Raw genomic sequence first — 72,089 nt, forward strand, 5'->3', positions numbered from 1 at the left:
GTCATAATAATGAAAAAATTAAAAAAAAGCAAACTGTTGAGAAATGTGGAAAAACTGAATAAAATTCTGAACCTGCTTCAACATGTGCTTTACTGTTGGGGTCAGCGGAACCACTTTCTTTATATTTTTTTCTTTTCAATAACTTCTCTATAGTAGTAACTATGACAGATTTGCAGTTTTGCAATTCAGTGACACACTACTGCCACCATACGTGGCTCATGTATTCAAACTGAGAGTCTTGCGGCCCTCAAGACCCAGAGCGGCCCTCAAGGAGGCGCTCGCGGCCCATCCACGGGTCCCTGAAATATGGTTAAGAATCACTGGTTTAAGCTATATGCTTCACAAGTTGGACAACTTAGCAACTAACAAGGCCTTGTTGTGATATCATGAGTCAAGTTTCAAAAATTAATTGTAAATAGAATTACCTGGGGAAACATAGATTTTTGAAAGGCAACTTGATGCCATTGCTTTGTGGTTGTGCTTGACTCCCACTCAAGCTGAGCTGAGCTGAACAGCATCCATGAAAATAAAAAAAAAAATAAAAGGCTGATCTTGAGGTCTGTGAATCAACTGTGGATGAGCGTATCACATAGTTACTAGAAGCACTCACACATTGACTGCATTTGTCTTATCTGGTGAAGGAATTTCAGGGTTACAAGCCCATCATTTCTTAAAAGCCTCGCATTCCATCAGCAAAATGTGGAATAAATGGAGTTTTAAGGCCCATTCATGCTCGATGTTACGTACAGATCCAGATACAGAAGGAGCCTTCTGCTCTGTGTTTGTTTCGCCTGTATTTCTGCACATTTCCTCAATGCTTATGGACATGAGTCAAACTAGGTAGAACCACTGGAAACCGTGGGGGCAGTGTTTACGTAGCTCTGATGAGACATGAAGAAGACGTAACAATGGTGGAAATTCTCCGTCCTCCAGTCGCGACATATATTACCAACCACTGCCTCCTACAAGGGAGCCTCCACCGCTTCGTCCTTCGTGCACAGGTACATTATTGGTGGGGAGCCTAAGTCACACCCATCTATTTCCGACTCATGGGAACCACAGTAAGTTAAAAAAAAAAAAAATGAACGCAGTCAATGGAGAGACAAAAGTTATTTACTATAGCCAGTAGGTGGGACAAGCTATACACGGTCACGGTATTCATTGAGCCTCCTTAGAACTTCCAGATGACTTCACTTATCAGTTGGCAGTGTTTGAGCACGACTCTTACTGGAGCCTCAAATTCCTTCATCGAAGCAACAGGAGGTTAGGTACAGTAGCTGGCTGTGAAGCACCTAAGTTGAGCTGGAGGCCTAATCTCTTCATTTATCTCTGAAGTGCTCACCAATTAAGTTCGTAACACTTCATAGTGAAAAATGAAACAAAAAAACTCTTAACATATGCTGTGCTCACTCCAGTACATATTCATATGACGGGCAAAATGGGTAGAATATTAATAACTGAAGTGAGAGTTCGAGTTAGAGTGAACAGAAATCGGAGGAATAATATAATATAATTATGTTAAAATGTATTCATAAGCGATATCTAGATATCTAAGCACACTGATATGTTTAATAAAAAATATAATCAGTAATAATAAATGATCTAATATAGCTGCTACATAGCTGCTGCTATATATAATAGTTTTTTTCAAAAACAACAGGGGATGAAGGCTACGTTCAGACAAAGTTATCTTTAGAATTGTAAGAGAAGAGGAGCAGGTTAGTGAGAGCATCACACTGAGAAGAGTCAGTGCTTCTCCTCAGGGATCTCTGACGAAAAGAAAGGTCAGCAAATCAGATGAGAACAGCCTGCATGTGCTTTATCATGCCACTCATATTTATTCGTTTGTTTTTTTTCAGTTTTAAGAAAAGGTATGACACAACACTCATGTAAAAATCAACACAAACAACGTCACATTCCATAAAATATTTTACAAATAAATACTCCATTAAGAAAAACAACATGGTTTGAGAAAAAAAAAAAAACCATGAAAACGAAACAAAAAAATGTGTTGTTGTTGTTACCTGAAGAAGCGATATATGAGGAAGAGGGTCATTTTGACTGCATGGACACAAAGAGCCTCTTAATGAGTGTGAGTCACCTTCACGTCCACTCCAGTGTGCGAGTGTGTGTTCATGTGTGTCAAGCATAACTGTGTTTACAGGGTCATTCATGGATGCAGAAATATCATTTGCCGTCTAATTGATAATGGTATTTCACTGAAGGTTACCGTCTGTTGAGGTTGCAGCTCGATTCTGCCACTGCAAAGCAAATGTGTGTTTTAAAAGAAAGGGGCCGTTTGCTGTTCCATAAGGTCTCAGTACATGGAGCAGAGGTTGTCCAGACTGTTCTCTGGGTTGCGCGGCATCTCACTGCGGTCCAGTAGACGGTATTGGAAGGAGACACGGTTGATAAAAGTTCCACTGGACACCAAACGCACCACTGAGTTATCGCAGCTGATCTTCATGCGTGCTGGAACCAGGAGAAATCAGACTTGTTTTTGTTGTATCATGATCCGCTGTTATTGAAAACAGAGGCTTTAACAGCCAGTGAAAAGATGACCACACATTTTCTTAAGCCCCACCGCAGGGTATGTCGGTCATACCCTGCGAGCTTAGCGGCAATAACTTATACCAACAACCCTGCATGCTTCACCGAGCACTTCCATGATGGAGGTTGATGACATCACCCTGACTCCTGCAGCGATCGATGCTCATGGACATAAATACATTAGATAGAAAACTGTGTCCCTCAAACTCACCGAGGCCTCCGGTAGAGAAACACAAATCAGCGACTGGAAACATGGTAGAAGTGTCGACCCCATTTCCTCCCAGCAGCTCCACGTAGTCACCCGAACCGGAACAACCCAACCTCAAGCGCTGCTGCGGATCACACACCAGTCAGAGGTTAAAAAGATGCAAAAGAAAGAGGAGCTGGATCTTTAACACAAGTCTTAAACCCCTCGCTGTTTAGACGCTTCATTCGTTTCCATGCCAGAAATGTCTATAAATTTGTTGTGAAACCTGAAGTTTTTGCTGCATCTTAGACCTCTTAAGACCCAAACTTTTTGGAGTTTTGCTTTTTTGCAATTTGAGATAGGAACTACTTAGGAGTAATAACAAAACTTTGGAAGGAACGTTGTTGTTTTGCAAAGAAGAATCACCTTGTTGGTGGGTAGTTATTATTCACAACGTCAATAATAATTTACAAATATGGGTATCATTTCCATCTCACATGAAGCTGGAGACTTTATTTTGCATGTGCGCTAGATTCATTCTCAAAATGTGGGCTCAGTGTCCAGAAAACGTGTATTATATATGGGCCCTAGCAGGACAGTGTTGATTTCTGAAGCACTCACGTTGCTAGGTCGCAGAATATTTCATGAGATCTATTTACAAGCTAACTTCACCAATGCCTTTTCCAGCTGGACTTGATGTGAGAAGTTCTTGGAAATGCAACCAGATGATGGCCTTAAAAGAAGACAACCTCAGCTGCAGCCGTGTCATCAAGCCGCAGCTCTGCTCTGAGCTGACACTATCCAAGGCAGATTCCTGGGCATTTCTTCAAGTTATGACGCTGTGATATCTGGAGTCGATCAAAAGTGGGACAGACTTCACCGCTTCGGAACATGAGATTAAAATGAAACCTCTTTGCTTCAGGTCCAAATATTTCAGTCAGACTTTATGTCAACTGTATGATCTGTTTTGGTTTTCCCGCTAGAGAAACATTGAGAACTGCTAAGGACAACTCATGTACCTGCTGCCCCTCAGTCAGAGAGCAGAGGGAATATGTCTGACTGAAGAAAGGTTTTCTCAAGGCGTGACTCACCACCAACACTGCTGGTGTTTCAGTGAACATGTTGGTGCATATGTGTGCGTCTTACTTGTAGGCTCAGCTCGTTGCTGCGGGCCTGCCCCAGGCTGAGTTCTGTCATCCGGATCTCCACCGGATAGATGATGGAGAAGCTGCAGTTCCTGCGCTGATACGGCATTACCATGGTGAAACTGCCTTCTGGACTCTGTGACATGATGTTACAAGCTGCACACACACACACACACAGAGGGTTGGAAAAGAACAGTTCCTCATCAGCAGAGAAAGTCATTAATGAGATCTCATGCAACAAATTGGACATGATCAAAGCAGACTGAGGCAGGGGGACACAATTAGAGCCCAGCATGGAAATCCAATCTCACTTCTGATCACACAGATAAGAAAATAATGGAATATAAATTGCTTACAAAATGGAAGAGTAAATAGGCGGCGGCAGGATTCGGAGCGGTTCGCTCACGCGCTGCCGGTGTTTGTTTTCACAAACAGGGAGCTTCATGCCAATCAAAGGCGAATTATCTCATTTATATGGAAATATAAATGAGCCTGGAGGCCCATGTGAAACACACACAAAGCCATGGATGTGATCATTTGTTGTTTTGTTTTTTTGAAGAACAATTACAGCAGTCCTGCCATCAGGTCAAATTTACTTTTAAAATATTTCACTGCGACAATAATAAAAGGTCGCGAGTTAAGGAAACTTGAAGCGTCTAGAGAGGTGAGGTGCCTGGAGCTGGTGGAGGAACAGATGGAGAACAAGGTGCATGCCGATGGAAGTGGGTAGAAAGCAAGGCTTTCGGGACACTGGGTCTAACCACCGCACAGAGGAGGCTGCAGAATATAAACATCAAGATGGAGCTACTTGAACACAGGACAGGGTCTGGTCAGACTGGGTCTGGAGGAAAGTGTCTGTTGTAAAAAACAGCCAGTGACCCCAGGAAACCACAGCAATGGCTTGTGGCTGAGTCAGAAGATGCCTCAAAAACAATACTGACTGAAGTAATTTGTAACGCAGAGGGTGGACAACAGCGTGATTAAACTACTGTAGTAAAGGTAAAAACATGGTGAAGTAAACTATTTAGTTATCGGTTAACAGGTCAACCTTATTAAGCACGTGGCTTTCAAGACTTTCAAATGAGCAGCCCAGTGCTGTACTGTTATGAGAGAAGCCTCTGTTGTATTCTGGGTGATTTCAGAGCCGTCTCTGAGATGTCAGTTCAACTGAGCGTCCCTAATCAGCCAGCCAACCCAGGTGAGGGAAGAGGCTGCTTTGTCTCCCTGCCATGGTCATGCTGTTACTTGAGACACTGTTTCTGTGAAGCGGCTGGAAAACAAGCAGGTGCATCTCTCACAGTCTGCCTGGGCTTGTCGCTCCCGGCCTTGAGTGATGCTCATCTGAGCACAGATCAGACATCTGACCATGAATCACATGGATGCATGACCTTGGCCCCCGCTTTGTGACTGGATATTCAATATCTCCACTCACGGAAGGGATTGTGCAGCTTTCGCACGGCGAGGGTGAAGCCACTGTCAGGACTCTGGATGCGGAAAAAGATCATGGCTACGTTCTGCGAGGAGCGGCTGGATGAGCCGGCCGCGGAGGAGGAACAGTAGTCGGTGTAGCGCTGGTGCAGCGGGAGCGGGTGGTCCTGGCTGCTGGGGAACTTCTCACCCTTTAGTACCCAGCCGTCAAACATCTGTGAAAAACACCAAAATCTGACTGTAATATTCAGGTGTGAAGAGAGACTCTCGTTCCATGGTTCCACAGTGAAGGAGAACACTTAAATTGCATTTGGAAAAACGAGGACACACAGCGATGCTCACATCTGTTTGAATCCTGCCTCACTGACAGTGTTGAAAGATTCTTGTAAACCTGACACCAGTGGTGACGTCACGGAAAATTTGTTGGAAAGCGATAGTTAACATCTGGTTTCATCCTGAGGCTTCACTCCACCCGGCACTTATTTATTATGCGAGTTACTGCTGTACATATAAAACATATTTCAGACAATAACACAGACATGGGGGAGAACTGGCTGGAAACACGGCCATGTTTTAACGCTTGAGAATAGTTCCAGGGGCTTCGCCTCAGGTGGACCCCTCTTGGCTATAGATATATTTGCACGTCAATATCTCCGGCCGCATTCGGCAGTTCCCAAAAAGACCTCTGTCCAAACCTGAAACACCATTTTTGGACTGATCTAAATGCTCTATTCACTTCAGGGTTCACAGGAGCGTGTTGCCCCTTGTCTCCCTCTTTACTGCTGAGTACACAGATCGGCCCCAAATGAACTAAAAGGGCATCTGAGTCTGACTCAGGCTTGGCTCCACCACCAAAGGCTTTTGATCCCACTCACGCTCAGGGTGATGTGACCAAGTAGAACAGTGGATTTAGTTTGCTGTTTGGCCCTCAATCTCTGATCTTAACCCGCTTGGCAATATTTAAATCAAACAGAGGAGGATGAAATAGACAGAGGTTCCACCCGTTTCTGCTCTGTAGTTGGTGGAGTGAGAGTGTGTGGGTGAGTGCGTGGAGGTTCTTAATCAGTGAAGCCAACCTTGATGAAGTCGCCCTCCTCGCAGTCGATGCTGACGTCAGAGAGCTCCAGACTGATGACCTCACTGGGCTCGGCGATGATGAAGGTGGCGCAGGCGGGCTGCGGTCGGGAGGCTTTGAAGGTGAAGGAGCCTTCGGTGGCTAGCATGTCCAAGCACCCTGAGAAGATCAGATAAATAATGCATCATCGCTTTGCAGGGCAAAGAAGGCTTAAGCCAAACAGACTGAAAAGCAGATTATTTGTTCCAAGATAATAGATTCTTTGGTTGGCTGATTTAAAAGAAAATGTCAAGTCACAAGCATTAATTTTAATGTGAACTCTCAAAACAAACTTATTTAGAAGATATGATGACCCTGTGAATGAAGTGAAAACTTTGTATTTATTGTTGAGTCAATATATTTGCATGTATCTAGTGTAGTAGTAAGTAAACAATACACACAAGTTACTCAGCTTTGAACTCCATGACGTGAAATATAAGACAAAGATGCAAATCCAATAAAGTAAGAGGTCTCATCTTAGGAATGTTGTGTACATCACTGTGGTATCATAGTCAACCTGGGAATACTTGTCATGAGGATTAGTAGTAGCCAGACACATAGAGAAGACATACTCAAGTCAAATTCAAATGAATGCCAAATAGCCTGCTGCACTTACTGAGAGGTCTTTGGAAAACAAAATCCTCCGCCTCTCTTTTCTCCATAGAGATAAGAGACAATAGTCCATCGGAGAAGTCGCTGTCCTGAAACAGGATGGAAAGTCATCACAGGTGACTGCAGAACTTTTGGGTGATCAAGGGGTGTCTTACGTCGATGTAGCGGCTGACGATGCTCCTGGATGAGAGGGAAAGCAGGAAGAGGAGCAGCAGGGCTCGCAGAGGCGCAGACATCCTGACTCTGGGAGCAGAGGAGGAGAACTGAGCCTCCTCTGAGGTGGCTGCTTTTATAGCTGCGGAGACGGAGATCCACTCCATGTTACTCATGCGTGCACCCTGTTTGTTACAGTGTGATAGCAGTCACAAAGAAGCTCTTCCCTTTTCTTGTAACAATAATAACACCAGCAGACCAAAGAAATAAACCCTTCTACTTTTAAGGAGATAAGGAAAGAACAAATTAATTCAAAGATTCATCCATTTTAGCAGTGCTCACTTTGTCAGCATATCAACATGAAGTAAACCAAGAAGTAAAAAATATGTTTGTTTTCCTATCTAGAGAGAGTTTCCAAGGCCCTTTAGTCAGGTGTTGGGGCTGACTAGAGTGGTGCACTCTGGTTTCAGAAGGTCTCATTGTAGCCACCTCTGTGAGTGGAAAAAGGAAGAGAAGAGTGTCATGCTTGAAAGACAGAGTTAGCAATTTCCTGGAGAAAGTTTCCAGAATTTTGTTATAGAATAAACAAGATGACAGGATCACGCAATCCCAGTTTAAACATTTATTATTGAGTTTATTTATTTATGGTTTTCGTATCGCTGTATTTTTCAGAGACATTTTCTTTTCGATAAAAAAGGAAACCATAAAACAGAACAGGTTTTGTGTCACTGCGGGTGCTGTCTTATTGTTTTTTATTTTTATTTTTATTTTTTTTTCAATTAAAGTTCTGAATAAATTCGAGATTTGGATCACCAGTCCAGAGACATCTAGTGGTGATCACAGAGACTGCAATCACCATATTGTTCCGGGGAAGACACAATTATAATTACAATAACAATTATTATTAGTATTATTTCCTCATTGGTATAATATATTTCCAATGAATTGTTCCTGAATCTCAGCCTCCCAGAGAACTCCACTCACGTCACTGACTGACCCTTTAAACTGATGATGATGGTGAATGTTTCCTCAACTCATTCCTGTCCACTTCCAACATCAGTTTGGCAAAGTAATGCTTCAAAGGTCAAACTAGTGTGTACGGCGTGATGATGGCGCTGTCGGGGTGGATACCATCCTCACACATTATCCAGCGTGGCTGCACCAAATCATGGCCGACATTTATCTCCCTCTAATGATAGTTGACATTTTCTGCAGTGATGAAGGCTGCTGACGTCACACATGGGAGACACAGCAACACAGTCTTGAAGACGATGAACAATATGTGGAGCAACATCAACACAACCCTCATGACCTATTCAAGAAGAGTTAATTTAAGCAGAGTCTTTAATCACTGGTCTTCTAGTCGCAGACTTTGTGTCGAAAGGACGCCACAATTAATAGGAGGATAATGCATGATGCGCTAATGCTCATGACAGAAAGGAAAATGCTAGCACAAAACTAGACAGTGTGTGATTGTGCTGTGTCCTCTGCTATAGTCTTCGTCAAAAGTTCAAGACCACCCCCTCAGTTTATGGGACCTCATCACACCGCCTCAAACTGGATATGAAATATGAACACAAATATTGTCTCAAATTTCTCATGAAATATGCCCTTGTAATCCTTGTCTCCATTGCACAAATCATGTTTAGAATTTGTGGATCCATATCGTAAAGGTGTGAACACCGACCTCTACCTTGCATGTCCCGATCTTCCAATTCATTGAATCCTTAAAATGCGCCAGTCTACTCATGGTAGGGTTCACATATGTCAATCCTGCCTCCACAGAAATAAATCCATGACTCTCAAGAGCAAATCCACATCTTCATGATGGGAGCCCTTGTCTCCAATACGTTTATCCATGTTTGTATTCCATAAATCCACCATTGCAATCTACAGTATCAGGTCTCAGTTTCAATAATCTGTGTCTCCAATGAGTGAACGTGTGTCCCACTTCATAAATTCAGGTCTTTGATCTTGTTGTCTAACCCACAAAATAGCAATCGCAAAATATGAATGAATGTCTCTAATCTGTCTATCCAAGCGTCCTATGTCTGAATCCATGACCCACTCTCAAAGTTCCTATTCGGTGAGCACGCCTCCCACAGGTGCGTAATCGGATGTGAAATTCCTATTTTCATCATTAAGCTTTTAATAAAGCTGTGAGCACCTGCCTTTTCATTCCACTTATGTCTCCAATTCGTTTGGGGGACAAGAGCATAGTTAAGTATAACACCAGCATCTGATGAAGATTCTTGGGATTTGAGTTTAAATGTGCTTTTTCAGGTGTGTTGGGCTCAGTCAGCTGCAAAATACAGTAGCTGAGTCTAATGAGATTATGAATTGGAGCTCAAATCTGAAAATATTTCTGCTGAACACATGGTCAAGTCGGGCATGCGTGCGACTACTACTGCTATGAATGTTTCTGTTTGTTCATTTATTATGATATTTTAACAGAATGGCCCTTCACTGACCTGTTAAACTCTGAAGTCAAGATGCAAATGTGTTGAAACAAGCAGCTCTAACTGACTCTAACTAACATTAGCACAGTCATCTAAACAAATGTTTTGGTTGTTTTAAAAGGCTATTTCCCAAATAAAATCCATCATTTTACCTTTTATAATTCATGACAAACTCACGTCAAGCAGATATTAATCAATGAAAGTTCAAGAACGTATTATAAGTCTCCTGACTCACAATGAGGAGTGTTCACTGTGGTTTAGGTCGTCGGGTTGCTATGTACTTACTGAACAACAGCAACATCTAGTGGATCTTGTGTGAATCCGTCGCTCTGAGCAGGCGATTGCAGTTCTGTGTAATTATATTATATTATATTATATTATATTATATTATATTATATTATATTATATTATATTATATTATATTATATTATATTATATTATATTATATTATATTATATTATATTAACCTAACCAGACAATCTTTACCTCAGTCCCAAAACCAAAGCCTCTGGATGGTGTGGAAGAAATATGAGAGGATTGGAAAAGTAGTAGAAGTGGTGAGGGGAATCTGCCACATCGCATTTGAGGACAACGATTACTGAGCTTTCTGGTGCTAATCTTTAAGAACAAAAGATTATGACTCTAGCGACTGTACAGGGATCAAATTGATCGGTCACACCATACCGAGAAAGAGCACCACAGATCCCTTGTCTGCTCGGAGTACAGAGAAGGTCAGAAGGAGTGGCACTGTGTCTGTGTGGATCTGGAGAAAGCCTGTGTGGTGCTGTATGAGGAAGTCAGCTAAATCTGAGCAGTATGTGAGGGTCGTGCAGAACATGTATGAGGCCATTGAGACAAAGGTGAGGGCTGTAGGAGGTAACATGTCGGGTGAAAAATGCTTGTAATGGATGCACCATCTTAAAAAAGAAAGCAAAGACAGCAACCATTGGGGTTCAAGAGGCGTGATAAAGAAGGACATGAAGAGAATAGGTGTGACCCAGGAGGATGTATGAGACAGGTTAATCCATGAAGCACCAAAATTGCGACTCATAATGGTGAGTCCATTCGCCGTGACAGTCCACAAGCAGCACAGAGTGGTTCTCTGCTGAAAGATGCATATTGAAAGCAGGGCAAAGGTTTAGTCATCGGTAAAATATGTAAACATTTATAAAAAAATATAATCTAAATGCATGCTAAAAAGTCTAAAAGTGTACTAAGGCACATCATCGCAAGGTTGAGACTAAGATCTGGTCAAGAAATACCATAATTCAGTTACTGTGTAGATGTATCATTAAATACTAAATAAGTGAGTGGGCCTTTAAGGCTTGGACAGAACTGCGTGTGCTCATCACACTTTTCTCACGGCTCACAAAGACTATCAGTTAAGTGATATTGGACGCCCTCTGTGGCACCATTTCATCTGATCATCAGGCAAGATTTGCAGACATTAGCGCTTTAATCTCACACTGCAATCCCAGCATGCAAGTGTGATCAGTGCACCTGCTTCAAGAGTGAAGCATAGTGCCAGTGTTTCAGGCCTCAGTCTGAGGCTTTTGAAGGGACACAGCGCTCTGTAGTGGTCAGTGTCTATCAGAGAGAGGCACAGAGTGGCGAGGGAGGAAGTCAACTTTTGATACGCCTGTGCCTCAGTAACACTGGACATCACAGCTGCTGTCCTCGCTTTTCAGTGTGGGCAGCAGAAGGCTGAGCTTGATACTGAAGTGCTCGTGGTCATGATATCACTGTGCATGTGTACGGAAGCAGAAACACACCCCGCAAACGCACCGCGGTCTGAGCCAACACAGCAGTCCGACTGACCCACCCATTCATCTCCTGAGGGGGCAGTAATGAGGCGACCCTCCCAGTTTGGAGCGACTTGACAGAGAGAGATGACTCGAAAGCCCACATGGATTTTCTCCACGTCCTCCTCCTCTCTGCTCCTCTGCCCCCAAACATGGTTAATTCAAATTCTTTAATGAGGAGCGATGGATAACACACTCTTCTTTTAATTACCTTCAAGCCCAGAACTACGGGGGGAGTTTGGTCAACTCCCACCTGACGCCAGTGTGTGTGTGTGTGTGAACTCGTATAGAGCTACTTCTGGGGACCAATTCTTGGAAGCACACCTCCTTCTGGGGACCTTTTGCTATTTGGGGCTATTTGTGGGGACCTTTTGCCGGTCCCCATGAGGTTAAGTCTCAGTTTAAAGGATTGAAACTTCAAAATAGCTTCAACATTATAATTCATTTTAAGTTTGTTTCTAGGCCCAGGATAAGGTTAGCCATTTGTTTTGGATGGTTCGGTTTAGGCCGAGGGGCTGGGGAAAGCATGCAAGCAAATGAAATGTCCCCACAAAGCTGGGTGTGCATGTCTTGCCATACTTGTGAGCTCCAACTGCTTGCAAGTTTGTTTAGGATGGTTAGGTTTAGGGCAAGTGCCTGGGGAAGGCATCATGTCAATGAGAGACCCTCACAAAAATAGCAAAACAAACGTGTGTGTGTGTGTGTGCGTGTGCGTGTGCGTGTGTGTGTGTGTGTGTGTGTGTGTGTGTGTGTGTGTGTGTGTGTGTGTGTGTGTGTGTGTGTGTGTGTGTGTTTGTGCTACCACACTCGCTCAGATTAGTTCTGAAGTCAGGGTGGATTCAACAGAGAGAGTCAACAATCTTCACCAAAGGTTAAATGAAACTTTTCCCACCATCAGTTTTCAGCATTTATTGATGTTCAACAAATGTAGTTTGAAACAATATGAAACATTTAAAGTGTATTGAAAGCTTTCAAAAGGTTCTTATTGACCTTACAGCCAGTCAAATGGCCGCATCTGGCCAGCTTTTTTCTGTCTTTCTCGATGTTTCAGACACTTCAATCTTTTATTTATCATTAGTATGAGTGGAATAACAAGGCCTTCACAAACTGTGTAGTCCATCCACAGAGAAGTCCAAACAGATTTTCTTCTCAGTTGTGTAAGATGTACTTGTACTGTAAAAAAGTGTTCCCTCATCCTTCACCGTCCTCTGAAGTCTGGCCAGCTTTCTGGAGCCCTATTGATGAGCAGGAATAATCGATGGCCTGAACGACAAAGATTCAGTGCGGTGCATAAATGTATTGACTGAGAGCAGCTCAGCGCTGCCGCAGCTTCTGGGTTTGATTCTGGCCCTTTTGAAGGCACAATAATTGTTGGAGTCTCAGCGGAGTTGAATAATTTGGTGAAACCACCCGGACACCAGATAGAATCTATTGACCATCTGTCTAGATTTACTATATAATAAATTATTAAATGGTATAATAAATAGAGATTTTTTTTATTTTTTGCACGTGGCGATGATCATCCGCACGATGGCAGTGTTGAGCCAGCTGTTTCCTAGAAGAGTGGTTGGAGCGCCACTGGATGTGATGGAAGAATTGTGTAGTCAAATCAAGATATTAAATATGTTTGACCTCATCTTTGAAGACTAGGTGAACTTATCTGAGCCCCAGTGGTCGCATTCTAGCCCTTGGCATTGTGTTGTGTTCTCATAGTTTTTGTTGCAAGACAGTATTTGAACTTGATGATGCCATTGACTTAAAATGTATCATTTTTCTTTTAGCATTAAAGAGTCACACTAACTTCTTAAAGACAGAATTATGAAACATCTGACTTTTGACTAATCAAACTATTATATCCTTGTTTTTCCGCCCGATATTGATATTAAAATTTGCTGTCCATCGTAGTATTTATCAGGTATTTATCAGTCATACTACCAAGCCTTTTCACATGAGTGTCTCCCATGCACATTTATTGCTTGCATGGCAGTCCAAGTCTACTGGTTTATCTTGAGCAGGTGCATAAGGTTGTGCTTTGAGCCTGTGTCTGATGGCCTGGTCTTGCATCCTTTGCTGAGTGAATTTGGCCAGTTGTATTGGCATTGTTTTTCTTTTTTCCCCAGTAACTAGTCAAAGCTCTTGACTAAGCTCTTGAAGGGAAATGTAAAGCTCTCTCTTTTGGCTCAGCTCTATGGTCACCACCACGAGACTCTAGACTCAACCAAACCATCTGCAGATCTCCAACTCTACCATCTCTCACCTGTGAAAAAGATGCAGAGCTGGATCTCAATGCCAACCACCATTCAGCGAGGGAAACTCTTACCTTACCCAGCAATCCTCTCTCCAGCACGTATGGTTGTCTGACTGACCAGTTCAATTGGCTAAATGAGTTCTCATCACTTCCAAACACAAACCCTGGACAACCTAGGAACACAAAACATCAAAAAGAGAAAAGAGATTCATTTAGCTGAAATTGTTTTTCCAGAAATTAAAGCCCATCCTGATGTTTTCCAGTTACCACGGAGCTGTGAAGTTCAAGTTCAGCATGTTGCAGTTATCAAAGTTGAAAGACAAGTTAGCAAAATCCATGAAAACTTATTCCATTCTATGTCCAGATATTAGCAACTTCTAGATCAATCTGAGGTTTATTTGCATCTAGACAACCCACCTGACGAAGAGGAAACACAAGTTACGTTGTCTGAATGTCATAGCTTCTACTTCCTGTTTGCATTCGCCATCTTGGATTGCGTTCTTGGGGTGGAATTTCCGACTTGGATATTCTATATTGGGTGACTTGAATGGGAAGTCCTGAGTTTGAACGTTCCTTTGTGTCATAACTGGTTACACTCATGGTGCCGGTGCCCGTGCAAGATTCTCCCGGCCCATGGCTTTGATCCTGCTTGGTCTTCTGGTAGCACACCTGGTTGAATTGGACCCTTCTGTTTAACATTATACATGATCAACCATGATCAATAAAATAAGCACCTTTGACACGCAGTTGAAATAGTAAATGGTAATTGTCAAATTCTTTTTTTCTGTGAAGAACAAGTGGTGTTCAAAACCAGTTTTAGCCATCTGCACCTAGAGTCAATAAATAATGAAAAAGACTTGAGACATTAAATTAGTTACTGATATAAAGTTCAGATAAACATTGAGCTTATTTGTTTTTGTAGTTCACACATTTTCACCTCGCTGAACCCGTCTCCCTGATTATTCCCCAAAAGTTGGTCAAGTCTGCTACTTCTGGCAAAAATCAGAGCAGGAAAAAGCCCGGCATGTAAGTTTTCTGCCGCTGGTTGGCGAGGCCGCGCACGACTGGCTCATGTAATGAATGTTGATAAAGTAGAAAAGCTGCTTTAATCAGGACGGATGGCTGTGCAGAGGTGGAGAATGTCAGCGCGAACAGCCACAGCTGCTTAGTGAGAAATCCAATATTGACTGTCGGGATAAATGTCCTGCATATTCTCTCATCTGTCCCCCAGGCCCCGGGATTATTCCTCTCACGTTAGCATTCCTAATTGGATTAAAAATGGCTTGTTATTGTGAGAAAAACGAGTGAGAAAAACCGTCATAATTATTGCTTTTCTTGTGCGGAAAATGTCAAAATCTGGTGCCGAAGCAAACACTTGACTGATGGTGTTGGCCGTGGGAATCAATGAGAAGCAGCTCGCTCACACTTCAGTCCTATGGAGCAAGAAATGTCAAATCAAAGTCTGATATTTGTGACATTTAGTCTGCTGCCTTTTGCTGTTTTATTCATTTGAAGACGAGGTGTTTTATGCAGACTGCAGAGGAGAGAGGGAGCAGACAAATCCATCAGGCGTCCTCTGGGCCCGCCGCCGTGTACCACCAGGATGAGCCATTAACAGGAAATAAATGCTGGATGCCATAAAACTGACAGCGTCTCATTCATACTGACACCCAGGCTAAATTACACATAAAAGCACTGATAACATCATCATTAAATATTGATTTTAAAGACGCTTGAAACGAAAACAACTTCTCATTCAGCTGAGGGTCTTAAATTAAAAAAAGGGGCAATCGCGGAGGTATTTAGTGGAAGATGGACAGATGCAGATGAGAGGAGAGGAGGGAAGAGAGAGGAAGGTAGAGGGCTGCGGGGGAGATTTAAGGCTGAGGCTCAGAGCAGATGTTGGTGCTGATGAAGATGGATGCTGCTTGTTGAGATGCAGAGTTGTTATCATGAGAGGCTCTCGCAGCCTCCTCGCCCAGATGTCAGCGTGTGTGTGTGTGTGTGTGTGTGTGGGTGGGTGTGTTTAACACCACAGTGGAGAGGGAGGTGGTGAAATGAGCAAGCCACATGTCCACACAAGTTAATATCCCCACCATTTTACCTCCTTTTCTTTTACAGAACACACACTGATATTGAGCATTTAGCAAAGAAACGTGGCATGTGAGTCCAACTTCTGATCGCTCAAAATAAGGCCAGGCAGTTTGTGTTTTCTTTTCTGGCAGTCGGGTTTCGTTTGTTGGCTTATTGTCAGTGTTATGGGTTGTTAGTGCTACTGAATTGTGCATCCAACCAACGATGGATAAAGAATATTGAAGTTCCAGGATGGCTTAAATGAAGAGGATAGAAGAGACTATGGCGGGTTATTCAGGTAGGGTACCCTGCCCAAACCTGAATTGTGAGGGTTGATGGTTTAACTTGCCGACTGGGATGACTGCATATTTGGTACATGGCTTTTAGCATTACAAGTGTCTGTACACTGATATAATGATGCAGATCATTTTTTCCCTTTGTTTTTCCTCATAGTTTTTAAAACGGTTTATTCTTTTTATATTTGATATCATATTTATATCATATTTGTATTCAACCAAATAAAAAGGACATTCCTATGACCTCCAAACCCAAAAACGATCAATGGTCAAGGGTTTTTTTTCTCCCCTTTTTCAAACAGGTCTCAGCAAGCACAGGCAGGAGACTACTCTATGACATGAGATGCATATATGAACATAGCAACAGCAGTTCATGGTATTTAAGTCAGCAAGTAAGGGTAAGAAATGTACGTTTTTGCAGCATTATTGCAACTATTATTACTTATTACTTACTATGATGACGTAAAGATGCAGTTTATTAACCACTGGGTTTAACAGGGAAGTGATTTATACAGGAAATGAGAAAAGCTGTGTTGTTTTTGGTATCCCGCGTACTCAATAGAGCAAAATAGCAATCAATATTAAATATCCTCATTTCTCCCCAGAATTGAAATCACTGACTTATTTTTCACATCTCGATGGGCGGCACTGATGCAACATTGTATCCATAGCTTGTTTAGCAGACGGTGAGCCGAGCACAAAAAAACACCTCTGGATATACAGTACAGAGTGTTCATACATTTTAGAATTCCTGAATACAACTTTTGAAGGCATCACAGATAAGTTCAGAAACATGTTCATCAGAGGAGCTGATGAAAAACGCAAGTTTAATTTTGGAAGCAGAACAAACAGAAGATGATACGTAGATGCTAACTCTGCTAGCGTGTTCTCAGAGTGTCTATGCATGTACCAACTGTGCCTATCATACCAGTCAGTGTTAAACTGCGGCGACATTAGTTGGGTGATGGTTACTTGCTTCATCTCCATAATAGCTACCCGACGAAGGTTCTCTATAACTTTTTTCCAGTCACAATTTAGCATCTACATTTCACCAAAGTGACCTTGTTATTGCACATGAAATAACAGCCACAGCCACCATCTTCAGTCACAAAAATATTCTGTCTAGAATTATACTATTTCACTGTTGCTTTTAGATAAGAAAAATAGTACTTTGGAATTGAACCAATGGTGGACTCACAATGAATTATCATCTCAACTTCAGTCTAACAAGATCCTATATATTGTGATAAAATGGAGCGGTTGAATTCAAACAGTCCCTGAAATGAATGCTTGCTTCTCTCTTTCAAAAATGTCTTTTCAGGACCATCATTAAAACAGTACTGACAGTGTAATAAAAATAAAAATGCATGTGTGCCATGCTTCAGTTTGGTGTCTAAATGCAGTGAATTCTTTTTCATATCTGAGCAGCTGGGGAATGAAAACTGACCAGGATGGCGACCTGCTCACCACGATTCCACCGCACAATTCCTCCTCAGTTACAGATCAGCTCTGTATAATCATAATAATTAATGGCGGCAATAAGAGCTCTTTGTCTAGACTGATTGGTTCAGATCAGGCTGATCAACAATTGCCTAGGAATTAGAGCGACAAAGAAGCATCTTTAAACCGAATCAAACTGAAGATTCCAGACCCTGTTGAACGAAGATTCCACAACATCACAGCAGCTTCACCGGGTTACCGCACATACATCCTATTGACAAGTGAATCCAGCAGCTGAATACAGCAGCTGTGAGTCTGTGTGTGTGAGATGCTGAGAGTGGTAACCTGGTCCAGCAGGAGAAAGGGAGTAGGACAGAAACACGTGGGTAATTGATCGCTAATTACTTCTGCTGTTGTCGTCTATTGTGCCCTGACAGACATTTGCCCCGGGACGTCTATTCAGACCCCAACAATCCAGCCATGGCAGTATCTGAGGTGCTTGTGAGCCCTCAACACAGAAGGGTGATAATGGAGACGCACCCGGAGAGATTTGAACGAGGAGCAAGGATGTAAAGATAATCTGGAGAAGAATTCAAGAATGTCAAGATTCAAGCACTGGATGTTTGATGATGTTTTTGGGACCATGAGGGGGCGCTGCAGCTTCCCAAAGATTTAAAATCCAAGACCATAGTTATTCCATCTGAGCTCCCCATAAACTATTTCTTGTCTTTGTGTGCAACACTTTGAACACTTAAAACTACAATTCAACATAGACAGTGTGTCTATATGTTCCCAGAAGTATTTGCTCACCCGTCCAAATGGTCAGAATCAGGTGTAATAATCACTTGGCCTGGCCACAGGTGTATAAATCAAGCAACTAGGCCTGCAGACTGGTTTGACCAACATTTGTGAAAGAATGGGCCTCTCTCAGGAGCTCAGTGAATTCCAGCGTGGAACTGTCATAGTCCAGTTGTGAAATTTCCTGCTCCTAAGCAGCTGCAGCTGAGCAAATACTTATGGTCATATAGTGTATTACAAAATGTTGCTATGGTAAAAGCTTAAAGCGCATCGCGATGATCCCATCTGGGGCGTCACCTCCCGCTGTAAGTTACAGTAAAGTGCTGAATCTCACCGTCTCCCTCTTCCTGTCTGATCAAAGCATGAGAAATTAGCTAATGAGAAATGGGTCGCACATTTCCACAAACTCATTAACCCACAAGCGAGTGAGACTAATTGCAGCGTTTGGGTAATGTGGTTCCACATCTGTTCCTGCAGCCAGTCAGAGCTGGAGCTGGATGTGTTGGGCTGAACCAAACACGGAGGTAGGTTTAGAGAGCCGGCTCTCGTCTGCTCACTGGAGCAGAAGACTGCTATTTCTCCTGATATTAGCACTGCTACTTACAAGGATAATATGAACAAGAAGTTTGAAAAAGAAGCTTTGAAATCTATTTTCTTCAACAGCCCAATTTGGACGGCTTCATTCAAGTGGCTTTTGGAGTGGGATTTGAGTAAAAATGCCATTAAAGGTATAATAATATCTTTGATCTGCGTCAATGATCCATCAGAGTGTCAAGAATATGTGTTATCTGGTGTGTTGAGATTCAGGCACTTTTTTATGATGAACTTTGTCAATATTTCCGGTTAGTTGTTGAATCAACATTCAAAAAGGAACTTGTACAGAAAGAATGTTCCCCACTGTAGATCAATGGTAGGTAAAGCTAAAAATGTGAGAAGAAAGTATAAAAAAATAGAAAATAAAATTTACCGCACAGCATCAAACATTGACCTTCTCTCAGCCAGCTTGCTACTTAGAGTGCAAAATGTGACGTGACTCTTGCTAGAACCAGACTCTTGAAATTGTATTCTGCAGTGTGTGAATGATGTGGCTCGAGGACATATGTCCATCATCATGTAGTTCTATATACACAAAACTACTCAAAGAAGCTTGGGAAAAGCATTCTTCTTAAAGTCCCATGCCATGTAACAATGACAACATGGATCGACGTTTTCATTTTGCATCAATGTCATTGCATCATTCATAAATATGTTTATGAATTGGGCGATTGGCTGTTACTCCACCAACTACCTAGACATGACCTTACTTGTAAAATGGCACCATCAAGATGTTTTGGGGAAATGGCTCTAGTTTCCAAGGCCAAAAAAAAGTGAAGATTTGAATGATGAAATAATCCCAGATTAACACCAAAAGACATTGTTTTAGCTCAATTTGTGAACAGTGCACTAATTGAATTCCGCTTTGCTTTTGATTGTGGAAATACACATCCTGAAGACCTTGGATTACTCTGTCATGCTAGGAACATAAACTCTTGATTGAATTTCACTGTATTTACACACAGTCAGTCATGTTGCTTCATTATTGTTGTGAAATAAAATTTCTTGGCCCAAACCAAAAATGAGGTGACAGAGACCAAAAAATGGAAACCAAACCTGAATGGAATTCAGACTCTTAAAAGAGTGTACTTGTCATTGTTTTCCCTCTGTGGTTGCTGCAGTTGAAGGAACAGCGTCTGCTGCAGATACAGAGAAGCTGCTCTCTGTAGTTAGCCATAGTGTAGCAGTCAAATCCACCCCAGCTGAGACCAAGACATCACTGTGTCTGGACAGTATGGAGACCGAGACAAGACTGAGTCATTTGGAGATCAAGTCTGAGACAAGACCAAGTCGGTGTACTGTATATAAGGAGTCTGATCCACAAATGAGCTGCAGTGGGTGCACCTTATTGGTGTCTCCTGACAGGCACCCATTGTGGCCCTTTTGTGGATCAGTTTGCGACCCCAGATAAATATCAAAGGAAAAACACGACAAAACTGAACAAAAGGCCATGATCCTTCTTTTGCCAATTTTGCTTACCAGTTATGACTTTTTTTTCTGTAGGTCTCGACCAGTCTTGAATAGAAATCCTGTGTCCGCTCAGTCTGAGACCGAGACAAGACAGAGTGAAAACGCATTGAGACCAATGTGTGACAAATACCTTAAAATAGAGACTAGTCTCTACACCAAGGCTGATCTTGAGTACTACAACTCTAGTTAGCGCCTCCATTGGGCAAGAATAGCGATACATTTCAGCATTAAAACCGACGTAATGTGGCTGACGCAGGATCTCACCTTTAGCAGTATAGCAAAGACCCATATATGGATTTCCTGCATCCAAGTGCAATGCAGACAGGGAGATGCAGCTTCACATGTTACGGTTATTCACCATGATGGTCATTATCAGAAACACCTCCGTGTTGGCTGTGTTTAAACTAGATGTGACTCGAGAGCCTTGCCCGCTGGCTGTGGTTTTGCTGGCATCATCACAACGTCTGGTTTCGCCCATGTTGTTTGGGTGCTAAAAACATTTTTTGGTGGCTGTATTTTTGTTGTATTTTCTGTCTGTGTCTATCATGAGTGTATATGATAAGTAACTGAAAAGGTGACTTGCACTACACACAACTCAGCTGCCTAGGTGTGAGTGTCTGACTGAAAAGTCACGTCGGCTTAGCATTAGGAGATGTAGTGAATCTACAGTAGAACCAACCGTGAAGCTGAAGCTTGACATGTGATGGAGAAAAATTTCAGCTGTGGTATATTGGAGGGATTCATGTGTTTAAGTTTTTCACTTTTTCTAGTGAAGGTAAAACAGAGCTTGATGACATTCAGATGCCTTAATCCTATTTCCGTATCAGAGTTAACCTTTGTGTTGGAGCAGGGAAGTGGTATTTGCTGCTTAATGTCATTGAATCATGCAGGCACACAGGGAAGAGCGCTAAGAGGAATCAATATACTGCACAGTCTGCTCTTGGTATTTTCAATAATTCATTAAATTACTCCGCACAACTTTATGTAAATAGAAAACGTGGGACGCAACAGTTTAATAAAGGGAACATGATAAACTTTTGTTAATCATGATTAATCCTTTGTTTAACCCTCCTCGCGTGGTATCAAAAACTCCAATTATAAGTTTACAGGCAGCAGCTCGTCGTCGGGTGATGCCATATCTCATCAATTAGTGCACCTCGACCATGAATTGGCCTCCGCGCTGACAACCAAATGGGGTTAACACGCAGATTAATCTGAGCCACTGTGATATCAGGCTCAAGTCGACACTTGCAATGCCTCGCTCACAAGCACACTTCCTTCATGGAACATTGTTATTTACCTGTGCACGAGTCTCGGTTTACAGCACTGATATCAAAGAAGCAGGTTTACTTCTATGCAGATGATGTTTTGAGTCTAGTGTTCTTATGTTGGGAAAAAAAACCCCGACAAATGTACATGTTGTGACCATGGAAAGCTGCTTGACTCCCATGGATAAAGGACTTATGAGGTTTAGTTGCCAGTCTTATGGATATCAGAGCCAAATAATCTGAATTTCAGATGAAAATGAACATAAAGCGCACTCAGACTGCAGACCACAGCATGTCCTCCCATGATCAGATTTTCACCTAGTACTAACGTCCTGTATTTAAAGCTCATTGTTGATATGCTGCTGCTGCTGGAGATTTGCAACATCCTTGGAACACTGTCGCTTTCAAGAGCAACATCCTTGTTGTTAAGCCTCCATAAAGTCATCTATTGCAGCACTAAAACAAGACTGAGTGAACAAGGGCAGATTTTGGCACCAAGTGGAAGCTGTCTTATCAGTTTGATCTTATTAAGTTATTTTTTTTTTTGTTATGTCTGGAGCACAGTGGTGAAGGTCATTGATGAATTCCTAACCCAATTCCTGGATGGTAATCATATACGCCACTAAAAATCCTGAAAATTTCAGTGACAGTCCTTTCACTGACAAGCAGATAACTGTAGGCAAAAGTCTGCTTGACAGAGGTGCTGAAACTCACGAGTGAACTGAAAAATGACATTAATCATTGCATCTTTCGACATTCTTGAAAATTATTTTTATTCGTTTGTCATTTTAAATCGGTATACAAACCTGTCAGTGTGATGTATTTCGATGTCGGTCAAACATTTAAGAAATGTATCAAGTAATAGCACATACAATAAGATCAACATGTCACAAAAAAGACCAGTAGGTACATAGCAAGAATGTTTTATCCACACAAAACATCCTAAAAAGACACAGAGAGAGGTCTGCTGACCGGTCCCCTCCATGTCCTGATGGACACCCTCCCTGTTAGAAGTCCGAGCCATTAGATCCACATGCACAGTGCAGCAGCGCCGGAGACCCACCTGCAGTCCGAGTCATCATCGTAAATAACATAACACAGTTCACCTGAACACAATAACACGAGCAGACACTCGGTGGAAACGCTAGTATGATGATTGTTTGGTTCTCATTCTCACGGCCAGCGAGTTTTCCAGTCAAGCCCCTCCCCTGTGTTTGGCACCTTAAGCACACTCCCACATACCCACAACTGTCCTTTCGGAAGTGCCCGACAACCACAGTGTCCATGTCCCCATTACAGAAGAATATTTATATATATATATTCTAGAGTCACTTTATGCAAAATGGTATCGTGAGGTCCAGCTTGCATGTAAATTGTATGACTCTATATTATTACAAAGTCGCATGACCAGTGAACGCCAAAGGCTAAAAGAAAACTGTTTTTTTTTTTGTTTGTTTGTTTGTTTTTTTATCAAGTGAATTTTAGATTCGCTAATCAAATTTGCTTGGAGTCAAAATTTTCAAATTTGACTCCAAAGCAATGAAGTATGTTTAATAAAGCAAAAATAAATAAATAAACAAAACGTCCAATAAACGTGAAATAAGCATTGTTTTTTTCTTCAGACCCTTCCGTTTTTCATAACTTGCAGGGGTTAAAAAAAAAGAAAAAAAACATCACCGGAAGTCCTGCGTGTAAACTGGCATTACCGGAAGTATGAGATGTCGGTAAGTAGTCATTGACAGATGGCGTCCACTGTGCAACGCGTTTAAGAAGCAAGGTACTGTAGCCGACTCTTTGAGAACTCTAGCAAGCAAAAACAAAACACAGGATGACGTTGTTGCTATTGTTTCGTGATACATTCACGTAGCCAGAAACCATTCTGCTCTAATACTTGAAAGTACATCAGTCATCGCTGTTTGTTTTTGCGTTTTCAAACACTGTACTTCTGCCGGAACCATATCGTCGTTCGAGGTGGGAGTGTGGGTGCTTGGCTTTTCCCTCAAAGCTCGGTTTTTTTCCGTATCGGTTCATGGTCCACGCATCCAGGGGATCAGCGCCTCTGCTTTCAATAAGTACAGATCAATACAATTATCGCTAAGCGTCAATGCAAGATAAAACCTTTGATAAATAACTTAAATAACCGTTTGTTGTCCACGTGTCCATTTTCTCGTCAAAGTCCTTTTTTCGCTTTTAGTGCAGGCCTGATTTTTGACGACGTGCTGCGGATAGATGTGGGAAGTGAAGCGAAGGTGCCTCCGAGGGCAGGACTCAGCTCCGTGCTGAACTGCGCACATTTACGTGAAAGCGCGACAACAAGAGCGTGATCTACGCCACGTCCCCGTTTAGGACAACGTCTGTAAGTGCTCCTCAAATTGTGTTGCCCGTCAGTTTAATGTGTTCTGCTTCATAACAAAGATGCGATTAATCGTCACCTTCTTTTGCGACCTTGCTCTACACAAATGAATTACTAAATAAATAAGCAAATAAATAAATAAATAAGAAAATAAATATAATCTACAGTGATTGAGTCAGAACAACGAGAGACAAAATTAAGTTTAGAGAGCAATATTCATTTTAAGACAAGTGAAGCTTTGGTATCTTCATTAAATCCTCCATTTTGGTTACAAATATGTTTTCTCAAGAAGAAAACATCTTTAACAGAATATTCTTTGGTCAAATTGTGTCTATATTGTATTGTCTGTTGTTGTATTGTCTGTATTGTCTATATTGTGTCTATATATGATATATAATGTACGATGTAGTAATTGTAAATTTCTTTTTATTTTCAAATTCAGAAAAGATCTGATTTTTTCCCCCCAAGTGAATCAATCGACTTTGTTGACTTGTTTTCACGTAATTGTGCGACTTTTAGCCTGAATATTGAGTCCTGCACTCGGATGACTTTCACTGTCACTCGTTCGACATCTTCCACGCGTCGCAGTGACTCTCTCGCTTGTTTTTAGATATCAAGACTCAAACATGAAAAGGGGTCGCGGGGTGCTGTGGAGGGTTCCTGTGGGGGACCAGTCACTAGGTGAAGCTCATGGAGACTGTGTGCTCCAGAGCTTTACGCCGCAGGGACGCGATGCTGGTCCCTCTCCACATGTCACTGTCCGGGGAAGTGCACAGCTGCGGGGAGCCCGACACGTTCGTGGGTCCGGAGAGAGATGCCGACATGCCGGGGAAAGGCGTCTGGTAGAGGTGAGACTGTAGCCCGGAGCCGTTGGAGGACAGGCCGTTGGATAGGGCCATGGTGTTGGGCGGGGGGCCGTGACCCAGACTGCACTGGGACAGCGACTGGGCCATTCCGGGCTGGCGGCCGAGGGCCGGGGGCAGCTGCAGTTGAGAGACCCCCGGCATCCCCGTGGCCCAGCGGGAGTCGTTGGCGTGGAAGGAGCACAGGCTGTTCTCCATGGCGGCCGCCGCGGAGAACTGTGGCAGACCCGGCGTGGGCAGCAGCGTCCCCGGCGCGCGGAACACGTTGGTGGTCTTCTTCCTCTTCTTCCACTTGGCGCGTCTGTTCTGGAACCAAACCTAAAACCGGGACACCAAAGCGTCACATAACAGACAGCAGGCAAAACACCTTCACTTGAAATTATCAATTATCATTTCGTTTGCACTACATTATTATTATTATTATTATTATTATTATTATTATTATTATTATTATTATTATTATTATTATTATTATTATTATTATTATTATTATTATTAATAACAATAATGTATACGTATGATCTGAATTCCTTCGAACAATAGTGTGCCTGTGCGCGTAGTCATCCCTCCCGCCAAAATTGACCTTTTTATTAATAATAAATATAATTTTAAACAATATGAACATTATTATTGGTCTGAATCAAGCTACCTATAAAAACGACATTCAGTGACAATATCTAAATTTCAGTATACATGGCTTACATGGCTAGTGAGATGAAAATACTATTCAACCCCCCTCACAAAACCTTACCAAAATTAAAATTCAACCATAAAAAAATGCTCTGTATATCTGGAATGTTAATGTCGTAATTCGCAAGCGTACTATAGAACGGATAGTTGAAGCACAGAGTTAAACATATAACTATATATGTGACCACATCTTAAAGATTCCATCATGTCCGCGCGTGATTAATGCGCACAGTCCACGCTGCGTGTTCTAGTCTCGCTCTCATTCGACTCATTCACCCGTGAACTGGCGCACAAACCCATTACACCGCAGCGGGAAAGAAAATGCAATTTCTCATTCCATTAAAAAAGTTACAATATATTCTTCGGTCCTATTAAGACGTCGCTGATGGAGCAGTTTTTTAAAGGCACCGACCCAGAGGCTCCGTCTTTGATGGATTTCACACTTCACACACTTTTGCCTGATCACATTGGGAGTAGATTATTTGTTTGTATCAATCTGAATGTAAGTTATTTCAGATACATTCTACACAAAAAAGAAAAAAAGAATAATTCGTGGGTGTATTATATAATAGCATATTCTTTGCAACGTAGAACTGTGGTTCACACATTATTTTCGATTGTTGCTGTCCATAGTGCTGAAATACACTGACGCCTGTTTTTCATTCCGAGTTAAACCGTGGTGGTTTATTTCACAAAAAACAAACAAACAAACAAAAAAGCTAAATACAGTGTTTTCATTTTTCTAAATGCTTATAGTCAGTCAGAAACCTCAACATAATAATATTACATAATCAATGCGATCTCTCTAACTCTGCTAACATTTGGAGTTAAAGTGTAAATAGTAAATAACAGCCTGAACTCGATTATTTTAGAAACAATAATATTTATTTATTATAAATATCGTGTCTCTGCCTCGACAATAGCCGTCAAGGTGCCGGATGTAGCATCAGTTATTTAAAACAATCATTTGAAAATGCTGGAGGTGATGAGAGTAGATAAAGTAGTAGATAAAGTAGTCAATAAAATGAAGAACCATAGTGTGCTTAGTTGGAATTCTATTCAATTATAATTATTATCTTTTCTTGTTTTAGGAAAAAAAAACACGGCGAATCATAAAATATATGGTTACTGGTCCTAATGATACGGCTGATTATATGAGCGAGCAAACGACAGGGAATGCAGTAATTTAGTATAAAGGTTAAGAAAGTGACAGTCCAAGCTAATGCCCTTTTTATTATTATTTTTGTCTATTTAATTTCATTTAGATTTTGAAGTTTAGTTTTTTTTAGATGACATGGAAGGATGAAACACTGAATGCCATGTGAACCACCATAATTTTCATGACACTCGAGCCAGTAAAAAAATCAAAATGGTGGGTATTATTATTAATTTTTTAAATCATCCGTATAAAGGGGGGACCGGGATGCATTTGCGCGCGCAACAGATTCGCTACACGAACTCGTAAACAATAAAAATAAATACAATCAAATGCATTTGCGATCATGATCAGATCTACGGAGATTAATCCGATTTTTATCCGTTAGTTTCACGCATGAAATGACCGCACTTCCTAATGACTCGCGGAGATGATGGTCCTGTTCAGATGTGCAGGTCAATTTTTGCGTAAACTCCAAACAAGAGTCGAGTATTTACCTGGACTCGGGACTCGGTGAGGCCGATCCTCAGCGCCAGCTCCTCCCTCATAAAGATGTCAGGGTAGTGGGTTTTGGCGAAGCTGCGCTCCAGCTCGTTCAGCTGGGCCGGAGTGAAACGTGTCCGGTGCCGCTTCTGTTTCTGCTGGCTGGTGCTGTTGCTGTTTGGACCGGAGTTCTGTTGCTGTTGCTGCTGCTGAGGCTGCTGCTGCTTCTCTGGTTCCTTCCCATTGACCGACATGACGGCAGAGTTGGATCCCACCGTGGTGATGTCTTCGCCGGGGAGAAGCGTGGTTCCTTCCACGGACTCGGAGCCAGGAGCCATGTCCCCGGGATGATCCGGTACTCCACCGCCCAAGCGACACTTAAGAGCTTCTCTGTGTCCGAGTAACTCCGCCGCATCTTTCATCCCTGCAATCGAGTCACCGTTTTTCAAGCACCAGCTTTAAACAATAAAACACATTTTTTAATCAATGTATCACTAATCTAATCTGTCAGATAAGGTCTGGCTAAATTACGACAATAAACCATTTAACACAATTAAAGACAATTGATGAAAAGGTGAAAGAGAAAAAAGTCTTACAGTGGAGTTTAGCCCCGGAGTTTAGTGAGGACAACTCACCGAGCCGAGCATCCAGGAGGTCGGCGTGAGAAAGCATCGCGTACCGCTCCAGGGCGACTACTTCAATTTCTGTACAAATTCTATATCGTCTTAAATGAGCCAAAATTCGCTTGGTGGTTTTTAAAAGCAGCTCCGTTGCATTATAATGTGCCTTAGAACGACGGGGAGGCGCTTATTAGTTGAAAGAGCCTTCAAATTTGAGCCAATCAGAGAGAAGACGCGCAAACATCACAGACTCTCCCACTTTTTTTTTTCTTCCTGGAGCCGAACGGAGCTACGATTCAATCCTCCGCCATTCCGTCCTCTGATTTATTATCTTTCCATGCTCAAATTATTCCACGTTAAGCGTCTTAATGTGTTTGTTTAATCTGGAATAAGCTGCCGCGGTGACGGGACACCTGTTTGTGGCCCGTCGTCTCCGAGTCCTGATTTATGACGCAGCGGGAGCTACGGCCGTCACGTGGCCCGCGACATTAGCGTCAACGCCTCAATTCTCCGACCGCGTGAGGAGAGGCGATTTTAATTCCTCATAAAACATGTACTCGTTTATAGGTTTCTCACTGGTGAGGTTTGGTGGATTCTTGTCGAAGCCTGCACATGAGCAGGGTGGGGATCTGCACCTCAAGATTGAGACCAGGAGAATTGCAAAGCCTCTTCACATGAAAGTGGGAAGTCACATTACATCACGCAAAAATTGAGGAGAAAAAATAATATCCATTCATATTATAAAAATCATTATGTGACGAGAGAGCTGAGCTAGAAGGAAACGCCTCTCATTTCCAGATGAATTACAAGCTCAAGTGAGCTCACAGGGTCGAGTGAAAACTCATTGGTTATCAAGTGTGGTCTTCAATAAAAGCAGTTAACAATTTTGAAAATGTACCTACGTTCGGCAACTCTTCATTTGTTTAACCAATTGAAATTAGAAATATATATATAAAGCATATGACAGCCAATTTAGCCAGTAGTGTCGCAAAACTTACAACAAATTTTGGAAAAACATATGTAGCCATGATGTCCGTCTGATAGACATATGTTTAAGTAATAATGATATGTTAATAATAATAAATAATAATAAAATGGCTGACAGGGAATTGTTATTGAGACAACTCAGCACAAGACTATAGTTAACTCGTAATTATTAGCGAACATTTATTTTGCTGAAATAGAAAATATGGGAGCCTAATGTCGTTATCAAGTATTTCATGTTTATGCTTGTTCAAAGGGGAGGAGGCCCTGGGGCAGACCCAAGTCAAACGGGAGATATTCCATGTTTCTGACTAGCGGGGAACGAGACAGAAGCGCTGGACGTGGTGATGTGAGAGAGGGAAGTCTGGGGTTCTTTCAGCCGCTGCCCCCGCGACCTGGCGTCAGATAAGTAAACAAAAATATGATTCATTGATTCTACCCGGAATAAACAGCAGAAACCAAATCGAAGGTGAACGAATTTTGGCTCCATCGTCCTGATAAAACGGGGGGCAGAGCTCCCTCCCGCTCTGGAGTCACAAACACAACAAATATCAGTCGTGTTCCCTCTCGGCAGGTGATTTGTGGAGACAAATGGAGGAAATAAATAAATAAACTGTTACAGATGGATCGACTCTGGGAAAGTGATCGGCCGCTTTAACCGACATCGACTTTTCATCAACGAGGCCGCAATTAGAGACATTTAGGCAGCTTGACTCCGACCGAAGCCGAACCTGCGCTCCAGCAGACAATGAACTGATGGCGCAGACAGCGCTGGTGAGGGAAGCGGCTCCCTGGCAGATGTCAGGGGGGTCTGCTGAATAGACCGCCGCCCGGGACTCAATACGGTCTCTTTAGCCGCACAAAGGAGGCGTCCGAGCGGAGAGGACTCTCTTTCTCTGCTCGTGGTGGAGCATCTTTTATCACCCAGGAACGATCTGTGTGGGAGTGGAGTGGACGTGGACCAGTGCGGACCAGAGTGGACCTACGGAGTGAGGATGGGGAGACCGCATCTTCTGTAGTGAGGCTCTTTTCAAGTCCAGTGGTGATGAGCACCTTTTGAACTCAAAATTCGGTCCGCTCCTCGTAAACGTGCCGTAATAATGTGGCGTGAGAACAAAAATGTGTGTGACAGGTGAGTGTCATGGGTGATCTTGTATTCTGTACATCCGTTTTGTCAAACATAACTGAAATATTGTAAAGTGAAAAAGTTGAAAAAAACAAATTACTTAACAAACCAATGTCAAGTTAAAGATGTGGACTATTTTTTTTCTGTGTAATTAAATTATCAATGCGCGCTGTACCACTGTAATAACAGTAATTCAATGAGAGGAAAAGGGTACTGGCGTTATTTGTTGTTATATACATACATTTAATACTCGCACTATTGCTATTAGCACACGAATGATCGGAACTGTAATACAATTGCAGAATGAATACTATGAAGTGTTCATTTAACTCCCAAGACCATGTACAGGCAAATATCCGGCTCTTTTCAGCTGGTGATTCACAATACACTGCATCACTATTTTCGCCCGTTATCTTGTTTGTTCTTTATCAGCTCACCCATGATGCAATGTTGACAGTGATCTTTAATACTGTCGTTGTTAAGATGATGAGCAACTCCTCTTCTCTGCAACTGTCCGGCGAGAGCGTCTCTATAAGAAGAGGAACCTCCTGAAGCAGGTCTATGTCTCACTCAGGCTTCCTAACTGGACCACATCAATCTTCAGCAGTGAAAAACACACACACACTCGAGCACACACGCGCCATCCTCTGGGTTAATGTGGCGCATCTGAGTGCGGAACGGCTGTTTACACGCCAGGAGACACTTTTAATGGAAGCGCACCAAAAACAAATGCAATTTTGTTGAGCAATTTCAAAGAGCAAGAATTCCGTGTCCACCTTCTCTTCCACGCAAATCCATTTCTCAAGAGTTTGGAAATGCAGAGAAAGCAGGGGTCTCTCTTCTGCTGAACGGTCTATGTGAATCTGAATGGGAGGAAAACAAAGACAGAAATCAATGTTTCATCTGCAGCAGCGTGGATTTGATTCGATGACAGTGGCGGAAGAGAGCAGCTCACCGACGCGCAGGAGCCGCAGCCCATTAGCAGGGTTCCCCGCTTGGACACCCGGACCGAGCTGGCGCCGGCCTGCGCATCTCTTGGCCCAATTAGACCCCGCGGCCCTCCGCCGCTGCGTGACCCGCTGCGTGGGCGGGTAATCACGGCGTCAAATAAAATAATCAGCGAAGAAGAGCGATTTCCTTAATGAGGAAAGAGCAGTGTGTGTCACGGTGCGCGTGTGCGCGAGTGTGTGTGTGTGTGTGTGTGAACACTCCTCACATCCAAATGCTCTCTATGTGTCAATGACTTCAACGCAGTCAACAGGCACGCTATTCACGTGAAACAACGCACTGTACATAAAGGATATTCCCCCGAAAATTATCACATTTTCTGAGATTCACGGATCAACGGCGAGACAAGACGGATACATCGCGGTCACTCGGTTTTACGACCACAAATTCTGTAGATTGGATTAGATTAGAAAGCCTGAAAATTGAGGATGTAATTCAATTAATTCATCTTCAACCTAATTATGGCACCGATATTACTATTTTTCTTTGACTCAGTTGCTTAGTGCATCTCCTAGAATAATATATTATATGTTTTACTACTACATCCACTATTGTTCCTCAATAGTAACTAATATCCAAAGTGCAACTCTCTGAATGCGCCGCACTATATACCAATGTTTCTATGCATTGATGGAGCAAGTTAGGTTGTTTAAGTGTTTCACTAAAAACGGGGGTTTTAGTGAAACATAAATCAGGGAATATGAACTTCATGTCTTCTTACACACGGCCATTTCTAAACATTGACACAGTTGACTCTTTCTGCGTTTTGTGGCACAATCTCAAGGGCATGTGGTGTCATTGATAACTGTCTTAGTCAGATTATTGGGGTAGAAAAGCGATGAGGCTTCGGTGAATCAGGTGCAATGACCAAATAGTGTTTCGCATACCCTCATGTTTATGATGCATAAGCTCTTTAACCTGAAGCACACAGATTATCCATGACTCTGAGCGCTGTTCAAACTTGAACCCTCAATGCTGTGCTGCTTTTGTGATTTTCATTTCATGAAAAGTTCTCAATAATATTTGGCTTCAACACAATTAAAGACTTGCTTCTCTAAGTAAGTGATAGGAATAAGCAAAGCAGAAGCAGCGGTTTATAAAACTGCAATATTAAATGAATCACAAACGAAAAGACCAAGGGAACCAAAAAGCTTTAAATGTGAGCAACTCTGCATCAAAGCTGTTTTTTTTCATACCCTGAGAAGTAGACATTTTGGAAATACCGGGGCTTAAGGTCAACAGCAAAACAAATCTTGTGTGAAATCTGTTTTGACAGCTTATTAGCTGCGAGCATCCAGGGAGGTTCGCCATGCATTTCTGATAAAAGCCTGATTCCACAGGACGGTGCCTCCTGTATGTGGTCGTTGTTTCTGCCTCATGTTGTGTTTCTAGTCTTCTGTGTTAATTGAGTTTCCGTCAGATGTAAACCTAAATATAATTTAATTAATCACAGTGTCTCTGGTATTAAATAATATCTCACTGCCACGATGAGATTTGATTTATAATTTATTTGTTTCATATGTGCAGTCGACTAACATAATTCAATTAAAAAAAAAGAATAAAAACATCCACATCACATACACTGAAGGAAAATAAATGCAGTAGGAATAAACACAAAATAAAAACATGTTAATGTTTCATCACATCAAGAACAGAAGTTTTTTCCCTTTGAAATTTTAATATTTTAGCAAAGCGTTGGCCGAAATAATGAAATTAACACATCATTCAATGATGATAGTATCATTAAAATATGTCAAAAAGACAGGGCTATGTAATTTTACAGTAATATTTCACTGCTTGATTGTTTCCATTTTATTTTGAACTTTACTTTTGTATATCTGAATTTTGATTCTCACTTTAGGACAGTGAAACAGGTTGCGTACAAGCGTGTGAACTGAAACGGTACAAGAGCCAGTCAGTGGGACCCTAGATAAAGCATGTAAAATGAGAATGAGATGAATCACGCTCCAGTCAGAAATGTCTCTCATGTCGCCTCTGACCTGAGTCGCTCAGCTTCCCTCAACACTTCCAGTTCTGCTCCAGCTACAAGAATATGTTCTTTTCTTAGTCTCCTCATTAGCAAGGCCCATTACTGTGGCTCCATCATTACGACGCTGTAATGCATCATTTAAGGTAATGGGCTTTACATTACAGGTGCCAGCGAGTCTTAGACACTCTGCTCCACATCAACAATCCAACGTTCCCACTCTCAGAGCGCGCAGTGTTGAAAACAACAGCCTTACATCACACACTGGCTGAAAGCTGTCAGGTCTCTTTATGCTTTAATTGTTGCAGATTATAGAATTAACTTCTGATTACCAGCACACGCCTTCCAATTCTGCACCTAAAATAGTAGAAAAAAGGGGAGGACTTGGGTCACTAGTGTCTGGAGTGGCTTGAAATTAGAAACATGTGCTGGTAATTATCAAACTGCTGCAAAGCCACATTGTGCAGTTTAATGCCTCAGCAAATTAAAGAGTAAATGGGATCAGTCTCTCTGACCTTCATCGCTGCCACTTGCTACCTGAGACTTGAGGAAAGTGTGTGGGTGAGTCCGAGAAAATACACACTCTTCAAACAGCGCTCACTTTTGAATAAAACACAGACAAAATACAGAGCTTTAATGTAACCTCGACTTCCTGCTGCATTTCCAGTCTGGGTTTGCTTCAGCCCTAGTCACACCTCACGTCGTCATTTAGCACATCCACTTTCTTCTCTTTTTTCCCATGGTATCACCATCTCCAACATTCACACACACAGTGTCTCCTCTCTGTGTGTCCAAACCATCTGGCTTTGTCTCCAAACTTCGACTCACATCCCTCCGATATACTCATTTCTGATCTTGTTCTCAGTATCTTCACCTCAGACTCTTGTATCTCTGAGCCGTCTGAGAGTTGTTGGTTAAGGTTTTCTCACAAGTGTAATGTGTGACCAGTCTGGTTACAACGCAGACCATGGGAGTAGAGGGGTGTTGTAGTTATCCAGACTCATGCAAGTGGGACAACATGCACCTGCTCGCGGATTTATGTACAAATCCTGAAAGAAGGGACTGTCGTCAGTGTAGCCGATCTCTCCCCACACGTTACCTATTCTCTCTCCCAAGGCATGAAAGGTTTACTATTCCAAATTGGACTTTTGAGTCCAATGTTGAGGCCGAAGTCAGCCTTATGTACCCACGTTGTCGCATAGGTGCTTCAATGGAGTCCAATGTCTCCCCTACCCATGTGACGCTACAAAAAGTCAAATGATGTGTTGTCTGGGAGAGATATTATCTGTGTGCCGGCAGACTTGAACCACTCAATAGGACACATATTTCTGGAGAGTAAACATTTATAGGGGAACTAGGACATCATAGCATAATGCATCATAGCAGCGGAGCACACTGAAAAATACTGTCTCTCAGGATAGCAAGATGCCTTAGGGGCTCCCTCTTGCTGACAGGAGATTTTGATTGTGGACCGTACAACTATACAAGTAACATCCGACTTACAACCATGATCAGTTCGTAACCATGACCAACCGGTCGTAAGTCAGATTCGACGTAAGTCGAATGCCATTCAAAATAGCAGACGCGAAGGTTATAGCTACTTCTGTAGTGGTAGATGGCTGTGTGAGAGTGAGATGCTGGGATACTGTGCTGCTGTAACTGTTGTACGCAATGCGGGGCTGCTACGTGCTGCGGGGCCAGACATTGGATAACGACAAGCATCTGCTGGCATCTGCAGGCCGTGGTCGTAAGTCGAGCAAGTCGGATGTTACTTTTATGCTGTACACAATAAGGGGAACTCTAATTAACCCTAACTAACTCACCCTAACTTGTGCTGGTATGTTGAAGCTACCAGGTTCGGGCCAACCGAGCTGTGACTCATTGACCTTCAGATCTACCTTTATGAGGGTCATGGGGTCAGCAGCCCATCCCAGCTACTTTGGATGGGAGGCAGGAGACACCTGCTGACCGACGGTAACTGGAGTGAGTGTCAGTTTGAGCTCAGATTGATGCCCAGTAGAGGTGCGGAGCCTGTCAGAATAATGGTGATATGTCAATACGTCACCGAGAACTCTTCAGGACCGTACAGACTCGTGTCTGCAGTTGAGCGGGTCCCCCAGAATAAGCAGCTGTACCATCTACGGAGACTGAAAGCTTCTCAAACATGGCTTCCACTAACTCCTCCATCCCTCTTGCGTGTGCGTGCCACCACCCAGCTCAGATGGTCTCTGACTCTCTCCCATCCATCTCCTCTTTGTCCCTCCCTCTCCCCCCTCCTCTCCCACGTTCTGCCGCTCCTCTGCTAAACACGGCGCACCGCCCCTCCCAAGATTAATTGATCATCAATTTAGCTCTAATTTGGACCAAGTCAGCTGGTAAATGGGGCAGTTTTCCCTGATTGTTAGTGAAAAGTGTGCGAGTACATTGATAAATTTTGATTATTTATCAATTACACCCAAATGAACTAAATCTATTGAATAAATTCCAGCCTGATTGCCATAATAGAGTTTGAAAATATGGCTATTGATAATGATTCCTGGCTAATAGGCTCTTTCCGGCCGCCGCTGCCGGCTTGTCGGGATGACAACACAAAAGTCATTTTTCACAGAATCAGCTGAGTGAGTGCGAGGCCCATCTTTCATTAATCAGTCGCATTACAGAGCTGATACGCCGTAATATGACACGCTTTCCTCAGAAAGACTCAAACACTTTGTCATATTTTATGTCAATTAGCTGCCGCCACCGCTTAGATTGTGTTCCATCAAGCTGCGTCCTAACGGTTAGCATATGCTAAGGTAAGGCTCGCCGTCCCGCCCTCCGCTGCGGCGACGCCGGCTCCGTGTTTGGGCCCATGATGAAACGCTCTCTGATCTTAATTTGCTCTTTTCCAGAGCGAAGGGATTATGGGAAGGGTGGAGTTTGGATTTCTTTCTTTAATGGAGCTGCCAGCGTGTTTTCCCAAAGCTAATGGAAATGCATCTTGCTGGAAAATAGGTGAGAGGAAAAGGAAAATTACAACCGCTGCGACTCCTTTCCGATCAGGAATATCGCTCATGAGTGCTGGACTATACATGTCAGATTATGGCACATCATGTAATTGAATTAAGTATATATATATATTTTAACCATACAGGAAATGTGATGTTTTGATATAGAGTAGCGGTCACTGTCATGATGTATGACTTAGAGAGTCAGAAACAGAGTGAGAAGAGTCAGTTAGGATGATACTGAAGTTCTCACTTCGAGTGACCTGGAAGGTCAGAAATAAGTAGGTGAGAGGAAAAGCGGACGTTTTAGGTGAGGTGGAATAGAGGAGACAGACAAGATTGAGGAAGAAGGTGGATGACGTGGTTATGGAGATGGATTCAAATCGTATGGGAGCTGGGTTGTTGTGGAAAATGTCAAAAGCAGAAGAAGAGGCTACAATATTAAATTTTATACATACATACCTGTATATATATATATATATATATATATATATATATATATATATATATATATATATATATATATATATATATATATATATAAGGATGGGTTTTCCAGCACATGTTGATAGAATAACAGACAAACGTGATCAATATCTGCAAGGCTGCGGGCACCGATGGCGACTGCTGGAAGCAACTTAATGATCAGCACTTAGACTGAACAGCGAACCCTCTGGACTGGGAGCCAACACTAGGGTTAACTGCTGCTGAATGAACCCGGTCCACATCCAATCCGGCAGTGTCAGCTCTGCTTAGCGTTCGCTGAGCTGCGACCCATATTGGCAGAGGCGAAGCATCAACGTGGTCTCCTCACATGTGCCAGCAGGCAGCGATCTATAATCGATGGACACTTTTAAATGGATAGGTTGCTTGTTCGTGACTTCAGAGGTTCCACCAGTGGGATGAAAAGCCAGTCAAGACACCTGCTGCCCAATTATCATTGAGCTTGATACACAGTGAGACTTCACTGATATTTGATAACAGGACATTAAACAAACCTTGTTCACACTGACTACGGTCATATGACGGCCCAGAAAACTGACTTATTGAGAAATGAGAAATGACTACACGCTACTGGATAATGTGGGTAATAGCTGGATTAAGCCTGAATGTAGCCGTGTGGCTTGACTCAGACCAGACTGGATGATCTGCGCGATCTTCTGTTGCATCACAGAAATAATAACTGTGAAGGGTGAACTCCTCAGGAAAAGTGAAGATGGTCTAATAACATTATATACATGGGGGCTCATGCACACATAGATCTAAAGCAATATTTAACAGTGATATTAAAACTTAAAACAAGACCTGGCCGTGGTTCGAGGGTGTCTTTTTGTTTTTGCAACAAGCAATATTTCACCTGTTGATGAGAACATTAGCTCATTGTCTGTCCTTGTCTGTGACAAGGAAACTATTTTAACATACAAAGAAAACAGACATAGCAGCGCTGACCATGAATTGTTAAATTCACTTTAACCCAGGAACTTGTGGATCCTGGCCAGGTTGACGGCTCCATGATGGTGAACGTGTTGAACTATCACTCAGATTGAGACAAGATGAGTGATTCTCCACCTCTAAACTTCTTCATTATTCATTACAAATGCAGTGCAAGTCCAATACAGATGTCTGACTATGTCTCCTTGTTTTCTTATTTATTAATATTTCACCCGATGGACTGGAGAGGTCACAGCGCTACACCTCGTCACTGAAATCACATTACTCAATAATTCTCTCTTGACTATAAACCAAAAACACCTGTTGCAACCAGACTCGGAGGTTTAATGAAGCTATTGACTATGTCGGGCTCCTCCCTGCATGAAAACGTGGTCAGTGTTACCACGTCTAAAGACACTAACAGCAAACCTGTCACTCCGGATACTACACTTGCAATGACTGCAATCTTTGAAATGGTTCTTGTTATAATCACTACGACTCTACTTCTGTTGTTGTTCCCACAGTTATTCCAGGTATATGTTCTGGAGTAGAGTGAGTAGAGTAAGTTCTGTAGTAGCGAACTGTTTGTTAGTAAACAGAACAAGCTCAGGAGAGACTTGAATTATTTCATGGAGACTTTCAGGTAAGGTTTGAACTGGGCTAACTTAGGATTTGATTTCAGTGGTCATCTGTAATCTGTGTTTGTTTGCATATACGAATGATGCAAAGATTCCCCCATTCATTTTCAGTGGGATGAAAGGCACATCCAGTCATGTGACCAGCTCTGGCCAAAACAGATAGAAACCAGATATTTAATTCAATAAAACATAACACACATTTGAATCGCCGTAATAAACGGCAATAAATATATCAACTTTCACATAACTACAAAACGTGTTCATGTGTTCATTCCCTAAGAAGCCGTGCTCGACTACGTTTGTTTTGGAACATTTCTGATGCTACTGCCACCTACCATCTGATCGAGCTCATTGCAATATATGAATATTATTCCAGCAGCTTCATCTGACAAATCTGACATCATATTTAGCCTCACTCACTAACTACATTAATGTACTACTATAATTGCACTACTACTCTGTATTTGCTGCACATGGTCTCACTGTTTGTCTGGTTGTCCTGCTATATGAAATTGTTTTAAATTAAACATTTTTTAATATTCATTTGCTGTTTTCATCGCTGCAAATGTACAAAATGTTTTTAAATTAAACCTGAATGATGCTGCCTTTTTTTTCTCGCCACGCCGTTACATCCAGTGTTGGCTGACCTTGTTTTTTTGTACGACAGCTACTACACTTGTTGGTTTGTTATTTGCATCTTCGGTAAACCTTTTTGTTTTTGGGATGGTGTTAGCGCAGGGTTAGCTTGAGCACCTTTGAAAAGACTAGATTTGATTAGATGCGGCAGACAACAACCTTTTACTCATCAATAATGTCATTGAAATATCTGCCATCATTGGAGTGTAATGTTATGGAATCAATACAGTCGAACGGAACCTCCGTCATGTCGTCAGTAAATGAACTCGGCTCCTATTAGCCTCATTTCTACCAAGGCGGGGAGGTCAGCGCTGAGGGGGAGCGTGAATTAATTCTCTCAAAGCCGGAACGACCTACTGACGCCGGGTTGAAATGCTTTTCATTCCCCATTCACATATATTCATTAATTCCAAAATTAACTCTGCAGAGAAAGGCAAATGAGGTCGGCGGGAGCTTTTCCTTTAGATATCAGCGCTGGACGTGTGGCAGTCATGACACTGTTATTACTGTGTGCTGAGGCTCCTTAAAAGGTTCCTTGATATTTGAGGTTTTCTCCAGAGTTCTACACACCCTTTTCAGGAGTAATGTTCATGGGAGAAAAATATTTTAGGAAACACATTTCTACAATAGCTCAAGTACTTAAAAGTAAAAGTTTTAAAGTATTGAAGGCTGTGTGGGGCCGACACTGTACCATACTTTAATCCTTAATTCACAGCCCTCTGCATCATTTTCTTTTAGGAATTTTCTATATAAATGTTTGATACTTAATCTGTCCTCCAAGGACAGTAATAATAAAGATATCTCTTTATGTCTATGGCACCTTTTTTGACAAACCAGGGCCACACAGTGCTCAAGGAAAGATCTGAATTAAAATCAACATGAAATTATCATTGTAACAGTAAATACAGGAGAGTAATATGGCAGTAAAATTAGTGGGAGGAAATAATGTGAACACTGAATGAGGCGAAAATGTTTTATGTGAAATGAAAATGAGCCACAGCGTATTTTCTGCGATGGTTTGCTATATTTTCATTGTTGAAGTGAGCAGTTTTGTTGGCTTCTATTGAGGACTGTGTTGTCCGCATAAACAGCATTTCATTTACTACCAATAATTCTCAGATTTTCACTTTTTTTTTCTTGATTTTGTACTGACTGGAAAATAATAAAGCAAAATGACATGCAGTCAAACTTTAACACCACTCGGTGGACATCTTTAATGAAGGGAAACATTTAGTTAGCTAAGCCCACCACAGAGTTTGTTGCGCGACTCTGGACGTGTACTCAGGTGACGAAAATGATGACGAAAACAAAACCATGACTGAAGAAGAACTTTCCGTACCAGCGAGGTGTTCAGATCATGTTGATGAGAATTAGAATCAGAAAATAAAAATAAAAATAAAAATAAAAATAAAAATAAAAATAAAAATAAAAATAAAAATAAAAATAAAAATAAAAATAAAAATAAAAATAAAATAATAACACGCACACAACAATATGATCTGGGGGGAGGACCCAGGACAGACCCAGGACAGGCTACTGTAGCAGATTCCACATTCAACGTGTCAGTCAGGTGTATTCACCGCTTCTCCGTCAGACTTGATCACTCCTTCCAATCTGTCCTGCTTCTCCATGATATTTAAATATCTGCCATTATTTCCCAGCAGCAGATTGCCAGTGTGGACTAAGGAGACGGGGTTCACCGGTGGACATGCTGCTGTTGGCGGAGCCTCTAATTGATATTGAGCGAGCGGCTGGTGAGGGGCTCGGGGCCACTGCTGGCTAATCTATGCTTTAATCAGCGGGTGTAATGAGAGCGGCGGCGCGCTACCGCAGAAAAGAGACTTACAAGCAACGTCTGTCAGGATCCGGGTGAGAATATCGCCTCTGATGGCTGTGAGGGATACTGGCGCGGGAGCGAGTGGGCCGTCGCTGTCCGCGGTGCTGAAGGCAGCACTCAGCTGGTCTGCGATGCTGCAGATGTTTACATCATGGCCATTTTCATCCCAATCTTAATTATCCGCTGCTATTGTAATGGAACAATCTGTACCACAGGGACACAGAGGAGGAGGAGTGGCGGGAGGAAGGCCGGCCGCGGACGGAATAGCAAGCGGAACATTAGCGGAGGTGTGTGCTGAAACACTGTCAGCCAATTAAGAGGGTGGGCCTATTAGAGATGACACACACACACACACACACACACACACACGTCACCTGCTTCATATCAAAACATTGTGATTTTCTCTCGTTTTAAAATATTTTATTCTCTTTCTTTTACCTTTTATTTGCATTGAAATGCATATCGTGAGGATTAATAAAGAGGTTATGTACATGGTGTGCAATGGAAACAGAGTTACAACATTTAGGTTAGGTGGTGATGATGAAGATGATGATAATAATAATAATTTCTTAATGGATTTACTTTTGTAGTTTCACTCTTGAAACTACATGTTAAATACAAACCTGATTCATTTTATTTAGCTTGTATTCATGAAGCTTCACACTGCTGAGGGCTGAAAATGATCAATGAATGAGTGAATGTTTGTTTTTTTTTTTAATCTGGTCTATTACATTGGAATTACTTTTAACACTTATGTGACTTGCGTTTAAAGCAAAACTGAGTCACTCTGTTGGCACCTGAAAATGTAATTTGAATTGTTTAAAAAATTAAACAGAAATGAAAAGCTTGACTGATAAAACTGTAGTTTGCGGCGTCACCATGAATCATCACCTCCATTTATATTTCAGACTCTGACTTGACTGACAGGCTGAAGAGAAAACAAAACTCCCTTTTCCAGTACTTACAGTGGACCTGCGGCTGAGATTAGCCTCATATATCCGGTGTCAGTAACGCTTGTGTCCAGAACATGACGGCGTAAGCTGCTCTGACTGAGGCCGGCGAGTGAAGCGGCGAGAGAGAGTTGAGGGGGGCGGGGGTCAACTGATTACTCACACAAACAGACTGAAATAGCCTGCGGAGCGCTGGGATTGAGGAGGATGGAGGGTGAAAATGGGAACAAACTCAACCTTCAGTGACAGGCTTCACTTGCTGTACTCCGTTTGTCAATCCACCCGTCACAACTATTACATCACACACTTCCTGTTTCATCACAGCAGAGGTGTGAATATTTGTGCAGGTCCATTTCCAGCTACAGTAAGTGAGACGTTCAGCAGTCCGCTGAAGTGACAACCCGGAAAACGTAGTGATGGATGGAACAAACTGGTGGGGAAACAATGGGCCAGGACAACATCAGTGCCAGAGTCTGCAAACACAATGACTTCCTACAGTGAAGTCAGCAGAAAGCAAAATTAAAAATTAAGTCTTGATGCCCGATACTTTAACACACACACACACACACACACACACACGCACAGATATATCTATATCTATCTATCTATCTATCTATCTATCTATCTATCTATCTATCTATCTATCTATCTATCTATCTATCTATCTATCTATCTATCTATCTACTATCTGTGTGTGTGTGTGTGTGTGTGTGTGTGTGTGTGTGTGTGTGTGTGTGTGTGTGTGTGTGTGTGTGTGTGTGTGTGTGAGTGTGTGTGTGTGAGTGTGTGTGTGTGTGTGTGTGTGTTGTCCCTTTGGGACTATGTGGGACTTTAACAAGTTTAACATTTTGCTCTCCAGACAACACAGAACCTTTGTAAGCGCACCGATCGCACTGATGCACAAGACACGTCGCAGCTAGGATGATAACAACAACAACAAACATGGAAGAATCCCTGAACAAAAGCAAACAAACACAATCTGTTTGCTTTTGTTCAGGGAGGTTTTTCGCTACACAATGGCCACGGTTTCCACTACTCTGAATGTACTTGAAATTCTTACGAAACTGAAATTCTTATACAAATATTTTCAAGACAAAGAGCTTTAGTTTAAATAAGGTGATATAAAAACTTGAATATAGCCACCATCGTGATTTATTGTGTTATTGTCAAACTGATGCAAAATAAACAATATTTTGTTGTTTAAATGTATGTATGGCTCCATCATTTGATTCAGTAATATACCAAATTCATTCAAATTGAAAAATGTGGCTTCTTGTGGCAAATATTCACATACCATTAAACTGCGATTAACTGACATTAATTTATCACAAATTCTCAAATTTTTATATATATATATATATATATATATATATATATATATATATATATATATATATATATATATAGAGAGAGAGAGAGAGAGAGAGAGAGAGAGAGAGAGAGTTATGGCATCTATATATGAACCATCTGCAGAACTTTTGAAGGTGAGTAGAGTGAACCCCCCACCCCCCCATGCCCATCTCCTACCCCTCCCTCCTCTCAACGTCTATTAAGCCCAATGTTGATGTGAATTGGAGCCATTTCCAACCCAAATAAAGTGTCTTTGAACAGGGTTAGCGGGATGTGCACAAATGTCTGCCTCATCTATTGGATGGTGCACATTACAAAGCTGCTGCTGCACAAATGTGATAACAAGTTCCCACTTCCTCTGGTTATGTAAGAGGAATTAGAGGCGGGAGGGGGTCGCAGTGGGCCGCCGCGACTCCTCCGACAAAATGTAATTTGTGGGGAGAATTTGTTGTATCTGTCACAAATATTCCCAATTAGTCGGCTAATTATTTGAGGGTTTCTGCAATTAGGGCTGGACGCAGCGAGTCTGAAGCTCTGCCGCTCCCTAATTGGTCCAGACTCGATATTTTGCATATTTGCATAATGAGGAAATTGAGGGGAAATTGTGTTCATCCATTTGTGAAGAAGTCGATGAATTTTATGAATCTGAAAGACTCACTCACCCAACACACACACACGTCCGCACCACCATCACTGCTGTGGCCAGTGACTTTGCCATTGCTCTCAGGGGAGCCTGCTGGGGAGAGAAGGAGGAGGAGGAGAAGAGTCTTCCCTCCCACCCCTGAATGAGAAAATCCCCTTCATATCCTGTAGCAAGAAGTTTTCCATACACATGGACACCATACAGCAACACCATGTCACAATGTCAGTGGGGTGATTGCTCAAAGGTACATCAGTAGTGCCCGGGAAGTAGCAATGTTATGTATGTAGGAGTTGAACCAGAAACCACTGTGGACTAAGGAAGCAAGTGGAGATCATAAGTGTCAAGAATTCACCAGGGAAACTCTTCAAAACCGATGCAGAGAGTTAGTGATGGACAATGTATGTCTTTGGACGCTGGCCACAGACGCACCTTGTTAAAATGAGCCATCAAATATGAAAGTGCACACCAATAGCAGATTGTGGTTAAATGACAATTGTCCTAACAAGTAGAATGGTGTATACAAACAATTGAATAAACACCATATATTTTTTTAATGTTGGCCCCTGGCATGATTAAGTTTGACCCCAATCCTTTACACTGTCAGCATTTTCATTTGCAGCTCCTTCTTTGACTGCTTTGACCAGTCCAGCGATGACGTTTTGGCCATTACGCAACACACACTGCAGTATGACGCACTGTCACTTAAAATACTTCACTTGCTTGACTGTTCTCATGAAAACTTCAACCACCACTACAGTTTCTAAGTTGTCCTTCATGAACGTGACACCTGCAAAATCCTTGAAAGTTACCTATACCAAAAAATGTTTCCAGTCATGTCACTATTTCCACTGTTTCTCCAATAATGAATGGTAACTCAGCAACTAGAGTGTGGCAATCTAGTTATTAGTGTTTCATCTTTGGCGATGGTCAACACTGAAATGTCCTGTTCTGCTTTTATTGCGTAGGCACTCTTCCTGTTCCCACCCATTATTTCTCCAGAGAGCTTGACCCCTGCAAATGGCACACACCTGGAGCTGATTCCCTTCAGTCAGCAGACCTGTGAAAACCCTTCCTCTCCCAAAGTCTCCAGCTCGCCATTGCATCCGTCCAGCTAACAAGACTCTATCTGTTACTTCTAGTTTGTTCTCACTTCCTTGTGCTTCAATAGTTTTTGCTTTTGGTTTTCTCTCCCTTTGTCCTCCCTGTGTTCTCACCATATTTTGTTTGTTCTGCATTCCTTGCCCTGTGAGTCATATTACTTTCCGTCGTTGTTTACTGGACTTCATATATGACCACCATTGAGTGTCTGACCGCTGTGTGTTTTTTGTGTTTGTAATATATATATGTCCTCATTGTCTGTTTCTTTGTGTTCTGATTCGGTTTCCAGATTTCCTCCTCGGTTCTGTTTGTGTTTGCTCGAGGTTGTTTGGTTCAGTCGGTTCTTCCTTCAGTCATCTGATGTTACTTCTGAATCAATTGTCATTGTCATTGTGGAATCCCTGAACAGAAGCAAACAAACACAATCTGTTCCGGGATGTTTTTTCGAGACACAATGGCAAGGGTTTCCACTATTCTGAATCTACTTGAAATTCTTATTTGAAACACGTATTTCGAAGACATGAAAAGAGTTTTAGTTTAAATAAGGTGATATAAAAACCTGAAAATAGCCACCATTGTGATTTTTATTGTGCTACTGTCAAACTGATGCAAAATAAACAATATTTTGTTGTTTAAATATATGAAAGGGTCCATCATTTGATTCCGTAATAAACCACATTCATTCAAATTGAAAAATGTGGCTCCTTGTGGCAAATATTCTTATACCATTAAACTGCGATTAACTGAGATTAATTCATCACAAATTCTCTTATTAATTATTTTTTATTATTTTTTATTTTTTAATCGAATCCCACCCCTAATGATTAGTACTGGGATGTGTACAGAAAGTCCCTTTCATTCATTTTAGAGTGTTGACACGACCTTCCATGCTATTGCTCTTTGTTCCACTGTAAGGCTTGAGTCATACTATGGGATAAATATAATGGTCCTCTCCTCCTAGTACTGCAGTACCATACGCCTAGTAAAACAAGCAAAGAAAAAATGATGGAGGCAGTGACTAGACAGAGTGCGACCAGCAGGATTCCTCCAACTCCTCTGGCGTCTCTGCGGCCTGTGCTCTCCACAGAACTGTCTTTTCCTCGGCGGAGCCTCAGCTCCGACACGGTTTGACTCAGAGCTTTTGATTTTGTCATTAGCTTCCGACGAGATAATTCAGCCCGCGAGACTTAATTACACATTATCGCAGCGAGCTGATTGATATTGAGAAAGCTAAGTGTTCTATGTAATTGGTAATAAAGAAGGTAATTTTAGAAATTTGTCCAATCAGTAATGATTATGAGGCAGCGAGTAGGTAATGGCGTTCACCCCGGTCGCCACTTCCATCTCCGCCACATCAAATATTAAATATAACAAGCGCCACAAAAGGAAGAAATACCGTGATCGCAAGGATTACTTTCATCTATTTGAAAAAAAAAAAAGAAAAGGGACCGGGTTAGGAGTCCGATGGCCATGGAGGGGAGCGCGCGCCGTCCTGGTGCGAGTCCTCAGAGGCTCGTACATCAGGAAGCAGTAAAGGAGCGGCGGGCGCTGATGAATGTCGCTGCAATAGATGTGTTAAGTCACCTTGGAACATTACACTCTCCTTCACAGAGGGGGCGATGAAGATTAGTGTCGTCTGGACACACTCAAGACTTTTGTCTCGGGAACCATTTAAAGAGCCACCACACTGTTGTCCACTGCTGTCTTTGTCTCTTTTATTAGCGTGAGCGGCATTACACCACTGGTTTAGTTGGAAGACAAGTGCCATATTCATACATATTTCATCTGCCACATATCCTGGCAAACACTGAGATTCAGAATGATCTACTGTCAGAGCATAAACTTGGAGTAAACCTGAATCACGGGTAAATAAAACTAGTCTCACACACAGCATCAAACATTGATGTCCAGACAGTCCATGTACATGTCAGCAGCTAACACCATTGACATGTTCAGTGGGCCCACAAATACATAATTCAGGCTCAACATCCGGACTTATTTTCCAGTCCTGTGCCTAAATCCACTATCAAAACATGAGGTCAGTTAAGGCTGACCTGTCATTGAATATATGTATAGCAGAAATATTATGATTCTGTCAATGTTCTGTTTGTTTTAAGACATTATAGTGATTCACAATGATCAGTTTTGTTTGCCCAATAATATCTGAATTTGACTAACAAATACAATAAAGCAAGCCCTACACAAACACAAGCACATTGATTTATCTGTGGAATATCTCGTAAAACATCCCTCTTTAATATTCGCCGGCAGCTCATAAAAGGGGCTGCATAATAATTTCACCATTTCATGGGATATTAGAGCATAATGACCAGCGTCCAGCCCTCGGCAGCTCCGCACACACACACGGATCCACACCCTCAACCCTGGGCCGACTGGAGTTGGCGCTAATTTACGGTGGAAAATGAAAGGAGGGCTTAATGTGACGGCTTCTATATTATCCAGCCGGTGGAGGAAGATTGGGAGGCCAGGAGAGAGGCCGGGAGAGAGTCGTCGGAGAGCTCGTGGCAACATTCCTGGATTTTTTTCTTTTTTTTTTTGCTTCTCTGGGAAAAAACAACACCATGAATGTGTTCCCAACAAATCTGCGACTACAAGCCTGAACAAATAGAATCACGCACACACACAAACAACAGCAGCAGAAAGTGGCCGATTCCACTCGGAGAGTTAATGGGAATAAAATACCTCAGTGGATGAGTGCAGATGTGTTTGATACAAATAGTCATTTTCCTATTTGCTGCCTCATTGGTCTTGATGAATGATGGAAGTCATGGAGGCGGCGTGATAAATGGCAGCACCTCGGCTCCACTGCATGGCCTATTGATTCTCCTTCTTTATTACCCCTCCAACCCAGCTGGCTGTTCGACCCCCCCGTGCCTCCCCTGCTCCCCCAACACACACACACACAGCGGCGTTTGCAGCCATGTGCTCCAACACACCAGCACAATTGAAGAATCACAGAGGAAGGTGATGAGCGGGTGAAAACACAGATTCGATTGAAAAAAAAAGGGGATCTGTTTCCATAGTTTGCATTTAACAAAGTCGTTTCTCCTGAAGGGTGCCGGGGCTCCACTCTGTCCCGCTCCCTCTTTCACACATCAGCGGATGTTAACAAGCACAAGACAAAAGAGATGATGAACAGAAGAGAGATAATAACCGCAAACACACGCTGCATTCCAGATCCACTCGGTTCAGCACGGGTTCATTAAGTTAGTCTTCAGGTGATGAAAAAATGAGCAGGCAATAGCAGAACATTTGTTTCTGACATCGTGGATTGGTGTTGAAAGTGAAACATGCATGGAGTTTGGAGCGACAAAGCAACTCACACAACAACTACCTTTGGATTAGACATCCAAACCACAACAGCAGTATTCCTGTGGGATGACTGACTCACAGCAGCAGTAACAGAATAATACCATACATCATAGCATAGTAATAACTAAGCAAAACAGAGAGACAACAGACAGTGAACATTCAACAGGATAAAAGTATTTGGACAACAATAATCCCCATTTCATGCTCAACAAATGGATTCTCACTCTAGGAAATGGCAATCGTGCGATCACAACCATAAAAACTATTTCGACCAATCCCTGCAAGGGGCCACAATTTTGTCCAATCACTGTGCTTTTACTGCAAATTCGACCAATAACTTTCGTCTTCATTTCACCCACCACTCTACGCTACATGTGCGTCATCATTTCATAAATATCCAAATTGTGATTATTTAAATGTGTGATAGATGGAGCAAAATAAGCAGAACTTGCTGGTCACCTGAACACAATGCAGGGCGGACGTAAACAAACATGGCTGACCATGAGATCCATCTCTGTCCATGCTATTTCTGACACTCCACATCCTGACCCTGTGGAACATACTGTATCAGCTACACTGTATTAATGAGCCGCTGAACAACACACATAAACATTCCCCACTCTACCTCTCAGACCAATCCAACGGGCCGCCAGTCTCTGCCCTTGTGAGGAGCTCCGTAACAAAACTAGACGCTGTCAACCCAGTAGCTGCTCACAGAACATCATCATAAATGATGTAATTTATCTTTTTTTATGTACTATGTACATTTGTATTGTCTATGCTCTTTGCACTTCAGTTAACTTGTGATTTTTTTGTAAATAAATTAATATTTTGTTCGAATCATTGCAGCCTAAATGCTAAAAACTGACGCTAGTTTTTTACAAGCTAATTTGCAATGGTCATTTGAACAATAAAAGATTGCAACTTTCACTGCAATTCAAAAGAAACGTCAGACATTCTTGGCTGCAAAAATCAATAAAAAAATTCTACTAAATCCTGGAGGGACTGATTAGTTCCAATGAAAATGTTTTAATCCCACAAGACACAACATTTTTATTTCGGGAGTTTGAAATATTTTTGTTTTATTCTGTGCATCTCCCACTCCCATCTCCTCACACTCTCACCCAGAGTTTCCGTCACTGTGTGGTAGGCTACTGCAACAAAATCGCAGTCACCAGGCCCTGTCTTGCCTGTGCTAATCCAGTACATCTAGTCATTCAAGTATTTCAACCCATCACTAAATCTTAAACTTGACCTTTTTTTGCTTCAGTCACATGAACACAATTGACACGGAAATAAAAAAAAATATTCTGATTCTGATGTTCAGTTGCTGTATTCAAGACAGCAGTAAACTTCATTTTCAAATCAATCATAAAGAAAGGTTTTGACTGTATTTGTGCTGTGTCTTCACATCCGATAAACCCTCGAAATGAATGCTGGTGGTACATTTGTGAGCAAAAATTACTGCTCACCAGAATGTCTAATGGTGCATTCAAGGTTACTGCAAACTGAACATTCCAAACTTTGGTCTGCTTTGTTGTTGTTTTATTAGTTTGTGAGCTGTTTTCTCATGCCAACATCAATGCCAGTGCATTTGCTGAAACTGGTGAGAAGACGACTTCTGAAGAACAAATCATAGTACATTTGTGAAGTCATGTGACTGCTGCAAACATAGCCGATGTGAGCCGTCACCGAAATGTCTCCATCTCCAAAATAAAAGACCTCACATAACAATAAAGATAACAACAACATTAGCGTCGGGACAAACCATGAAGGAAAAGAAAGATTAACGGCTGCCGCTGACCCCCGTGACTCCAATTTACCTGCTGCATCTCTTTGGCCTTGAACCACAGAGATCATCATTCAGGCTCCTGTGCAGCTGATGAATGGTGTGTGTGTGTGAGAGAGAGAAAGAGAGAGAGAGAGAGAGAGAGACGTGGTGACAAATGGAGGGAATGAGACCAAAGCAAACACAAGAACAAACACAATCCATTTGTTAACGGTAATAGTAGTTCTGAAAACTATCATGGCTGTGAGGCTGAAAAAATGGACCAGAGTTCATTTAAAGTGGATGGCTATAAATATACAAAGCAAAGGGACAGAGAATGTGAGATGAAATTCAACAAAATCGCTCATTTATTTTGCATGAAAAAAGAACTGAACCCCTTTTTTAATTTTGGAAATGAGCAATTAAAATATTTTATTTTACTTGTTTTTTTTTTGTTTTTTTTTTTTTTCTTATTGCATCATTTGACTTCATGTCTTAATGAAATACATTTTCACAAAATAATTAAATACAATTAAATAAATCAATGCAAAAAGTAATTATTTAATTAGATTTTAATTCATGTTTGCTAATGAAACAAACAGAGTAATTACTTTTCCACAAACTTTAGCTTAGCATTGTGAGACAAATACGCATTTTTATTGAGCCTTTTTATGTTTTAAGTGATAGTTGTATATGTGTGCCAATAAATGAATAATCGATCACTAAAACGGTGGCAGAGCTGTCTCAAGAAAGTTTTATATTCATAAAGGTAAATGATATTTTCCTGATAAAAATGGGAGAACGGGCTGCAGTCTTCCTGTCAGGCAGAGTGGCTGAGGTGACTGGAAGGATGAATAAGTTCCTTCTCACTGACAGGGTGGATGGCTCTCACTGTGCTCTCCCGACTTTAAAAGTCCATTTGGACTCCTGCCTACAATCACTTCTCGACGTCGCCGTGGTAACGGACTCAGGCCTAATTAGTATGCATTATCAATTAACAGACTTAATAGCCGGCAGATTGATTAGATCCTCAGTAGTAGGGGCAGAACTCAGGCGAAACACGCGGTGAAAAATAATCATACACACACTTGCATGCCTTCTCTCTCTCTCTCACTCACACACTCACACAGAGCAGTTAGCTCAGCTTCTCCTCCTCCTCCTCCTCCTCACTGCTGTAATTACCGCCTGCATATGGCGGCGAGTGGATTGGGAAGCAGGCAGGTTTTAAATAAACCTTCAGCTTATAATGAGTCAGGCTGCCATGGCTAGTTTAGCTCCGACTGTGCTTCAGCCTAATGAATGACAAACACACACACACACACACACACAAACATGGGCTGTGTAGGTGCGCAACAGCACAATAGAGACGTGAGGAGAGTGCACGGCCATGTGTTTGGTGGCATCACATTCATCTTGGTGGAATTAAATCAGCCGTAGGGTTTACCCTCCTATCAGTCTAATGGAGGTTAATGAAGGATTAGATCGGATCATTTTACTCCCAGGCCCAGTCACACGATGCTTCCACAAACCTCATCTGAACTTAAAAAAGAGGGAGACCACAGTGAAAATCCTGGAGCTGTGGCACATTTCTCCTTAGTTTCTGATGAAAGCGCACACAAAGCGGATGCTGTTTTTCTGCTGTAGTTGGTCGACAACTTAGTAGACCACAGTTCACGATTAAAGTGAAAGAAGGAAAGATGCTGTCGGGCATTTCTTCCTGCAGGTCTTCACACTGCATTGCAAATGCAGAACCTCAAAAAACAACAACAAATATTGTCCCCTCTAGAGAAACTGATATGATTATAATACTATTCCTGGTCCAGGTTCATCTATTTTTTTCACCATAGTAATGCAATTATTTAAAACATTTGAGCACATAGGAGTTATTCCAAGGCATCTAACTGACTTGGACACCTCTGTTTTGAAGTCAAGAGCAGACCAACCAGCTGTCCCGTGTGGGACGCAGCCCAGTCTCATCAGCGAGGGGTCAACTGTCATTCATTAGAGCACGGCAGATTTCACTCAGAGGAGTTTATGGAGCATTTGAAGTCAGTAAATCCTGATTTCCTATTCATGCCAACCACCTCTTTGCAGCGGATCCAAATGAAGGAAAACACGTCTTTGAACGTGACGGTGGCGGCAGATGTTCCGGCTCCTCGCCGGCACCGTGGCCCAGTTCGTCTCCCTCTGATGTATAACTCGTTGTCCGGACCTTAATGTTGATTTATTATCCGTCCATAAATTAGAAAAATATGTTGGAGAATTCGGCGGCTCGGCAGCGCGTCTGGGGACCTGCTGATGTGTTGGAGGCCCGGATTGGCTCTTTTGTTTCCCGCAGCAGCAGGCGGGTAATGAGCGCTGATGGTCGGAGCTAAATGTGTTCGGACAGACGCAGCTACAGCCACAACAACACATACAGGAGGAGGCGTCGACTGCAGACCCTCTCCCTCCATGCTGAGCCATGCTCCTCCTGAAATTACACATTTTTAGCAAAGAACTCTCACCCCTTCGTATCTGTGCTATCAAATTCCACGTCTCTTCTCTGCTGTGAATCTCAGGCATGCTCAGTTGACTTTTTCTTTTTTAGCTGTAGCATATATTTCAATGGTTTTCTTTGTCAGGAAATCTAGTTGGTATTTTACTGCTCCAGTGGTAAACACAAGAAAGATCCTTTGTAGTCATAGTTTTTGTTATTAATTTCTCTGCACTATAAACGGTTTTTGTTTGTGGGGTCAACCTGAGTGACTGCAACGTTACATGACCAGCATGATCAAGTGTTTCCCTGTCACCTCCAGTGTTTCCAAACACGCCCCATTGTGAGCACAAATGTATATTTTCTCACATATACCACATCAAACATCATCATTCCCGCGGCGCCACGACCTCCTTGCTAACTTGGCACCTCGCAGTGCTGGGTGCGCCACGCTTGCTATCAAAGTGTTTTCAATTAATCGTGAAGGTAATCAGGGGTCAGAGATTAATTTTCTGACATAAAAATCTGCCGCCAAAGCTTCAGTCCACATTTAGGCAGGACGGCGAGGAGAAAGCGTGAGACAGAAACATCACTGTCATGTTGTTTTGAGCTGACAGCGGCACTTCACTGTCACGCCTGTTAGTGTCGACGTCCTGCTCTGCTGTTTGGCTTACAGATGTTGCAGTAATCGGAGCAGCAGCGTGTGAAGGACTCAGCCCGCGACCCTCAGCCGACGTGGGCTGGAAAGGTCAACGTGGAAACGCTCTGTGATGGTGATGTGAAGTGATGAGATGTCGTTTCACAGAGATGTTCGGTCATAACAGTCCAGGGGTGATAAGCGATTTACAAGGCTCTAGGCTGAAGTATCAGTATCAATATCTCCACAACAGCAAGTCTTCACCTAAAGAGGAAGTCAAACACACCTGACACCAGCCTCTGGCATCAAGCAGAATGGGAATTTTTTATTGTTGGACATCCTACTAGTGTTCAACTAGTCGACCAAGGCCAGTGAGTGGGGAGATACCCAGACCAGGACCCAGACCAAAAAGTACTGGTGCAGTGGCAGACGAGATTCAACACTACGTTGCAATGTTTTCTCATTTACGTTTTGAACGGTTTCTATGCAACACCACCAACTTGCATTAGCTTAATACAACAAAGGCACATTTGTTACTTATAACAGACTTTGATCATTTACCGTCACTGCACTTTCTTGGGCATATTGCTGCTGCCTTTTTATAATTTTCTCTGCCATTTGATTTTTTCAGAATTTTTGAATGCCTTTATTTTGCAGTGTGAAATTGTGTTGTTAACATGTGGCTGTTTTATGTCTGTTGTTACTTCATGTATATCTATCATGTTAAGTGTTTACAAGGCTGTTGTGTGTTTTGTGGGACAAATAAAGGACTATCTCATCTTGCCTTACTCATGGAGCTTTCATCTGACTTCAGATGGTGGAGGAATTGATCAATGTCCCGGGAGACTAGGGTCTGTACCAGAGGCAGGAGTCACCCTGGTCATGTCACCAGTCCATCACGGGTCGCATATAGAGAGACAACATCTCACACAGACGTCTGCCTGGCAATTCTGAATAATGGATTGACTTCAGGATGTTTTTGGACAGAGGGAGTAAACTTGAGTGTCTGAATCCTATTTAAGATGAAAAGTCACAGTTTTTTATGACAGCAAATCAGTTTTGCCCTTTGGTTTGAAAAGAGTCTGGCAATTCTGGAAGTCTTGCCTGAATATGGCTTGTGTCATTTTTTTCTTAATGTCCAAAAGCTCACCAGAAAAATGCACTGGCTGCACAAAAGGTTGCATAACTGGAAGCTCTAATAACAGTTGCGTCTTTCAGATTTAATCTCCAGATGACCATCAAATTACATTTGCAAACATTTCCAAGACAGCAGATTTGGTTCCCTGACAGAGAGTGACCATGACTGTTGCTGGGCTTCCAGTGAGGCTGGATGGAGAGTGGCTACAGCAGGAGCTGACCAGCGAGCAACGTCATGGGAGAGTGATGTATTGAGCCGTGAAACAACATATAATCCAATCTCATATGAAGATCCACCTCCATTCCCTGAAATGCTTTAGTGTTGTCATTTCTCTCTTATTTCATCGTGTATTAATGGAAGCTAAACTGCAGCGTTAATTAAGCCAAGATTGAAACTGCAACGATTGAAGATGTAAATTAATCTGTCTAAGAATCCACTGAGGAAACAGTGAAAGAGGGATGGTGAGATGTACAATGCTGTGTTTGGCCCGAGATAATTAATATTTAATTCAGCCTAAGTGAAGCTGTGGTTGTTTATCTACGATGTGCCTGCACTTGCTGCTAATGTGATGAAAGTTTCATGTAACAACGCAAAGCTCTTGTAGTGCATCATGAAAATGGAAATATTTAGGCTTTAAAAGAAAATTAAAACACTATTATTTAGCTAAGTGTTTGAAAGTTACCACGTACACCACGGCTAGACATCATGGTGTTGGCTTGGACAATTTGTTGACTATGCCAGGCTACAAAGTGTTGTTTGGTCAAGTTCTTAAAGGAGGATGAAACTCTCGCAAAGTATTTTAGGAAAGTTAAATAAAGGTAATTTAGCTCTTACCATTTGTTCGCTTGATATAAAGGAATACTTTATAGAAGTATAGAATCTGTATCTGTATCTTTCTGGACTCAGTTGTTTGATTCAAGAGAGCCTGTCAGAGGATGATGATGGTGGATGGTTTCACTCAAAGTGGTTTCTCTTTCTCTCACAGCCTTGTTTAACAAAGCAGGCATGAGAGAAGCAGATGAAGTCAGTACCCAACTAGCCAAGGATGTACAGATGCTGAGTAGTCTACATCACAGTTACAAACTTTTGAAACAAATTTAACAACTCTTGGATCAAATAGAGAACCACATCTACAACATTTCAAAGAAATTTCCATTTCCAACAATCACTTCCATGTCCTAACCCTGTACAGATCCCCAGTCCATCCACACTCACCTAGGGGCATTTTAGAGTGTCCCATTAACCTAGTGAGCAAACTGAAGTACCCGGAGAAAACACGCACACACAAAGGGGGCAACATGCACAATCTGGACTCTGCAACTTTTTTGCAGAAAGGCAAGAGCCATTTTTTTTCAGCACATGCTGTCTGACTCCACTACCACATATTTCACTTTTAATATTTCAAGTTTATCCCGGGCAATGTATGCATAGGCTGATGCATGATGATCCTGGTACTGCATACTGGTTTACGTGTATAGTGCTCCCTCGTCCCTCCAGGACCAGACCATAATGGAAGGAAATAGCAGCACCATCATGTAACCCCGGGTCAGCGTGGGGTAGCGCATATCATCAGATCAAATCAGAGTCTATATACCTTCTAATGTTACTATTGAGCTTTTGGATTTAAACTCTAGCACGCTCTGTTTTGGAGTCGGGTTTCACACAGCACCAAACTGCAGCCCATGTCGGTATGTTCCAGTTGGGAACATTGGGAACACTAGGTACTTTCTAGATACTACTGCTGATATCAAGAATAGCTAAATTCAAATGAACTTTATGGGTCAGCACAACACAGCAACACAGGAGCTTGTGCCATAGAATGTGTAAGATGGCAGAGGCCATACAGAGCCTGCTAGAGCCAGATGGTATTGTGGATCAAATGTTTAGTCCTATGTTCCTTGTATCATTATCAACAACCCACGAACATTGCATTCAATATGTTGACGACTAGACAAACTGTTTTGTTAATAGATGACCTCAATATCTCATAATCTCCTCACGATAGGGGTCGTTTTTCCTGTGAAGAAATTTGATGACAAGTTGACAGCTGCATCAATATTTGGGCGGGTAACTGAATATGTGTATATCAATGCAATCATCTCAGTTAGGCATTAAACACACTCACAAATAAATAACACTTTTCCATGTACGATAGTTGAGGAGTGGGATTTCCATCATAATGTTCCTATTAAAATGGTTCAATTTAGTAAAAACAAAACCCTTTTCAGGTCGCACTTTTGCTAAATAACAGGCTTCATTTATTAAAAAACAAATTGCTTTTGTTTGTGGGTTTCCACGTTCAGTCAAACCACCTACGGGTTTTCACAACATCAGCAGCACAGAGCAGCATCAAAATGGTCTTAATGGATACTTTTGTTGTCCCCTCAGAGCACGATAAATCTTTTCAGTAAAAATCCATTACAGTCCGATTGTTCTGATGGCAGCCGGAGCCGAGGAGACGGCGGCCGCTGAGGAGAATTTAGGAGCCTGCGAGGCCGGATTATTGTCCATCAGTTGTGTCTCTCTCGCAGCAGTTATCCTCGCCTATTATGGGGTCGTTGAGTTGCTGGTGGCGGCCATGTTTAATGATCTCCTCGGGCTGCGGGAGTAAACTACTGGCGTAATCAGAAGAGTAAACTCAGCTATATTTCAATTTGGGGAGCCGCTCTTCCGTTCAGAGAGGCCTCTCCGAGACCATAAATAATAGGACTATTTAGTCGTTGCACACAGGCTGCCTCTCTGACACCTAAATACACACACACACACAGCCAGCCCATAACAATTCATGTCTCCTTCATAAATCAGCGGCACTAAGAGTGGGTGATTAGCGACATCATTTAGCCTCTAAAACCCAAACAGCCACAACTGTTTCCTCCTCTGGTCGCGGCAGAAGATGGAGAGAAGCACAGATGGTGAATTGGTTTGAGGGAATCAAGAGCAGCTGAACGACCCGACGACAGGCGAGCATAAATTCACCCGGACGCCGTCCTGCACGGGAGATGCTGAGCCTACTCAGGGTGAGCCGTCGTGCCTGTGACCTTGCAGATTCACACGGTCGCTGCCCAATGCCAGCCTTTGGAAATGATATAACTGGTCAGCCACTGCACCCCTCAGCTCCTCAAAACACTTGGAGGGGTTTCCGCAGTAGCTAATGGCTGGCTTTCCAACGAGGGAAGAAGGATGTCAGGGCAGGGGCAAATTCATTTTGCTGGTAATGAAGCACATTGTTGTGGCTATAGACATGGAAGCAAGAGGAAGCAAGGGGAAATAAATATCAGAAGTCCTGTGTTCAAATACAATGAAAAGAACAGAGAAGTCATTTACATTGAGCCAAACTTAAGCACAATTCCTTGAAGGCAAATTCAAGATTCTGCTTCAACTGAGAACTGAATATTCTTATAGATAAATAAATAAACAAATAAGGTAGAAAGTCAAGAGGAAGATGATCCAGATCAATGTCTTCAGAGCTAAGACAGCACCCGACCGGGAGATCCCGGTTATGCCCTGTGGCCTCCACCAGTCCAAACAGGTCCGACCAGATGACAAACGATGGAAGCACAGAGAGCTTCAGCTTTTGGCTCAGCTTGTTCATCATCACAACATGAGGGGAAAATGCTCTGTCGGCGACGTTGGCCTCAGCATCAGAGTAGCTGGTCATCATCTAAGCTCGCACATTAAAGCTTTTGTTCTCTGAACATCTTCTTTGTGTTTAAAAAAAACATTATATATGGTTCAGAGACGCACAAAGCCGCATTCATTATGGTGTTTTTGTGTCATTGGATGTATTTAGTTTGAGTGAAACGGTGCAGTAGTTCGGACTTGACATCTGTGACTTCAATGTTTTTATTGTCTTAAATGTCTTTAATATTTTTACCGTTGCTGCTGAGACTCGTCACATATCCACACCATGGGACAAATGAGGATATCTAATCTCATTTTGGTTACAATGGATGTGACACATGGATTACACTGACTTGTTCACACCTAATCCTGAGGCACCTCTGTTGCCCTCAAAGAAAAGGGGCTCGACTGAGAGTTATCATTAGGGGTCTAACTGGCTGTCAGTGTTAAAATCCCTCTGACTGTTTAAGTAGATGTTAACTCCATTAATCTTTACAGGCCTGTGATTTACAAGCACCGATAAAAATCCGACTCAACAATTTCCTCATTTGCGGGCGTCCAGTCGGGGGTCCGGTGGTCTCTGCGCCGCAGACGTGTGTGTGTGCGTGTGTGTGTGTGTGTGTGATGACGGCTTCCTAAAGAGCTTCAATTAATGGCCTGTCACTCTTCATTAGCGCTCTGAAAGGCCGCATGCCAGAGAGCAGCGAGCAAACAAAGGCACGTTTTAGGGCGTCGATTCCAAAAGCACCAGTCGACTATTCTGCCGGCCTCCAGAGCCCTTCAGCCTGTCGCCCCCCTCCCAGAGGAGGCTCCTGGGGGATTAGAGGGATCTGCAGAAATTAGCCGTTTGGATGACAAGCAGAGGCCAAAGGACTAGCGGGTGTTAATGTCCCCTTTCAAGCGAACAAAAGCAGCAGGGATTTTAAATAACAGGTTTCTACCGCCGCCTGCGGCCGCTGCGAACCCTTGGTGAGCGGTGGGCTGCTCGCCGCCGTTAATTAATTGAAGTCACGTGCCGAAAAAAGCCGAATTGGTGTGTCTGATAGCCTGGGCCATCCCGCATCTGCGCCTCTTGCCTGCACACTGGGAGAAAAATTCAATAAAAAACAATCTGGAACAAACCAAGGGTGGAAGCTGGAAATTCACTTTTCACAGATTTCCATTTACAAAGTTTATTTTTTTTCTTCAAGTAAATGTTTGGCTGTTATTGGACAACTGTGTTGTTGACTCACAATTTAATAGAGACAATTTTTCGGCTGGCTGGTGTGAGTCAGCTTAAAAAAGCCACATGAGTGAAAAGTACTGATGCCGCTGACTTGTGACAAAGAAGACAGAGAAAATGATGTCCAAATGACACCCTTTCCTGAGCAACACCGTCAGCCAAACCAAGATAAAATGAGTCACGTGAAAAGGTCATTAACAACAGCAGGATTCTGTTTTTTGTTTTTATGTTTTATAAGCCATAAATGTCTGGTGATTCATGGTTTAAAATAGTTTTAAAAGGTCACACCCCAGCTTTCTTGGTCAATACATCATTGAACAGCTTGAACCATGTTCACTTGCCCTGTGTAAATCTTGCTTTCAGTGCCACAGTTTGGGGTTAAATGTTGGACCTCTGACGCGACTATATACACTGTTGTTTACTGCACATTACAGCCACAGAGGCAGGAGATCCTCAAAGAGAACATCCACAACAGCATCCTCTTGACTGGAGCTCTGCAGTGCAGCTTTTGTCTATTACGCTTGGCCTCCTCATTGACAGCCAATAAATCATTCATTTAGAAGCAAAGCAGGGAGAGAATCAAACAACCATTTCGAAGGCCGGGGCCTTTCAGAGCGGCGGCTGCTGCAAGCCAGCGATCTAATGTGGAGTGGCTTCGCCGCTGCCGGCTGGAGGAGCTCTTAAGAACCCGCCGCTTTGTTTGGAGGGACGAGAAACGCTGCTCTCATTAGACCTGGAGCTGAAAACCAACCTGAAAGGTTCAATTTACCTGCTGGCTGCTCCGAGCACATCACACGTATAAACACATCTAAAATGCAAAAGGCAGGAACACTCATGGCAGACACTTACAAAGAGCCTTTCAGGGTGCACCTCTCCAAGTTCAGAGTTGCTTTAGTGCTTGTTAAAGGTACAAAAAAACCTTTTACCTCTCCGACTGCTGTGGACCTTTTATTAAAATGCTTTCTCATTCAAATTACAATCACAATTAAACCAAACCTGACTGTTTATTTGTCTGTTTTCTGCGTTAGCCCGACACAAAGTGGCTCTCTGCAGACATGGACGGTCGACAGTGGAGCTAAAATTCTCATCTGTGAGGGACAAGCGACGACAAACATGAGTGATAAACATCATGTAGCAGAAGCCTCCCATCCCATTTCCAACTCTTTCTTTTCGCTAATCATTCTTTCATTTAACCTGCTCTCTCATTCTTCCTATCCACATGCTGCGCAACTTTCAAACTTCCAAAAAGTATGTCCCACAAAACAACTGTAACTCAAAAGTGCCGAAAGGCTTTCAGTTCGGAAACATTGGATGTGTGTTCCCAGCGCGACCGTCTGGACACAGCCAACAGGTCTGTGGTGAGGAGGTGTTATAGGCGTCTGCAAAGTGTTTCTCTGAGTCACATTTGTTTCATGACAGCCTCAGCACATAGCGAGTCTTGGCTGAACATGATCAATCTGTCTTCTTGCCCCCCTCCTCTGATACGTCTGTATCAGACGTTATTCTTTTAATTGCAGCGGAGGATAACGGTGACAAGTTTTAGCTGTTGCACTTGTTTTGAATTCCCTTTGTTGTCGTAATCCCATAAATACATGCAAAATTGCATGTGACTTAAATGCACATGTTTCATTTTACAGCCGGTCAGTCAGAAGCCTGTCCAGGATTCATGAGTGTGTTAAAGTATGACAACAAAATATTTTCTTTTCAGTTGAATTTTATATTGGACATTGTTGAAATGTCTGCGCTACATCAACATGTTGTTATTGATTTATTGGAGGGACGAGATTCTGCCCCTTATTCCCACTGTTGTCATCTGTTTAACTGTGTCTCTGCTGCGTCGGTGGCTTGACCCTGATGTTGCGTTGTGTTCTTGTCTACAGTGGTTATCAATGTTTTCCCTGTGGGAATCTCCCAATGTGCTTAACTATGTTGTCTGTTCGTTGGTATGTCTTTAATCGATGTCATGTCCGAGTACAATAAAATACTTCCGAATGATTAAATGAATTTTCTCAGCACCTTTCACTCTGACTGAGGGATGTAAAGACACTACATTGAACAGTAAACCTGAGCTCTTTAGCATTTGCCAGTACAGTTGAGCAAGACTTTAAACTCCTAAAAAGAAGCAGAGGCTCAACACTCAGTCTCAGATGTATGTCTGAGCCACCTAGTAACTACGAAAACTGCAGAAGTACAATTTGTCTAGCAGGGTTTGAGCTTCATTCAGCTGGGTTGGTGGAGAAAGTCTGAAGCATAACTGACGCTACACAGTGGGTGACTTCCACTCCATCAAAATGCTGTAGCTTCGTTTTCGTACGTGCTGTCAAATGGCCTCTGGTCTCTCAGAGGTTCTTCTGGCGGATGCTGGGTGCTGGATGGGTGCAGCATTTGTGCATACCTACACTTGTGATTTGAAAATGGAACTCAAGCATAAAACAAACATGGCATCGTTTAAATCATTGTTCAATTTCATTGAAGTCAATATCATGTTGCCAGAGACAGAAAACCAGACATGGAATGATTCAGATGGACTTGTATCTGAACTCCAGAAGAGCACATTTATTGACAATGTCAATGCAGTCAGACAGGTTTTTAGCTGTCACTGATATCATTAATAGTCAAGTTCAAATCAGTCATGCAGACACGAGGAACTGACCTAGAAAGTTGGACGAGCTCAAGCAATTGTGTGATCGATGGTTTGAGGCCAAAGTTAGTGTGTTGTTACAAGGACTGTATCTTTCCCAATAAAATTCTGTGCAGATAAGACCAGTCGTTTCTGTATTTATTTGGCAGAAATTGATTTTAAAAGGAACCAAAACCTCCCACAGTTGGAGACAACCACCAACTGTAAAGAATTAAATAAGCCTGGAAATCCAACGATAAAATCCAGTGGGAGCCGTGTTTCTGCCTGTCCTTGTAATGAATTTCTACTGAGTGGAAAACAAAGCTGGCACAAGAAAAGTAGATAGAATTTAATAATTTACGGCAGAGAGTTTTGCTCAGCAGGAAACACTGTGACTAACACAAACACGCTGAGTGACACAAAGAACAAGTGAATGAATTACACACAGATGTGTTGGGAGTTTCTTTCATTATTAAATCGGAGGGCACATGCTGCCTGAACAGATTTTGTACTGCAAATTCTTCATAAGCTCCTAATTCGAGACGTCTTTAAAATTCCAGCTGACTACTGAAATAGTAGAGGAGCCCTGGAAATGAAGTTAACTTTTCTTTCACTGTCATATCAGTGAAGTTCTGCAGTCCTGAGTCTGCATTTTCATATCTGTGGTTTCTCAAGGCTTCTTGCGTATGTACAGTGAGCTGACATCAATAACCCCAACTGCAGCGTTGCACGTTACATCGAATCAAGTACAAAACACAAGAAGTCAATACTCAAAATACAATGAAATCTTACAACTCATCCCATAAAACATTCCTACTCCTAATGCTCCGGAGGAATGCTGTTTGTAAAACTATAAACAGCGAAAATTGAATTTAAATTCAAACTCTTTCTAACTGTAACTAAATCAATGTATGGTACGTATAAAACTAAACTAGATTATATAAAACATATACATGTGGGTCGTGTCTGTAGTACTACAGCATGTAGTTCCAACATCATTTACCTATTGTTGGCTGCTGGCAGGTATTCCATGACGTCCTTGTCACACAGTGGTGTGGCTAATGTTTTCCTTGGCACAGATGTGTGTTATATAGGTGCAGTGAGATTCGCCTTATGTCTCCCTGACGCCACTGTAGTTGGGAAAAGTCCAGTATGATGTTCTGTAGTTGTCACTTGTACTAACTGGAAAGTTCAATAATGGGGATTTAAGGTGCATATTTCATGAGACAAGTCATCCTCATTTTTATTTCCATAACCAGAAAACATTTCTTATTTGTGGCTAAAAAACTGTAGTTTGTAGCTTAAGTATATTAACTGCAAAACATACTGTAGCCCAAAAGTTGTTGCCAATGTACCAGCTAGTTCCAGCAAATTGAAGTCAACTTATGTAGTTCAACCGCATGTAGTTTAAATATAAACACTGGCGAGTGTCACCGCTTTTTAAACACAATTGCAAATTACTGCTTAACAACAGCCGTCAAATGTCACAACATTGCAACTCAAGCATGACTCGACAATAAAGCACACGTAAGAAGAAACCGTTGAAAGCAACACCAAACAAAAACCAGATGAGGATCAGCGCCCCTAAGAGGAGGACTGCGGGGTACAGCAGCATTATGTTCACGAGTGAGGGGAGTCAGAGCTCTGGAGACATCGTCACATGACGTTGAAGACTCAAAAAAAAATAGTGTTTGCCTTGTGACATTTCCATTTTAATTACGCCTGTAAGGAAAGACCAGGCGCACGGGTGAAGCCGGAGAAGAACGAGCAGCCTGGAGAATTGTGTGGAAGGACAGAGGACGAGAGGAGGGCGTGAGAGCAGCGCTGTGGATATGCGGCGGAGACGTCAGACAATTTAAATACTGATGAGGCTTCTGTCTCTGCTCGTCTCTGCTAATGACACACTCGTCAAGGCCAAACAAAAGAACCTGCTGCACCGCGCCTGTCACAACACACGAGGGCCAGTGTGCATGTGTGTGTGTGTGTGAGAGCGTGTGTGTCAGGGGGATTCCTGTTCTGTCAGGGCTCTCGCTCCAACTGGAGGTGATAAATCTTGTGTTTGTTGGCAGAGTGCTGGCACTGCAGCCTCACTTACTCTCTCATAAGCAGCTAATTCTTGGCTCTGTCATGTTTACCAGCTTTCCTCTTCTCTTCCCTCACCTCCATCACTGATTTATCTTTTGTTGCAGCAATCTTTCTTTCTCACAGCTCCAGCAGAAATTAAACTTCATCGTATCAAGCCAGAATGCTCACACACAGACTTCTGTTGAGCTGCATACAGGCAGCGTTTCATCCGGTGCGAGACAGTTGTGGAATAAAGACTCACATCCAGTTGTTGGAGAATATGGCCATGGCTGCCTGAGGCAAACTCTGTTCGCTGTACAGCAGGTGCACTGGCACTCAAAGTCAATTTGTCTATTGAAATGAAGTGTACTGTTAGGAAACATAAGCCTGGTCTAACTATTTCTACTGTAATAACATCGTGGGAAAAGGGCCGTACAGCACTTGAAATGAACCTTTCAGGCCTTAAGTCACGAATCACATTTAAGGTGTGAGGGCCAACTCCAACCACACCAAGTCTTCCACTTTTCTGTGGCCTGCAAGATCTTTAAATAGCTGTAGCTGGCTTCACACTGAATTCAATAACAACAATGTCATTGATATGTTGTTGATGGTAATAATAACAGTGATACCGACCACAGGGAATTGTGATGACAAGGTTTTGTATTTTGATATGAACCACAGAGGAGCCTCGTACTAAAATAAGCCACAGACTTCTAACATCAGGAAATTGATATGATATAATATGGCAGATAGAATTTGGATAATTGGGAAGTGGCTACTGAGTCACTCATTCAAACCTGTCAGGAGACATGAATGGTTGGTTTTGGAATGCAGAGGAAACTTGAGTGCCTAGAAACAATCCGTGCAGAGATCAAATATTTATCAAACTAGACATCTCATTTGCCCAGAAATCATGCCCACGACAATAAGAAACAAGGTGGTCTTCCACACAGTGTCTGTGGCCAGCAGAGACCGGAGACAGTCGGTGATGACACTGATCCACAGCCTGCGACTAAACTTTGTCTCTCTTTTGAAGGAACATCATAAAAGCATCCGTCCATCCTTCATCCCCGCCATCTCCGCTTGGTGACTTTAGCTTTAAAGCAAAGGAGATTGTCGGCCGCTTGATTCAGTGCTACCCAACACAGCTTTATGAAACAGCATTAAATTGATGGTTGCAGACCAGCCCAGAGAAAATGCACATAAAACTGGAACTAACTGAGAGATAATAGTCCTCGTAAACTGCTGTGAGAGCGCTGTAACTCACAGCGTTCTCGGCTCAAGCACGTCATCACGACATGCACAAACACTGAGGGTATAAAGGAGTGAAGATAGCAATCCACTGGATATTATTAGTTCTGCGGGAACCACAACCTTGTTCATGATATATTGAAAAATCGTCACCTGAATAAACTCTTCAGCTCTCATGAAGGAAACACAGAGGTGTTTCCAGGACAGCTTAGGCACCAGTGTGTCCTGTGTTGGTCCTGGGGCCTCCTCCCATTTGCAAGCGCGGTCAACCCAAGGTGTTTCTTTGAGTCACTTTCTGATCACCAAACGACTCACCACATCTCAAGTGAGCTCACAGACACCTTCTGGAAACAACTCATCACTACCTTTAAATGGTCCCTGTCCTTTGGCTCAGCTCTTTCTTCCCCATGACTGACCGTTTTGGGTCATCTCTGTCACAAAAATATGAAGACAAGCAAGTACATGATGTATTTTAAGGTCCGTCTATGACAGCCATTATTCCTGACTAACTTCTTTCCAACTAGTTTCAAGCAAAAAAAGTAAACAAAATTAGCGTCAACATGCTGCATGCCATCCCAACTATACACACAGAGGCCGCACACATTCCGTGAGCCCATTGTTGCATTTGTGGCTTGTAATGGATGGTCGCTGCGCGCCCGCTGACGTGTTATTCTTTTATAAAACATTGCCTCCTCGTACCAGAGCGCCAGGGAGAAGGTGTCACACGTGTGATGAATGGGTTCGGGGGTTACATCTTCACTCCTGACCCCTAACTCAGACATGCATGCTCACACAAAGACACGTAAATAGAGCTCACGCAGGATAGTCCGGATGTTTGGATGGTAGCATCAGCAAGATTATGCAGATTTTCACTGGGATTTCAAAAGAGACCTGAGACCAGTATAACAGGAAAATGGTGGCATCATTATTCCAACATTACCCGTGCGTAAAATCCACACAATGTGTTTTTATTTTTATTTTTTTATTATTTAGTAATGCTGTAATACTGCAGTTAAACATCTGTGTTTATATTCAGTTTTTCAATTTTATACATCTAGTCAGGTAAGTTGAAGAGTGATATCCACCAATGTTTCTCCTACAAAACACTATGCTCCCTCTCTGAATATGAGCATATTGTAAGTATTTCCAGACATTACTGGACCAGACTTGATGGCGTGAGTTTGTTTCAACAAACTGTTTCAGGAACTGACTGTGGGATACATGGAACATGGGTTTTTTTCAGGAAATCCACATGGCAAAGTGCAAAATCAATTTGGGAAAAAGAAAATAGTCTTGCATAGGTCTTTCTTGGGAAACAAAAAAGGTTGTTTCCATAGTGCACAGTTCATCTGGCCGTTATTTGCCATTCAAAACCATTGAAATGAAATAATGTTGTTGCAATCCCAGATGGTAGCTCCATTTACGTTTTCACATTTTCAATTCAATGTATACTGGCTGTGTGAATGCAGCCAGTATATATATATATATATATATATATATATATATATATATATATATATATATATATATATATATTACATGAGATCTATTATTTTAACAAATATTGGTCTGTTTGACCCCAAAATTGACAGCAGCAACCAAGTTTGTTTTATACCAATCGGCCCTAAAAATTGAAGGTTTTTTTTTTTACACTTGTGCTGGTGTATGATTGAGAATGATTGAAGACTGCACTGTACATATGTGAGGCCATGAGCTGCAGTAATGGCAACACAATGGTGTCGTCTGCAAACCGATGAGCACTGAAGTGCAGTTCTTGATTTAGCGACAACGAGTGTTGACTTTCTTTTCAAAGCTTCAGCCGCATGGACGCCATTACTCCGTATTTGATGTCGGATTCATCTTTTATACTTTTTTGTCAAGATCATCAAAGACATCTTTGGTCCTCAGGCTGATCAAAAGCAGCCAGCGTTCAAACAGGGCCGTCCAGGAGCTGCCGGACAATAGACTGGAGCAGCCAGTAACAAGAGCAGACTCTTCATGTCCGACTGCGGACCAAAGCAAAAACAACTAACAGAAAATGATTCTTGTGGATCAGAGGAGGAAGAGAAACCGAACGAGAGAAGACAGAAGGAGATGGAGAGAGAAGGAGACATGATGGGGAGGAAAGCGAGACAGAGGGAAGACGAGATGAGGAGACAGAGACAGAGTGGGTGAGGATGAAGCGGGTGATGGGGGGGTGGGGGGGACGGACAGGCAGCCAGTCTATTATCAGGGGTCTATAGAGAAGCATTTAGGGACAAATAGGACACCACCCCCCTGTCACCCCGAAACCATTGAACCCCTGTCAGCACCGACCATTCAGCTAAACCCCAAGGGGAAGTGAGGGAAAAGGGGGAGGGGGAGAGGAGGAAGCCGGTGGGTGAAGATGGAGTACCAGAGTTCCACCCCTCCATGATACTTCAGATGTTGTATCCTAGCAACGGCACTCGGGGTGTGACCTGTCGTCATATGGCTCCATTCACTTTCACACCACAAGCTCTTGAACACGTGAGCAGGGGCCCCGCGGCGCATAGCGAGGGCCAAACCTGCTTCTCATGTACAACAATTAGCAGGGATCACACACACCCCACCCCCTCCCTCACCCGCTTCCCCAACATGGCCGCACAGCAGCGAATCCACAGGGAGCAGCTTAATTACTATCAACAGACAAAGGCGAGTTTATCTTTACACACTGAAGAGGATCCACTCCACACACACACACTCACTCACACACACTCACAGACGAAACTTCAGGCTGCTGTCAATCACCAGCTAATTACAGCAGTGTATTGACAGCAGGCCTCTCTCCTGATTTTCATATGGAATTAGCATTTAATGACTTGTGTGTGGATTAATTACAACGTAATGACATTTAATTGTTGACGTCTAACTGTTGTTGCTTTGTGTTCTAGTTTGCTCCAAACTTTGTTTGCACCTAGTGGTGTTTGTTTGTTTGTTTGTATAGTTTTGAGAAAAACAGAAGCGGCTCACTGAGGCACCAACTGCTCGTGAGTCAAGAGTCAACGGATTTAAAAAACAAAATAAAATCATCAGTTCGGTAGAAGACGTTCTTTAATAAGAATGGAATTAAAACAAAGCATATAACTTCAAACGCTACCGTTGTTAAACCATTTATTCATAAACACTGGCTGCTTTATATTTCAGTGACATTGGTGGACTTTGTTTGTTTAAAAAGAAATCTTCCCTAAAACTGTCTGAAGTCATTGATTATTCTGATGGATTTTCATTTTGATCTTTATGTTTATCTATTTTATAAATTATGTATTTTGTTCCAATAATGATCATAGAGGCTCTAACATTATGAATTGATGATGCTTCTTCAACTGGAAAAAAGATTTTTTTAAACTATCGATCTATACCTGTTTATTCATTTTATAATCAACATTTTTGTTCATCTAAACTATTAACAAACTATTAACAATTAAGCATATATTCTTTTAACATTTTTCATATTTCAACTTGACCTATATCCCATTCTCCCATTGTGAATTAACACAATTGTTTATTCCATTATAACTTTTTAATTTGCACATTATGATCCCTAAATTCAACATTAAATAATCTAATGTATTCATACTGGACTATCCATCAAATAAAATGCTACTGTTCAATCAATATATCTGTACTTTCATTTAGTGCATTAATATTAAGAAGTTTCTTTGCGTGTCTTCCTCAGTGATCCATTGGTGGCTTAATAAGACAGTGAGTTGTGATGGTTTCCTTGTGAATTTTCAGACCCAGATGATCAAGAGAAGAGAAGTAGAGTTTTACATTTCTGAATGTCAAAGAGTTAAGTAACTATTATGATACACAGAAATATACAAGACAATGGATATTATATATATATATATATATATATATATATATATATATATATATATATATATAGATATATATATAGATATATATAGATATAGATATAGATATATAGATATAGATATAGATATAGATATATATGCAGTATATATACATATATACATTGTCTCGTATATTTCTGTATATCATAATATACATAATATACATATATATGGCTCAAAGTCACATACTGTATATATATATATATATATATATATATATATATATATATATATATATATATATATATATATATATATATATATAGTCTTGTATATTTCTGTGTATCATAATAGCCTTTCTACTCAATCTGAATTACATTCAAAAATGTAAAACTCTACCTGTCTACATTATATTGAATTTCGGTGTTTAATTCACCATTTCCAAATGGTGAACGCTCCACTTGCTCGCGGGCAGTGATCCAGGTCTTTATCAGTATTTCCTCTTAATAGATTTTTATTCCCTGTCTATTATTCCTTCCTGGATTAGCTGCCGATGTTTACCGCGACCTTGCTACGCCGGCACTCACACACACATTTACCCGTGGCACACTCAATTTGACATGGAATTGGTGAGTGATAATAAACAGGCGAGTGATAATTGTCCCAAAGTCACTTTGCTCTCTTGCAACCCTGAGGAAACCTTGCAGGCCAATTCTGAGGTGAGTGAATTGAATAAGATTCTCTGCCGCGTCTTTACGACGACTCATTAAAACACACTTTTATCATTTGTCATAATGAAGCGCACTCCTCTGCAAATGACATCATTAAACATAATTCAATCCCGCTCTTCTTCATGGCTGCTGTTTTCCTCCTGATTTATCCTCACTTTCCCGTCCTGGCTCGGAGCTGTGGGGCTGCCCCAGTGTGGACGCTACTGGACCTGCAGCTTTGCCACATGCAAGTGCGACTGACTCTTCACTCAAAGTACCAACAAACCGCACCTCTGTCCTGCACAGAAAAACTGCACACACACCCACTTACTGGACAATTTGGTAAATGTCATCAGGTCTGCAGAAAGAGAGGGAAATAGTCTTGCCTCCCGTCCTGGTATCGGGAACTCGGGTGAGATTGATGAGCAGCGTCTGTTTATCATATCGGTTATTCAGGATGAAAGATGAGGGTTTGCACGGGGGGTCCTCCCATTCACTGTCATTGATTTACCCACACACTTGCACACACGCTCACAAAATCGTCCTTGCTCTGTCAATAGTCAAGGTGAGTTGGTAAGCAGTCAGATATTTGACTAATGTGGCGAGCCCAAGCTCCAGCCATGAGGATTAAAAGATGCCTGCTGAGAAGGGGGCTGCTCTGCACCCGTCGCCTATACTGGGGTTCACATTGCTGGAGTTGTGTCTGAATGACCAGGATGAAAATGGAGGCCTTATTTGTGTCAAGCTGAAGGTGCGCGTAACAAACCAGGCCACCAAGTCATTTTATGTGGCCCACGAGCCGTTGGCTCAGACTAAAGTCAGGGTGTAGACATGTTGATGTAGTGGCGATGACACTACTTCAGCTTAGGTGAGGCGATTAAATTTCCTCAGGGGCCACACTATATGAAGAGAGTGTTGAGAGTGTCAGAGGCAATGAAGAAAAAAATGTTAACATGATGTGAAAACTAAATAGGTGGGAGAAAATCACATGTTGGTGGTGAGGATGAATTATGAAATTACATTATTTAAAAAATGTGATTTTTATTTCATTTAAAATATATTTAATTTAAAGATTCTCAATGTGTCTTGTACATTTTAAAATATTTTTTTTGTTTTATGGGAAAAAAATGCAACACATTCAGATGAACAAAAGGCAAAAAGCACAATAAAATCGACAATTTGCAAAAACATTTTATGTGATCTGGTTTGCAGTTTTAATCTGAATCCAGGATGGGCACATGAATCCAGTCCAAGGGCCGCATGTGGCCCCCCAGCCGCACTTTGTCGAGGTCTGCTCCAGTTACTTGTGGAAAGAAGGAGATTCGATGGAAACCAATGCCTGAGCTTCAGCTACATTGGGTGTTGTGTTGCGAGGGAGGGAAATATGCTAGATGTAGCCAAGATGTAAACCACAACTTCACGATTGGTTCTGCAGAGACTGGTCGATTCGCATTCCGTTCTGCAATTTTGGCCTCCTCTGAGTCTGAGTTTGACACCCCTGATTTGGACTATTTATCCAGCCTTTCCTTGCCTGGTGCAAGACCACGGTCCTGACTTGGAAAATGGGATGAGTCCAGTGGACTCCACTCTTCAAAGCACTTCAGACGTCACTTTTTGCAGTTCTTTATTCAATGGTCCTGTAGGTGGCTTACATCAGCAACTAGTAGCAGGTGGAAAACCTCAAAGAAAAAGAGTCACGACGTTCGCCTTCTTTAACCAATTAAGCTCAATAAGTCTTTTGCAAAACTTACTTCACTGCTCATTTTCTGCATAGTCAGAAGGACCTGTCTTATATCAAACCCATAAATTGCATTTAACTTGTTTTCTTGAATATTTAAATTGTATTTTATCGACCAAATGTTAGTATGACATTTAGGTTACACTTCAGAATAGGAAACATACAGTGTATTACCCATGTAGTCACATGTGCATTAGCAGCATATTGGGCTGTAATTAATAATTTCCCTCAATTTTTACCACTATATTTTATATTACTATATTTTGCTCTGAAATGGTCACTAAAAGTTCACTCTTACAAGCAAGTAATAACAGTAGCTTTTTAATAGTCAATTTGTGTTCCCCATTCTGAAGTGTCACGATTAGTTTCCTATATATATATATATATATATATATATATATATATATATATATATATATATATATATATATATATATATATATAGTGCACTATATTAACAGAGCAGAGATTATTTGCTAACTTCTTATTGTGTAACATAAAAAAGACATAAAAAGTCAAAAGTTATCCAAGGCATTTTAACTAATGTGTAGTTCTGGATGAAAACATCTAACCGTATTAAACTTTCTTACATCAGAGACATTTTGTAGTGTCACATCAGAATCAGAATCAGAATAACTTTATTAATCCCAAGGGAAATTATGTACATACATTTACTTTATTTACATTTACCTGCCATAAAGAAAACAGTTTGTACTGTAAAAACAATTACCATAAACATCACAATAAAGCTGAATCAATATTCCTCCAAGGTTGGCAAACGGGTTGTCAAACTTAGAGAGTAAGAGAGAAGCGAATGGAAACAGCCATTCAAACTCATGATGAGCATTGCCTTGTCCCAGTATGCTGGCTGACACAAGTCCAACATTTCTAATAAACCTGGTGCAAACACTCACTGTAAAACAGTTTCAGCTGCTCTTTCCATGTTAGCTGGGAGGCGAAGAAAGGCAACCAACATGTTCTTACACCTGTGATGTAACACATGAACTATCATCTAGTGGACTTCTACATAGTTTTGTCTTTGGCAACCATTTCAGTTTTCGTCATAGATCCAGTATTTTGGATCAAAATAGTCATTGGGTTTAGTCACATTTTTGTCATATCTATTCGTAATACAGTAGTTTTTGTCTAGATTTAAGCGACGAAAACTCAGTAACATTTTCATCAGTCAGGGAGAAATTATGATAATTAATAGTCATGA

The 72,089-nt window shown here is 42.0% G+C and overlaps 2 protein-coding genes across 3 annotated transcripts; both read right to left on the reverse strand.

Moving 5' to 3' along the window:
* Positions 1–1,675: 1,675 nt before the first annotated feature.
* Positions 1,676–7,278, reverse strand: LOC128762609 (corticotropin-releasing factor-binding protein-like). The gene is made up of 7 exons (XM_053870959.1): positions 7,192–7,278; positions 7,041–7,125; positions 6,387–6,544; positions 5,315–5,525; positions 3,884–4,038; positions 2,762–2,882; positions 1,676–2,472 (listed from the first exon to the last, which is right to left on the reverse strand). The coding sequence occupies exons 1-7, from the start codon at positions 7,270–7,272 to the stop codon at positions 2,318–2,320; spliced, it is 966 nt and encodes a 321-aa protein (XP_053726934.1). The 5' UTR covers positions 7,273–7,278; the 3' UTR covers positions 1,676–2,317.
* Positions 7,279–22,425: 15,147 nt separating this feature from the next.
* Positions 22,426–27,937, reverse strand: LOC128762701 (homeobox protein orthopedia B-like). 2 transcript variants are annotated; one of them, XM_053871131.1, is made up of 3 exons: positions 27,818–27,937; positions 27,197–27,606; positions 22,426–25,171 (listed from the first exon to the last, which is right to left on the reverse strand). In XM_053871131.1, the coding sequence occupies exons 1-3, from the start codon at positions 27,852–27,854 to the stop codon at positions 24,668–24,670; spliced, it is 951 nt and encodes a 316-aa protein (XP_053727106.1). In that variant the 5' UTR covers positions 27,855–27,937; the 3' UTR covers positions 22,426–24,667. The 2 variants fall into 2 exon arrangements, with proteins under 2 accessions (XP_053727106.1, XP_053727104.1); XM_053871129.1 differs by having other exon boundaries at positions 27,779–27,932.
* Between the last annotated feature and the right edge of the window lie 44,152 nt (positions 27,938–72,089).

The sequence above is a fragment of the Synchiropus splendidus genome, chromosome 7 (assembly GCF_027744825.2).
Source record: "Synchiropus splendidus isolate RoL2022-P1 chromosome 7, RoL_Sspl_1.0, whole genome shotgun sequence".
NCBI lineage: Eukaryota > Metazoa > Chordata > Actinopteri > Syngnathiformes > Callionymidae > Synchiropus > Synchiropus splendidus.

Coding starts and splice junctions, on each gene's coding strand:
- LOC128762609 (XM_053870959.1), bottom strand. CDS start 7,272: ATGTCTGCGCCTCTGCGAGCCCTGCTGCTCCTCTTCCTGCTTTCCCTC. Junction 4,039..5,314: donor AAAGCTGCACAATCCCTTCC/GTGAGTGGAGAT, acceptor GTGTGTGTGCAG/CTTGTAACATCATGTCACAG. Junction 2,883..3,883: donor GCAACGAGCTGAGCCTACAA/GTAAGACGCACA, acceptor TGTGATCCGCAG/CAGCGCTTGAGGTTGGGTTG.
- LOC128762701 (XM_053871129.1), bottom strand. CDS start 27,854: ATGCTTTCTCACGCCGACCTCCTGGATGCTCGGCTCGGTGAGTTGTCC. Junction 27,607..27,778: donor CTCCGGGGCTAAACTCCACT/GTAAGACTTTTT, acceptor ACTCGATTGCAG/GGATGAAAGATGCGGCGGAG. Junction 25,172..27,196: donor TCACCGAGTCCCGAGTCCAG/GTAAATACTCGA, acceptor TCCCGGTTTTAG/GTTTGGTTCCAGAACAGACG.